The sequence below is a fragment of the Stegastes partitus genome, unplaced genomic scaffold, assembly GCF_000690725.1.
Source record: "Stegastes partitus isolate 25-593 unplaced genomic scaffold, Stegastes_partitus-1.0.2 Scaffold922, whole genome shotgun sequence".
Taxonomy (NCBI): domain Eukaryota; kingdom Metazoa; phylum Chordata; class Actinopteri; family Pomacentridae; genus Stegastes; species Stegastes partitus.
In genome coordinates this window covers 11,588-83,676 of record NW_007578653.1, presented here as the reverse complement: position 1 = coordinate 83,676, position 72,089 = coordinate 11,588, and the positions used below count along the sequence as shown (strand labels likewise).

The window sequence follows — 72,089 nt, the reverse complement described above, 5'->3', positions numbered from 1 at the left end:
CAAGGTGGACTGGCCGAGCTCCGTGTGTTGTATTGGAAAACTGTTTTCAAAGGCCCACGTGTCTCCTCTTTTTAAGGGTCTGCGTACAACGTAATGCCGCTTTCACGGGCCAAACATAAGGATGCATCTCTGGAACAGACAGAAATAAACACCGGCTGCACACGAGGATGCAATTTGTTCTTATCAAATCGCTGTGAATGTCATTCTCAGGTTACTAAGAACTGTCAAGGCAAGAAAGATATAACTCGTGTTTTGTTTTGTTTTTTCTCAAGCTTAAGAACATCTTTAGCTTCCTTATGACAGTTGTATTCACACGCTTGTCTCGGATGACTGAGCGACTGCCGAGCACCGTCATCTTAGAACGGAGCTGTTCTCTGAGCAACTCCTTCAGGACCCCAGTGAAAAATATATGATATTCCCAGGGTTAACTGCGCAACCCAACAAAATAGTAACAGACAAAACAATAAAGCTGCGCCAACAAATGTTCTGAATTATGCGAGGAACAAATGGTTGCAACAAAGAAAAACACTGATTGCGGGTTATGGCTTGGATACGCGATGCTTCTTAGCACCTCTATGACACCACGCTGTGGAGCTTTAAATGATAAAAAGAAAATGTCAAACTGGCTCAGGGCCCCGTTCAAAACAATCAACGACACGTTTGGGAAAAAAATGAGTCACCTCTCTAAAGGATGCCACAAATCATAATATAGCGATTCAAAATTATCTCCCGGGGCCTCGTCTTCTCCTTCAGCTCAAAAGTTTGGGATCTCCTTCACCACTGACGCCTCTGGCTTCCCACCACCACCAGTTCAGCCAGCCAGAGAGACGAGCTGAGTAAATTGCCAAACTGTTTGTCTGTCATTTGATCAGACTGCAGTGGAAAATGGTGGTGAGGTTGCTTTCGTGTATTCACGAACACCCACAGCTGTTTTCCCCATTTCTCCTGTGCTTTTCACAGATCATTTAGGCAGATGGACACTCCACCTGGGGTAGAACCGACAACCAAAGCTCCCCTGTGTTTATTATGGATATGAAACATATCCTGTCTTCAAGAACTGTCATGAACGGCTTTGCTGAACAACATCATGCCATCAAATACATCGTGATTGCTGCGTAAGCCACTTTTTTCCCATGGGCTTAACACAAATAAAGGTAACAGGAAGCACATATACCTACAATACCTCCAGTGTGCATGTAGTCGATGTTTACATTGACACGCGGTGCTCGAGCAGGAAATGTCTAATCTATGCACACGAGATCAAACAAACCCGTGGATGTGTCTGTCTGAATCCCCTTCTTTCCTCAGCGTGGCCAGAATACCCCTCTATCCTCCCATAACAGTCCTCGCTTTATCCCACCCACCTCTTCATCAGCAGGCTTCTGTGTCCCCACCGCTGATCTATCCAGGGGGACTCCATGACTATAAGCCCATTATAGGGGCTCCTGAGCCCCCCACACAACCCCAGATGATCCAGCCCTGTGTGGGCCTGTGCAGCCTGGGGCCAGACATGTGGAAGCAATCACAGCAGACCGAGATGAAATGATATATAGAACTAATACATAGATGGATCAGTAATGACCACGATCTGATGTCTAACCAAAATACATTCACTCAGCGCATGCAGTGACTTCATTGGTGTCGGTGAACGTCTCAGAGCAGAGGTCCCGGTCAGTAAGGACCTGGATCAGATGTCTTATCATAATACGTAGAAGTGAGCTCCACTGTTATACAGTAAATATTGAGGGAAAACTACTGTTCACACAGAAACTCAACACTAAAATGAGGCAATATGGGAAACTTAGATTTGAAATATAAAGCATCTGAAATGGATTAAATCCAAATAACTGAATAAGATGACAAAATATAAAATGTTCCCTTTTGGAAGCCAATAATCCATTCCTACTCCATGAGCTGCCCCCGGTTAAATCACAATAGTGTATAGGAACTGGACCAACAGACCCCATCTGGCATTAGAACGACTTTTGGGTTCAAAAGCTCGAATTACGCATCATTACACAGAGGTACACAGAATTCTGTTATGATAGTTGGCTCCATATCTGACTGCCAGTTCAATCTGTGTCAGTTATCGAGATCCTTTCATTTGAAAACTAGTTTTTGTAAACGCTGCCAAAAAAATAAGTCGATAAAATATCTAATAAAATGTATGCATGTACTTCCAAAAATATGCCTCTTCTCAGAATAATCATAAATCATAAAATAAAAAAAATCCCAAATCCATAAGCCAATAGGGATAAAAGCAGATATAGATACGTATCACAACACACACACACACACACATTTAGCAGGACTTCAGATAATCCTTTTTAATTATAAGTGAACATCATCCTTCTGTCCAAGAACCTATTCTTAATGCAATTATCTTCCCAGAATACTTTGCTATTTATATATGTATAATCAAATCTTCTACTTTAGTGATTTCTTATATTTCCCAACTGGCAAAGCTTAGTGTGCTTGAACTTCATTCAATTTCAGTGTTCATATGTGAGATTCAACAGCAGTTGGGTGAAAAAACAATGAGAGACTGAGTCAGGACGGCTTATTTTGTGGTCTATAGATGATACTGCTGAGAGAGAAATTAAGAAATGAATCGGCTCCTTGTCTCACAGCGTGAATGTTGTACACTGGCCTTAAGTCGTCTACCTTCAGCGAAGACACATGAATTAAAAAGGGAATGTTACTGTACATCTTAATTTGGACAGTAGGATAATTTGTAGTAGACAGACAGGTAAATCAAACAAGACAATTAGCAGCCATGAAGGAATAATTACTCCAGCCTCTGTAATAATTACAATACATGACAGAAGGAGAAATAAACAAGAACAAGGAACCAAGGCTTTAAATAACCTTGACCACCCATAACAGACTCAAAAACTGGATCACAAGACAGACACTGCAAAACAAAACAGTACTGAGAAAAGACAAGGAGGAAGAAATTATGGAGAATTCAGTACAGGAATGTGAGGTTTTAATGACTTAGGGTTGCTCACTGTCAAAGTTTTTTTTTTTTAAATCCATCCGTCCATTACCTATACATCTCTTAATCCTCACTAGGGTCGTGGGGGGCTGGAGTCTATCCCAGCTGACTCAGGGTGAAGGCAGGTTCACCTGGACAGGTCACCAGTCTATCACAGGGCTACACTTAGAGACAGACAACCAAGCACACTCACATTCACACCTACAGACAATTTAGAATCACCAATTAACCTCAACATGTTTTTGGACTGTGTGGGAGGAAGCCGGAGAACCCGGAGAGAACCCACGCTGCACGTAGAGAACATGCAAACTCCACGCAGAAAGATCCCGAGTGTCCTCAATGGGACGCAAACCGGCGACCTTCTAGCTGCGAGACAAAATTTAAATGTCTGATGTAAAATACTCTTACATATCTGTACCTGTACATTTATTTCTTGATTTTCAACGTCATTAAATATTAAAAATCTATCTATTTACAATAGAGGTGCAAAGTAGCAGGAGATATTTTGGCCCACTTGGCTCAAATAGTATTAACATTTACCCCAAAAAATATCTGTTTCTTTTCAAAAAATAAAATAAAAATCAAAGGTACAAGCTTGTGCAATGGCATTTTCACAGACAAGCTAACTACAACTCCCATGGTTCATTTTGGCAGAAAACATCCAATCACTGAGCTTAATTTTCTGCCATGTGACCCACTAAAGGTGGGTGAAAGTTAAAGATGTGGTGCTTCATTTTGTTAACAACTGCGGCACCAAAGCACTCTACATTCCCCGCTTTTCCAACTTGTGACTGTTTTCTTCTCATCATCAGCAGTGCCAAAGGTTCATTCGTGAGAACTGGGACTCTTCAAAAATAATGATCAAAACATAATTTCTCAGATACAAAACTGGCATAATTAAATCCGCTAAACCATCTGCCTACGTGGAGAGTCTCATTTTTCTGTGTCGTGCCAAAATAAAGATATTATTTGTTAAAAATGCTGATGTGGGAACACAGAATTAGGAAAAACTTTTCAAAACCAGCAGCCTACTTTACAACTCTACTGGACCGGGACTGGCCTCCAGACTAGGACACATATTATACTCATATTTTACCAAGCTCAGAAAAAACTTTCCATTTTGAACAGAATTTAAAAAGAGACTTCTGAGAAACATTATTTAGCAACAGCCGACCTGTCAAGATTTTTCCACAAGGGGTATTAGTGCAATACAAAGACTGCAGTGTGGTGTCTGTTTGCAGTCTCTCTGAAACAAAAAAAAAAGGAAGAGCAAAATGTGAGAAATGGATATCAGTGCTGTTTGTCTCTGTTAGGAAGCACAAGCTCTCTCTCGAGCCCTTTTGTGTAGAAAGCAGGACATCCATCACATCCTTTTGTTATTTCATTTACTATCACTTTCCAGCGGCTACAGATAGAACTTCTCCTTGAAGTTATTTGCTTGATTTAAACAAACAACATAATTAAAAGACACAAAGCTGTAAAACTCATCACCTGTTGGTGTTTTCTTTCTTGTGGAAGCCATCTTGTGCTGCACCTTAAGGAGGAGGCCGGCCTCCGAAGCAGCTCTTTTGTTTGGTGCATGAGTAGGTCTCAAATTTGATTGGACAATAGCAATTAGAGGGCTGCAGGGTGGCAGCAGTTGGTAGCACTGTGGCCTCGCAGCAAGAAGGTCGCGTCCCAGTGGGGGCACCGGGATCTTTCTGTGTGGAGTTTGCATGTTCTCCCCGTGCAGCGTTGGTTCTATCCAGGTTCTCTGGCTTCCTCCCATTTGGTCCAAAAACATGCTGAGGTTAATTGGTGATTCTAAATTGTCCGTAGGTGTGAATGTGAGTGTGCTTGGCTGTCTGTCTCTAAGTGTAGCCCTGTGATAGACTGGTGACCTGTCCAGGGTGTCCCCTGTCTTCACCCTAAGTTGGCTGGGATAGACTCCAGCCCCCCCACGACCCTAATGAGGATTAAGCGGTGCATAAATAATGGATGGAATAGCAATTAGACATAATTAAGATAAATATTAAAGGAAGCATATATGTTTTGTTCATTCTGAATGTGCAGTGTTGATGACTGATCAATGAGAATCTTAAGAAAATCATGTGTATTTGCTCTTATCTACAGCTTTGACCTGATTGGTCGGTTTGACTTTGGAAGGTCAAACCGACCCCACGTATGCGAATCGACTAGAGAGAGCGAAAAGGGGGGTTTATATAGAATTCAAACGGTGGCACTTCATAGTAACATTTAAATCGAAGGAAACTAAATGACAGGCGAGATGTCAAAGGAGGCCACGAAAAGTACTCACACTGACCGGAAAGTTAACATCAGCAGGACAGAAATCAATACGCATCGTCAAACAAAGGCTGAAAGGTGGTAAAAGCAATGGGAGGGAGAGAAGAAAGTATGTTGGTATTATAGAGTTCAGAGGCGAGTGGGAGAATAAAGGTCTGCAAGAAAGAACAGGAGAAATAAAATCATAGTATCAGCGTACGTTTTCTTTTTTAGTTTAAGCACAGCTGCCCTCACAATGTATGTACTGCAGTGTACATATAATAGTATTGGGACATGCTGCTTTGTCATAATAATGCATCTTAAACTTTAACTGTTGCAATCTGTAGTACAAAATGAGGTGTCATCTGTCTGTGGATTTATACCAAGAGCGCAGCAGGTTGTGGGTCAGAACGGCCAGAAAAGCACTCTGGCTTACGTGCTATCCCGCTACATCCGACCAGATGTAGCGGGACATCCTGGTCTTTTTGGCATACAGCATTTGACATACTTATGTACTGGGACATCCTAAATCTTGCTGTGGTGTTCTACATAGTATGGAAGTATGGATACTGGAACGGAGCCTGAGATTTAGACACACAGGATTAAACAGAACACTGTTCAAAATGGGAAAATATAATCCTGGCAGATGTGACCTCTGTGGGGAGGAAGAGACAGTAAAGCACGTTATAATACACTGTCAGAAATACGAGGCGGAAAGAAGATCCAAAACCTCAGAAAGAAAGGAGTACAATTTGGTTGTATGAAACAGCTAAAGAAGCGAGTGTTACCAAATCATATTTTATCATCTTAGAAAAAACTATTTGATTGAGAGGATGTCAAGTTTTCTTTTTATTTTTGCTTTTGTTTTTTTCCAAAAGTTGTAAATATAAGTTCTGACCCTCGCTCTTTGCCAGTTGGTGGAGGTAATGCACCAATTTGTTGTATCCAAACCACCGATAAATCTCCAACAACAGGAAGAGGAGAGAAAAGGGGGGTCGCCAATCTACTGTTTCACAGTCTGGTAGGTGGTGGTTATGTACCTCTAAACTGGTTCGCCAACTGCCAATCAAAGCAAAAGAAGAAGGAAAATTGGACTTGTTATTTTTGTTTCTCCTTTAGGAAACTTCAGAGATCAATAATAGATGTTCTTTTTTTTATTTCTTCACTTCTGCCAGTGTGATGTTTTGTCCTCCACCGTGTTATTTACACCCCTCTATGCAACAATCTTTTATTCCCATTACATACAAATGTAAGCATGTCAGTTAATCTATCTTCTGACAGTAAGCTACGATCACAACCTACTATCATGACCCTCCCTGAGCCTGTTTCTGTCAAAGGCTTCCTACTCCTAACAGGATGTTTTTTCTTCCTGCTGTCGGCGAGTGCTGTTTAGAAGGAATCAGCGGCTTTTACACTATAATAGGTTACATCTTACAGTGTGAATTGCCCTGAGATGGCTTGTGTTGTAAACTGGCACAACATTTTTTTTAAAATTAAAAGACATGAATTGTTAGAAAGTATGTTAGAGAGAATTTTCAACCAACTTGGCTTGCTTAGTAAATTAATTCATCATATAATGCTTGTTAATCTTGGTTAATGTGATATCTTAGCTATATTTTGTCAATTCAGTAGCTTTCCACAACCATTCTCTCCCGGACACAGAGCTGTGTAGAATAGTCTGGCTGCGCCTCATTATTATTTATTATTTGTATTATTTGTATTTCTTTAAATCAATCGCAGTCGTCTTGGGCGGTCTTAATCGTCTTGGTCGTCTCAATTACATTCAACTGGGAAGACTTGCAGTTTGAGATTCTACGACGTCATTCTGACTGGTTCAGACTTAAGAATCTATAAAAGGACAAAGCAGATATGTTGAACTGAGGCAAATTAAAGAGATCTTGAACTGGAGTTACAACTAATCAGGATTAAATTGATGATATCTGCAGCTGAACTGTAGACACATGACTTGTAAAAGTGACGAGGTTGAGACTTGAAAAGCTCCTTTTCAAAACTTCATTTAGCGGCACTGCTAACGTACCGCTGCAGACGAAAACCTCAATCTGCATCTACAACCGTCAGCACAACTGGTGAAAGGGAATCGGTTTAAATCCCAAACTCGCCGTCGGCATCGCAGTTAAAATGGTGGTTTAGCAGGTTAAAACCAGTTGAAACCACAGTGTGTGATACCTGCAGCTGTTATTGTTGCCCAAACTGAATTATAGCAATCTTTCATGTCAGCATGATGATGCTGCTCATGCGAGGCTTCTCGTTGGATGTCGGTCCGGCAGAAGTAATAGCGGCTGCTGCGGTGGATCGGATGACTTCGGAAAGAGCTCATCATGGTTGTTCTCTTAAAATAGTGGCAGGGGGAATTGTTTTGGTGAAACAGTCGTACAAATGGGAGCAAGCACAGCCAATTAAATGGTCACGTGAAATGCACAGGCAGTGGCAGGCTTCTGCTGGCAATCTGCAGCCTGTGAGGCAGCCTATCAATTCAGCTACCAAAATTGATGGTCTGTGCCTTGAAATGTGAGCTCTACTTTTGTGTGAAATAAAGGAACCATTGTTTTAAAATTACTAGGCTACACTAGGAAATATATTGTTAATTTTTCTTTTTCAGATTCCTATGTTGCAACAGCCACTTATGAGAAACACTCAAAGGACCACCTGCCCATGTTTAGGCCTGAGGCATTTTCACTCTCTCTCTCTCTCAAAAATGCAATACTTTCATAATAAAATAAAAGATTATGTAAAACGGCAGAGAAAAGCGATACAGACAGGCAACATCTCCGCCACACGATACGCACACAGCACAGCGCGCATTCTCAGGAATCCAGTGTCATGTTTCTGTCAATATATCTTCAGGTAGCACTCGGTGCATTGTAAACTAGGAATGTTTCTGAGCCAGGAGACAAAGAGAGGGGAGCCAGCTCGGTAATCTTCACTTCTCCTTCATCTCCGGCGCACATATGTTGTCGGCTCTTTGACAGCAATTGATCCTCGCACTACATCAATAACATCTCCGTGACCTAAATTTTGATAAACGAGTTCAGCAATTACAACCTGAAAAGAATAATTTAGTAGCTTCTAATTCCACCTAGGGATATATCTATCACGGCTTTAATGGCAGGCTGTTAATCACCGAGGTTACACAGTTTGTCGGGGAGCAGAGAAGAAGAGGAACGGGTGAGTGATTAGAGATAGACTAGGCTCCGTGTGGTACCGCGGTTTATGGGTTAATAAATACACTTGAGCCGATACTCTGATGTGCGAAGTTCAAATGAGTGGACGGTAAATGAATTTAATATGACTAAGTCTTCTCCTAAGTGGGTCGGAAGAAATATTGTTGAATATTTTTGCCGTGATTCAGAAAACATCTGCGCTGCGTTGCTGTGAGGTGTGATTTAATTCTGTGCACTTGAAACCAAAGTTTTGCAGTCTGATGGCATCCCACAAAAAAACAAGAATAGTGGTGAAAAATGTACGGAGGGGATGTTTTAGAGATTTGTCAAGCGGAGCGAAGGGAAAAAAAGCTTCAACCAATTATTGTTCAAAAACAAAGATCTGAACAAGAAAATACGTTTGCTCTTAAGCTCGGTCAGAAAATCACGCAGAACAGTAAATCTCGTACGTGCCCTTTCAGAATGTGTATACTTGTATTACACATAAATCTCTTCACACTGTGGAAGCTCGCCTCCCCTTTGGGGATAAAAAGCGAGTCCCCAGAATCATTAAATTTCTCAGTATGAAGACTTGGTTTAAGGTTAGGTTTAGGTTAGGCAACTAGTGGTTATGGTTGTGGTCGCGGAAAGCTGCCAGGAAATGAATAGAAGTCCATGTCATGTCCTGTGAAGTGATGGAAACACAACTCTGTGTGTGTGTGTGAACCGTAACCAAACTCCTTTACCCACCGATCATGTGATCACGAAGAGCTGAACCAGATGGTGGAGGATTTGTCTCAAAAATGAATGCTTTCTCTGGGCCCTCCCAAACAAACACACGCACACACACAATATAACAACAACAACAAACAAACACCTATGGTATTAATTAACCCATGTACCGGAGGTATTTAACACCCAATCTTTGATAAACAACACTATATCGTCTACATACTTCACAAATTAGCAACACAATGAGGTACAGTCCCGCCGCAGATGCAGACATATACACGATCATTCTATGGGTGTTGCGCAAATTATTTTGGCCGGACGTAATGCGGCTATAACATCCTGACTTCTGCCCTTACAACAAGCTGTCTGACTGCCACATTGTGCCGTGAGTTCACTAAGTGCAGACTCGGGAGGTTTGTTAATCCTTCAAGTTTACATGTGATTTCTCCCTGGGCCTTCAGAGGGACACTGCCAGCCACACTCACTTCATCACGTTACTCAGCAGTGACAACACAGCCTTTGGGTGTTTCCTGATCTTGTCTCTCAGTCTCTAATTGCACTAAACTATTGCTAGGCCAAGACCCAGCTGGGCACAGCAACATTCACCTTCCTTTCCTGGGCTGAGCACGCCTGAGCTCAGTTGTGCGGGCAGGGCGCATTTTTGAAATGAAAAAGGTTCTTGTTCAGCACTGATTGCAAACGTAATTATCAGAGCTGGAAGGCAATGGAGCACCCTGCCTTTCCTCTGCTCTCCGTCTCAACTCTCAACTCTCCGCTTGCATCACAATCATACACAACCCCTGAACCGGTGTCCGTCTTACAGCAACGGATCCCGATTGAACACGAAAACCAGCAGTTTAGCCAAAAGACAGCTTGAACTGCGAGGTTCACATCACATCCTCCTCCCTGTATTTCCTGTGTTTTTCAGATAAAACACTGCGTGTGATTTATTTGACTGTTAAGAGATTTAATGAGGATCTGCTTCTAGTTTTCTCCTTCGTTTTTTTTTAGTTTTGCCACACACTTTCTGGAGGTTTTGACGGGAAACTAGGCGAAGGACACAATGTGACGAGCAGCAAAAGAGGCTTGAAGGTGTTGGGAAGTGGAACTGACTGAGAGTTTAAAGCCCCCCCCCATCCTAAACAATGTCATGTGAATAAAACCTCCATCTTGCCACAGGGTAACAAATGAAATTAGCTGGAATGTGACATTTGGTTCCTTTAAGCTGTTAAGCATGAAGTGCTGTAGGTCTTGTGGGTGTGGAAAAGTAACCACAGCTGGGCCGACCAAAACCATCGACAGAAAGTCCAAGAAAAAAATGTTACTGCTGATGTCGAATGGGAAAAATGGTGCTGTGCTTTTGCAGATTGGCTGAAACATTAAAAAGTAGGATTTGAAATCTTAAATATGTACAATATTTCCTCTAGAGATGCTTTCCATACCTAAATCAGTCCATCTTCTGAATCTATCCAGCACTACTAAGGGAGCACAGCAGCTGTCCTATAATCATCATCCAAACAGTTTCCAACTCTTAAGTGAACTCTTAGCAGTGTGACACAATCAATACAGCATGTTTAGCTAATATTATTATCAACACAGTTTAAACCCAGATCGGATTAACTGAACTTCAAAGCTTTTTGTTTCTCAGTGCAGATTTTTTTTTAACCTGATGTTTGTGATGGTTGTTTGAAATCAACTGCATTCCACTGAAGTGAACTGAGGACACATGATGACCATCGTTAACGAAATGAGTTTCACCTGTTCCTCTCCTTCTGGGACACGTCAAAATATCAGCCATTAAAAAAAAAACGTCTATTGAGCAGATTGTGTTCTGAGGCTGGACTTTTAGATTGATTTAGCACCAGGTTTTCTTATTTCCAGAACAGACCCTGGAAATGTTGATGTCATTTCGACTCTCTTTGATAAAAGCTTGGCAAATGTAAGAAACATAGGAAGAAATATACTCACACATTTAAGCTAAAAAAGTGGGTGATATAGCTTAAAGGTGATGAAATGTTTGGTTTCATTCAATAGCAAAAATTAGCGATATTATTAAATGACGTGTTCTTATCAAAAACCACAGAAAAATTTGAATTTAACCACTTTACCACACAAATTAATACATATAAATAAAACTAAATCAGGATAAAGGAAAAATGTCACCATGATACGAGGTGTGTCAGAAAAGTTCCAGGACTGGTGCCACAAAAGATATATTTCAAACCCAAACTACAAACTACCAGCACGTCTACAAAGAGGCCCCGCAGCTTTTGCTTCGTTCAGAGAAGAGGCGAGAGTTATGGCAGGACAAGTCGTGGCTGCTTCACCATGACAACGTGCTCACAACACCTGAGCATCCGACAGTTCCTGGCTGAGAAGAACATCACTGTGCTGGAGCAACCTCCCTACTCACCCCATCAGGCTCCGTGGGGTTTTTTCCTCTTCCCCAAGCTCAAGGGGGTCATCAAGGGGACCCGTTTTAAAGACGTGGACGACATCAAGATGGCTGTGACGACGGAGCTGCGGAGGATCCTTCCAGGAGTGCACGGCGGCGTTGCAGAGAAGGCTGGGAAAGTGTGTTAGACTCCAGGGGGATTACTTGGAAGGGGAAAACTTGTAGTTTGGATTTGAAATATATCTTTCGTGACACCAGTCCTGAAACATTTCTGACGCACCTCATACATAATAAGGACAACAAGTAAATGCAGAGGTGCACATAGAAGACCAAGACAAAGCGACTGCACAAGATTTGTAAGTGGCTGGCCTAAGCTGGGCGTAACTGGATGAAGACCCTGTACTCGCCTTTGCACACAGCTCAAGTCTGTCAGTTCTTAGAGCAGACCACCAGAATTGCGTCACAGAGAGTGGAGGTGGTAGGTTCACAGGGTCATGGGTGTTTTCAGATGCCTATCTCACAAGGTCACTACAGCTCCCTGCCACCTGTAGCCTCCAACAGAGGAGGTCTGTAGTAATGGACGGGTGCAGCGAGAGGTCAAAGCAGAAACAGACTAGCACACCTCTGGGGGCCTGAACAGAACCCAACTGGGAGAACAATAGCGGACAAGGGGGACTTTGCATGTACAGTATGGGCCTTCATGGCAGTTTGCAACTAATGCATTTAAGTGAAACTGCCAAACAGTCTTTCAATTTTCTCTAAGCTAATGAAGAAGTGTCTGTCAGCGGTATATCGCTGTTCACACAGGCCAAAAGAAAAGCAGGTGTATTTATTAGCAAAATAATCTAATCTAGCTAGCATTCAAAAAATTGTCTTATACTGTCTTTTGGGCTCACCACTTTCCAAAATACTTACTAAACTAATTGTCTTTCTCACCAGATGTCGAATGCAGGTATAAGCCAACCACTGGCCCTGCATGTCACGCAGTTTTCTCCTCCACAGGAAGCAACAATAACAACATCTGGGCAGCAGCCTGCCACAGTGAAAATGTCAACTATTGATGAAGGTTTGGACTGTGCAGTAAGGCAGCCCTGCTTCTTTTTCAGTGAATTACCCCTTTTTTTAATGACACTGATTAACTCCCTACATGCAAATTATCTACTAAAACAATTCCCTAGTCACTATTTTCAGGGGACACCATTGCTTAGCACTGTGATCGTGACTTAACGAGCCAAAGCATTTATTTTCTCCTCTAGCAACGTGATGATGAGGTGCAGCCAGACCCTTCTCCACACACTGTGCACTGTGTTTGCACCAGAGGGTCATGAGGCTATGCTGGACTGCTACACTAAACTCTGCATGACCTATTTCTGCAGAAACTGCCATTCTTCAGCAAGATAATTCCTCTGTGGCACCAAGTCACATAACAAGAGCCTGCAAATGATTCTCTTTCTGTACATCACAGTTCTTGTAGACAGAAACTTGCTAGCATAGCAACAGGAAGGCTGTAAACAAGCTATACTGCATCAATCTCTCTAGGAAACAGGATTACTCTGTAACACAAGAGCCATTACTCCCAGCACTTACAGAGAACATCTGCTGCCTTGACAGGTACGATTTTACTCCTTACGACATTATTTCCACAAAAACACATTGTATTAAAGCAGTCCAGTGTACGAAAAACATGACCACTTTTATCTGCTGCCCCCTGCTCTCTCTCATCTCGCTTCTCATTTTCCATTTTATACTATGTCTTTGATAAATCAAGGAAAATGAAATTCCCCTCAATGGATATATAAATGACTTTCCAGCTTGTATGTCTGCGCTAAACATCTGTCAACTGTTAAGTAAACATCTGCCATTACTAGTAAACACACAGGTTTTGTGATGGTTGGTGGGTCTTAGATTCAGCCTTTCAGCCCAACTGGAAAGCATGTTGCAGTCGAAGCTGTCCTCCTCCTCCTCCTCTCCCCTATCTCCATGTGTAATTCTTTCACACTATTAAAATCTGTCCTAATCTTTTTTCCCGTCCAAGATCCTCATGATCCCTCCACAGCCCAGTCCAGTGTGAGAACAGGATCCTTACCTCCTCCTAACACTTGAGTCATACGTGCTGAGTCAGACCAGTGCTGTTGATCACTCCCTATCTTGGGTTTCTATGAATCTGAAACCTTATTATATCTCTGTCATGTTCAAAGACTGAATAAAGCTTTACCGTCTCTCGTCCTCTTGGTGATTTTGGTGGCTGGCCGTCTCGTGCAGACTTGGGATTAGGCAAGAGAGTGAAAGACTTGGCCTGAGAGTCAGTGCTTACAGTACGGGGCAAATCCCCAGAATCGCAGAAAGAAAGAGACTTTCTGCTCTCTGTTAATGCACCTTTACGAAGTCTCGTAAACACTGTAGAAACACATACCTCTCTCCCCCGTGCATGCATAACAACACTGTAAATTAATGTGAGCCGTTCACACACACACACATACAAAGCGACACTCTGGGAATCTTGATAGGTTAATGTGTGAATAAAAACAGAGATGGAGGGATGCCGTGTCAGACACTACTCTTCAACAGCTCCACAAACCTCCAAGTCCCTGTTTTCCTGGGCTGACCTCCTGGTACGTTTGAACCGGGGGGAAAAACATGCTCTGAGATATCAACCATTTATGGCTCCAGACAAAGTCTTGTACTGCATGCCACATCTGGCATAATCATATTTTCAACCATAACAAAGATAAGAGGAGGTAAATCAAACGCAGCCTCTCTCTCAGAGTACTTACACTTGTGCTCATTGAAAAGCATATTTCTGGAGTTTCCTTTCATCACACAAGAGCTTTGTGGTGTTAACAAACAAGCAGTCGTTCTCCCATGGAATCAGAGCTGGCCTCGGTCCACACCAGACGACCCCTCTCAGTCCCTAATGTCTCTGAAAACAAAAGGACCATTCTGGCATGTTAAAACTCACAAAGTGTGAACAAAAACACACTGTGAGATGCAAAAATTTCCATTTCTGCCCGAGGCTGTAAGTAACAGCTCCAGCCTTCTGTTACCTGGATGCATGTGCAAACAGCAACGTGGGGTTTTTTTCAGTGTCACTGTCAGGTGCTCGGCTCCACTAGCTGAAAATACAGCATACTATCTATTATCTGTCTACAAAAATATTGTACAGTATGAAAGCCTTCCCATGGATTTTGAGAAGAGGCCGGGTTCGTCTCATCAAGTTTCCTGCTGCTTACAGTAAACAGTCGGCCTCCAGTAGCTCATGTAATGAACTTCTCTCATAATGGCATTCGATGCTATTAAAATGTGTTGCAGCCACTTGCTCAAACAGACCACAGAGCTCATTGACTAAATGCCTCTGGTTCAGACGCTTAATATCTGCGAGCTAGATTAGATGTTTATGGTCGCGTCACTCATAAAACATGGAAGGCCTCCTTGTCATCTCAGACATGAGTTCTTGTAACCCACCCCCACCAGCACCACAAGACACATCTCAAACACTTCTAATATCTCACATCAGATAAATCATGTCTAATTCGTAAGTTATGAAAGATGAATGGTTTGCCAAGTCGCCTGGGAAGTTGTGCACAGGTAAGGAAGGGTTCACCTCCACTGAGGCTGCAGGAGGTAAACAACAAAAAAACTGATTTGGTTTCACTGACATGTCATATACAGTGTGATGCAGTGAGCTGAGACACTTTTTTTTTTTTCTTCAAATGCTTGTTTTGCTTCTGTTTGTGTGGTTTGGGGTCCTTGGCAGGGTGCACCTGCTTCATCCTGCGCGTTCACACGTTTGGTGACTGTCACCTGAGGCGCAGTGCGCGTCACAGCACCAGAGAAACAAAAAACAGCCACATCATTTAGACTGGCTGCTTTTGAGTTAATGCCAGCGGCTAAACAGAGGGAAAAAACACCATGAAGAGAAAACCAGACAAGCTAAACAGAAATCATCTGTCCAAGGCAGTTTCCTTCCTCACGTCATGACGTCCCGAGTTCACCTTCAGGACAGCGACGTGACGCGCGTTTTAATTAGCGACACACACTTTCGAGGAAAATCCAACTTACCTCTGCCGCTAAAACTGGTTCAATCGAAAGGTCCGAGCTGTCAATTTATACAAGTTAAAGTTTTCAGGAAAGTCGTCGACCAGGAAGCATTTTGCAGCCGCTGTCTTGGATGAGTTCGTCCCCCTCCTCTCTCTCACATCTGGTCCCCAAACTGCAGGAGAACCTCCCATCCAGGCAGCCTCAGCTGGACTCTGCGCGCCCACCTCTCATTGGTTTTACTGCCTTTTCACGAGTCAAGGAGCTTCCTCCGCTGTCTGATTGAATTATCATGCGTATCTTTGAAGGTCCAGATAAAATAAACTGGCTGTAAGATTCTCCTTCAGACTGGCCGTTTCCAAGTGAGTGTGAGCAACCAGTGGCCGAGTCAGACAGGTTTCATAAGGGGGGCCAGGCTGAGACCATTCTGGGGGGTGGCACAGCGACTTGGTCATTTGTTTTTTTCAGCAAATTCTTGTTGGTTAAAGAGTCTGGTTTGTTTATGCAGGAAAGACTCTGAGTATATTAGGCTTTATATATTAACCTAAATAGATTAAACACCTGGAATGACTTCTAAAGTTGTGTTTTTATTTTGTTATTTCAGTTATTGAATAAATTCACAATATAAATACAATTGAAATTACAAAATATAAGTGCACATGAGGCAAACTTGTCAGTGTGAGGCTTATTAGACATCACGTGATGTCCATCGAGCCTTTTGTTTCTGCAGATCGTTGGTCAATATTGCATTTTTTTTTATTTTATTTTTTTTTTAATCATCCACTCTTAAACTAACAATAATAATTTTAAAAAAGCATACAGATTATTTATACATAAAAATAAGATGCATTTTTATCCTGTCTATGTACTTACGACTTTATACTTATAACACGAAATATTTGAATTGATGCAAAATCAGTGTCAACAGTTTCAGTTTTGTCAGACCTGATCGGTTATGTGGCACCTTACCGATCTGAAGGCCTGATCAATAAATCCTCCTGATGTCCCAGCTGCAGCGCTCGACAGGGTGAGTTCGCGAGGGCTCGAAATGGTACAAAAAGGAGGAATGGGACGCACTACTATGACGTTGCTTTAAACACTTCATCTTTAAAAAATGCGAATTGGGACTTCCATTCACAGTATGAGTTACTGCTCAGTTAATCCATCCTTGTTTGTCACTTTATAGTGTTTACACATTTTAGCAAACTAATATAAAACAGGAAAGCCGTGAACATCTGTAAAATCAATGCTGACATTTTAAAAGTACAAACTTCGACAAATGCGTAATAAATAACGACAACAGTGAGCAACTCGATGCTGTCACTTACGGATAAACTTCCTGATGGATTTCTTCCCAGCACCATGCACGCTGAGTTTGTGTACGTTTGGTGGGGAGCGAGACAATCACGTTAATACGGAACCGATTTCACAATGAACTATGAGCAAGTCCATCCGGAAAGTCTGCAGATATACACACTTACACTTGACCATTTGACATCCTTCTGTTAAGCTTTGCCATGTGAAGAGCAGAAGGCTGCACGGTGGAGCGGTGGTTAGCACCGTTGCCTCGCTGCAAGAAGGTTCACGTGGAAACTGCATGTTATCCCCGTGCAGCGTGGGTTCTCTCCAGGTTCTCCAGCTTCCTCCCTCACAGTCCAAAAACATGTTGAGGTGGTTGTCTGTCTCTAAGTGTAGCCCTGTGATAGACTGGTGACCTGTCCAGGTGTCCCCCGCCTTCACCCTGAGTCCGCTGAGATAGACTCCAGCCCCCCCATGACCCTAGTGAGGATTCAGCGGTGTATAGATAATGGATGGATGGATGTGAAGAACAGGCAACAGTTACTGTTTGCTCAGTCTCTATCATCCTAGCTTGTAACTCCTTCAAGGAAGTCATAGGTGTCTTGGTGGCCTCCATCAGTCGCCTCTTTCTTGCACAGCCACTCAGTTTTTATGGATGGCCCAGTCCAGGCAGTTTTCTGCATGTGTCTTATTCCTTCCATTTCTTAGTGATAGATTTGACTGTACTCCAAGGGACAGTCAGTGACTTGGAAATGTTCTTGCTTGGAGTGTTCTTGTGTCTGATTCCCGTATCTGGAAGGTCGTGACACTGGTATCTTTAACCATCGATCACTTGAGACACATTCACTGCACTCAGATGATCTTTTATTTTGCTAATTGTGTGACTTCGAGCACCAATAGGCTGCACCTGTGTCCAATTAGGTGAGTCATTTATGTATCACTTGTTTTCTTGTTTCATATTTTGAAATAATTGGCATCACTTTGTAAAAAATGTGTTTTCATTTTGATGCAAATTATTCTGGCAAATTTTTGCCAAATTAAATTGACCAAGGTTCGATGTTGAAATGCAATAAAAAGGGAAAACCTGCAAGGGGGTAAATACTTTTTCTAGGTAAAAAAAGTTATTGGGTGTAACTTCAGCTCTAGGAGTGCATACGTAGCCTTTTAACTGGCCTCACTATTGGTTGTGTGGGGTGGCCAGACTTTAGCCTCAGATCACCCTTTGGTTGTAAAAGTGTCCTGGTCAGTGCAAGGTTACTAGAAATAATGAGAGGGGTGAGGAGCGAACGCAGCAGTGAATTTATACAAATATATATCAGCTACTGCATGATACAGATAATATTTAGACAGTTTCAGAGAAAATGTAATGATATAACCTTTAAACCAAACATTAATAAAACTATCTAATGAGTTCAGCAAGAAATTGTGATAACCAGCGGTGGAAAGTAGCTACGTACAACAAACAAAGCTTTTAGGGTTGTTTTTTTGTTGAGTGGCATGTTGTAATTTTATACCTCTACTCCATTTCAGTATCTGTATCTGATAAACCACAATCAAAAACAGTTGTGAGGTGGACTCCATTAGATTTACAACATTTACGTTTTATGATAACAATTACGTAAGAATAATAAATCCTGCTTTAGGATTGAAATTTTCATCGTAAAACACTCACAGATGCATGTAGTTTTTAGGTTAACTCAGGTCCTCCTACGTCATGCATTGACAAAACAGAACACATCTCCTTTCCACATGGATCACCAATTGTTGAGTTTGTAGTATATTGTGTGCCCTGTGGTCATTTACTGCACTCTAAAAACTACATTTATGCATTGACACAAGAAAACTTTGAGTACTGTGGGCCAGGAGCTTAGCAAAGTGATATATCACATCATACGTAAAACAAAAATATTGTCTGATCAATGCAGATCTTATGAGAAACCTGTCATCTTTTACCCAGCAATCAAATGGGGTGTTAAACTTTTGGATGTAGCGACAATACTTTGACATCCCGAAAACAGCTAAGACTGTCACCTCCCAATATTATAAAACAGTCACACATACAGCAAGAAACTGAATCCCATAAATCCGGATGCTAATGTGCAACAGGAAACACAATCAAAGTGACTGGGATGTTTCTAAAATCAAACTTTGCCTTCCTCATGACCTTTTGGAGGCAAGTGAGAGAGATGAGTATGTGTCGTTCACTCCACCGCTGCGTAATCTGACTATTGACCTGAAAAAGATAAATACTGGCCATGGAAAGACTGGTTTCCTCAAGATAAACAATTGCTGATTTATGATCCTTGAGACACATTGTGTTTGGATGTTATTGCTCCAACAAATATGTTCGCTCATCTTTGCACATCCCGAGGTTACTCCTCCAGCCTTGTTAAAAGTTTGAGCAGGAGACGACATGCGCATGAAGTCAGCGCCAGGCGAGCAGCAGAGGTTGGTACTTGCACGTTGCAGCGGATGCCAGCAGAGCCGCTGAGAAGGAAGGAAAAGATACAGCGCCTGGTCTCCGTCTATCACTCCTCTCCTTCTCTCCAAACATGCATTCTGCTTCCAAACAATCTCATTTCACCATCTATCATTCATTTCTGTTTTCATCAGGTTATCTTAGAGGCAGCCTGTGAGAGGGCCTGTTGCCGCGGTAACCACTCCAGCTCCTGGACGCATCCCAGGGTTGTAAAAGTGAAGAGCAGCGTCTGATCCGTTCCAAGTCCAAGATTTAATAGGGGGCTGGGGGGTTCCAACATCTGAACTGAGCTACGACAAGAGATGGACCCACCAGACTATCCCATGAAATTTTAGAACAACTTAGTGTGTAATTTTAAAGGGGAGTGAATGAACTTTACCACGGCTTCCAAAGGAGAAAGAGGAAAAACATGAGTGGGAGAAGAGGAATATGTAGGAGAGGCAGGAGAGGGGAACGGACAAGATGAAGAGGCCGAGACAGCAACAGCAGACTGAAAGGAAACAAGACGAAGCAGCCAAAAACCATGGATGTTGTTTTATCAAGTTCATTTTGTCGCCTCGTTCTTATCCGCACTCCAAAGTACACTATTACATCATACCGCGCATGGGAAAGCAACCCAAACCAACACAGTCTCAGGGTGTCTTGCTCTGTTCTTTCTGGCTGCAAAGATATCATTAGCGGAGCATCGCTGTAAGTACAGACAATCCCGTCTTTACTTAAAGAAAAACAGCTCCACATAGTTCACACAAAGCGACAGATCATCGACCATAATGAGGTCAAGATATTAATTCCAATCTTAAGACTCACTGAAAGCAGAGTTTTGCTGCCTGTTTAGTCGGGATTGTTGACAAAACAGTAGCCTAATCCGGTGGTTATCGAAGCTGACATGATACATATTTACTTCAAAAATAGTCAATAAATTAGCTCGACATGAAACGAGACCTCAAACCCAAAGTATCATTTCAGATTTTCTTCAGTTGTCTATTTGCGAGGGATGAAAGCGAAGTCATGTCTCGGAAAAACTTTGAAGCTATTTTAAATACCATGACTGATGGAAATAAGGAGAAAATATAGAAGAAGAAAAATACAAAAAATTAAAGGCCGCTTTTTATGGCCACCACAAATATTCTTTTATTCACATGAATGTATCAGTAACAGAGACAAAACGGGGGGAAATAAACAACTTCAATGTTTCCCTGGCAGTCTACAGGCCGCTTGTACTGTCTACCACTGGCACCATCTCTTCTATTTCATGGTCTTCTACCTCCAAAATTAAAGTCCCCCAAAAATTTCAGCATGTTACAATTAGATAAATCAAACAAACAAACAAAGCTGTGCGGCTGAAGCAATATGAAAACAAGCTGAACAAAGTAAAGGAAGGTGGAGGCTCATAGCCCGGAGACATGGTATGGATCGAATCATGGCAAGTGACAGGAAATCAAATTAATCACGACCAAGAGTAGCTGTCCTCAGCTAAATGCACTTTCCACTGCAGTCCACTGTGACACAAAATGACGAGAGAAGGAGCCCAGTGCTGGTTGTTTGAGGTGGGATTCTGGGGTTTTGCAAACCCTCTCGGGGGTTTTGGGGTTAGCCAAGTAGCTTATGTCCAAATAACTCCACTATTTTCCAAAGCCGACGTAAACAAGCGTTTGTGCTGATGAAGTGGCAGGATGATGGTCCGCATAAGCAGCACCCTCCCTCGATAGACAATAATCCCACTGTGTATTTTGCGGTGGGCCAGGTCTTTCTGGTGATGAAAACACCAGAAGGACCACAGTTGATTCTGGAGTATCGTGGTCTTTTCAAGTTCTCTGTGAACATTTCCACATTGCAGCATCTGTTTGGAAATGAATTGAGCAGTTTGCAAAGAAAAAACAGGGGAAAAAAAGTCTTCTTTCCTCTGTTTCGTCTGTGACCTTCGGTATTTGTTTAAAAAAAAAAAAAAAACACTTCTAGCTTGTTTGCTTGTCACACTGTCAGCGTTTCTTGACCTCTGGTTCTATTGAGACTCATCAGGTCGGGCTGTCGAGCAGAGTTCTGGTCCGTGCTGAACCCGAGGGGCTTTCAGGTGGCCACAGAGGTGACAATCTGGACAACCTCGCCATTGTCTCCGTGGATGGCACCCTGGATGGCCTCTTTCACCTCCATGTCAGCTTGCAGGGCTGGGGCCAGTTCAGCAGCCTGAGACACATGAAAGAGTGCAGAAGGAAGAGGTGATGAACGGGACGACAGAGAAATCCTACCTGTGAAACGTTTGCTAATTTTGTGGCATCCTGCTCGAGCTCACCGGTAGGGATCGAGTTTTAAACTGTTACTCGTACCAAATTAGTCAGAACAATCGTACAGATAAGCTCCAGGAGCATCGAATTTGTGTCAAACCCTCCACTGAACATGATCAAGATGGCGCCAACGGGTGCAGCGAATCATCTGTAACGTCAATTCGGGTTGTAATTTGCTGTCACTCTATTTCTGCATATATGTTGTCAAGATGTCTCCACTTTACGTTTGTGACTGACAAGCACTTATTAACAGTCAAGCTTCTGCTGGGACTTTGACAGAGCAATGAAAATACTGAAAACAGGACTGAGATTAGAGTGGGAACCTGTCCAGATGGAACCCTGCCTTCACCCTAAATCAGCTGGGATATGATCCAGCCTCCCACGACCACACAGAGGATGAAGCAGTGTAAAGATAATGGATGGATGGACTAAGATTAGTATGTTTGGTCAACGAGATCTTTCGGATGACCATAACAGCACTCTTTGACTGTAAACACTTAAAACATTGGAGTGATCTTCAACAGCTTCTTTAAACTTGATAGATCAGCTCAAGGGTCAAAACTTTTTCTTTTTTTTCCCCCAATTAGGACTCTCTCCAAAAAGGGAATAACTTTAAGAGTCATTCATGCCTTTGTTAGACCACTGTAATTGTTTGTACACTGGTGTGGAGCAGCACCTCTTTAGCAGCTGCAGCTGGTATGAAGTGCAGCTGCTCATCTTCAAACAGGAAAACGAAAGCGTGACAACACAACACCAGGACTGGCCTTCCCCCACCGGTTTCCTGTCTGTTTCAGGAATTACTTTAAGATTTAAGGTTTTAAACGGCTTGGCACACCACCTTGTTTGGCAGAACTCCTGCATTATCTTACCCTGATTAGAGCGCTCAGGTCAACCAACCAGATGCTCCTGGATGGTCTGAAATCCAGGCACACTACAGACTGAAATCACTGAAGAAGAGACACCTCTTCTCGGTGGGATTTGATCAATTAGAGCTCGACACTCTGACTTCATCTGTTGTTGTGCGCTAACTTTTTAATCTCATTGTTTTATTGTCTCCTTTTATTGACATTTGTCTTTTCATCATGCTGTTTTATTGTGTTCTATGACCTGCTATTTCAATCACTTCGATTCAGCTGTTGTTTTTAATTGTGCTTTAGAAATAAATGTGACTTTGTGACTGTAGCATTGCTGGATGACTTAAAAAGCCACGAGAACAAGCTTAAAGAACCCTACAGCTACAGTGCTGCGTGAACAGCTGTGTGTGATGACAAAAAAAAAACTGGAAAACTAATGGAACAAGATGCCATATATTTGCAGTGTTTTGATCAGAATTTTCTGGATAAAGTGGCTTGTTTTTCCAGCGGCTCTGCAACCAGACCACTCCCCCCAGATTGAACTGTTGATATAACCGGTCGGCTCAACTCGAGGTAACACTTGCTATCAGATTCAACAGTTACTAACTCTCCACCAGCTAAAGTTGCAACGCTATTAACTTCAGCACGCATGACTTTGGTGGTCCCATCATTCCTCTGTTGTCAACATTCAGGAACTCCCTGCTGGTGTGTCATGTGTTGCTTGTTTTGAAGCATCTAAACTAACTGTGTTCCAACATCGCCTCGCTGGTTTTCACACACGAGCCTCTGTCTGGGCCAGAGGTTGTTTTTTTTCCTCTACCAACTGTGTGCAAGCGAGACAGTCAGATATTTCATTAGCTTGCACACACACTGAATAAATCAACAATCATAAACCAACCTTCAAGTTCCCTCTCCCACCCAGCGAACAATAATTAACAGGAAACGGCAATTACTATAAAAGAAATGGATAAAGGGCATCGTGAGCACTGGGAAGTTCAGTTGTAAAGTTTAATCTTATTAAAATATGGGGGACAACAGTACTGAGAGGGATACCAAGAGATATGGGTATTGATAAAAATCCTAAAGGTGCCCATCCCTATTAATCAGTCATTATGAAAATGCTGCAACAAAGGTGAATAAAGGTGTTTCCTGTGAACTAATCAATAGAGCTAAGCCATAGTTCAGCCCCCTGCCCCAAAGTCAGTGTGGGAGACAACCGTAGTGAATGGACCAAAGACGGAGGGAGCAGAGGAATGACGAGCCAGATTAGAGAAGAGATATATCAGAGAAGAAAGAGTAAGACAGTTGGTGAAAGGAATTAGAAAAGAAGCAGAGTGACAGGTGGAGAGAGACTTGACAAGAGATGAGCCATTTGTATTTTAATGCTCTCTGACTGTCTCTATGGTCCATGTCAGACAGAGCGAGGTATTGTGTGGGTAAAAACCCCTTAAAAGATGAGAGGTTCATGACTCAGTCCTGGATGATGACCATGAAGAGTGACTCACTCCTTCCTCGAACGCACGCCAAAGGTTCCCTCAAACCCACCTGCAGCATTTAATCCTCCCTTCAGCCCAGCATGCTGTCACTAGACAACAGCGTTGACTGGAGCACAGCTGCACCATGGCAGTACACACAATGCAAAAACACATGAGCCTGACACGCTGTAAGCCCTGGCGGCAGACAGGCCAAGTAAAACTTGTACGAATCAATGTTTTTCCACTAAGAATTAAAACACTGAACAAGTTCAAATGTCACAGCAGGGACTAAAGCTCTTCACTTGTATGCACACAGTTAGATAATCGATCAAATTGTTTTAAATTGTATGCATCAGTAACTTCTGTTTCTTACCATGTTTTAAACAGTTTTTTGTAAGAAGTGTGCTTAAACCGGCTGTTGGTGGTCTGCAGCTCTGATTTTACAGTCAAACTGGAGATAAACTATGTTGTGTCAGAAATTAGCCAGAGATTAACACCAACTTGCAGAAACGCTGCTTGGAATGCAAAAATGTCATTTTGTGTTTCCCCCTGCTTCAGCTGTGTAATGGAAACTATTAAATAAAAAGACAGGAATATGCAGAGATAAATAAATACAAAAGCCTATGTAATTTTTCACTAAGTTGTATAAATGCTACCATATGTCTGGAAACAGATGAGAGCCAGTCTCTAGATTCAACACTTTTCAGCACGGGGGGAAAAGAACAGAGCTAACCCTTTCCTGAACTTTGAACTGAAAGTCAGCAGTGTTTACACTCTGGGACATCAAAACCCCACTGTGACAATAACCCACTCTGTACCAGGCAAGCAAACCCAATGTCTTTGTAATTGGTCAGTGCTGTGCTCTGTCTTTAGCTCCCTGTGTTTGGCTTCTTTGTAAGTTCCTTAAGGTAAGCTTGTAAAAAAAATAACAACCTGAGCATACTAAATGTGTTCTAGAACATTTTTTACATTATTTTGGGACTGATTTCTCCAAGTGTAGCACTGTGTGGTCCGTAGATACTGCATTGTCAACAGTCAGTTCTATTCTGTCCTCCAGCATGTCCAAATGCCCTTGTTGAACCCCAGTGCCATTGAACAGCACACTGATGACTGATCAGACCGGTGTCTACTTTGTTGATTTCTGTCAAGATCTGTGCACAATCAAACATTAGGAAAAAATGAGGTCTTTTTAGACCTAAAATCCACTCAAACAAATCAGTTGAGTAAACAAATAGTTTGATTGCTCACTGCGCCAAGCAACATGGAGCACAGATCTTGGAATACAGTACACAGGGTGGCAATCATTGTGTATGCTCATGAATACACAAATAAATAGTTTTCCAGGGTCATCAGCTTGTGTATGATCCACACCCAAAAAATGTGGTCAATATAAGATGCTTTAACTATCTCCACACTCACAGGGGAAAGGAACCAATTACCTAGACAACTATGGACAACAAAAGGACAACAAGACAGGATCTCACTGCGAGGGCAAAGTCTTAACTAGAAAATTCCAAAACCTGCTGTGTGGCTGGTCAGCACATTTGCTCTCTGCATGTCTTAAAGGGAGGTGAATATGATCAGCCACACTAAAAAGGCTGCACGAAGATCCATATCAGGATCGTAATGGCATTTACGCAGCCGTAAATCAACTTAAGTTATCCCTGTTTACATTATAACAACAGAACAAAGACTTGACTCACGTCAGAATTAGAGGGTACCTATTTTAGCACAGCACTTCAGGGGAAGAGGCAGTAAGGAGAAAATGTGACATTCAACATATTTGGATAAAACAAAACCAGGCAGAACAATGGAAAAGTGCTGTTCTTTTGTATTCCTCGCAGAGTTAAAATGACCACTTCAAAAGCCACTGTGCCGTGTGCCTGCACACCATCCTGATTCCACATGTGGCTGTTGCTCAAACAAGCTCAATCATCAAGGGATTTTAGGCATATCTACTAATTACTACTCTTCTGCTTGTAGCGCTCCATCCACTCCACTTCATTATGTTTAATTACTGTTTGTCCAAACACCTACCATAATGATTGAAAGCTACGAGTGCTTTATTTAAGCAATAGTATGACAAAAGGGGAAAGCAGACTCACTGTACCTGTAAGTAGTTTGGCTAAATAGCTTAAATTACATTCTATTTCAGCATTACAGTAATTACGACTGAAGTATTACAGGATATACACCGACCTGCCACAACATTAAAACCACCTGTCGAATATCATGTAGGTCCCCCCACATGTTGCAAAAACAGCCCTAACCCATCGAGGCCTGAGCTCCACCGTACAGCTGAAGGTGTCCTGTGGTATCAGGCACCAAGACGTTAGCAGCAGGTTCTCTAACCCCTGTAAGCTGTGAGGTGCAGCCTTGGGACTTGTTTTTATCCAGCAGATCCAATAGATGCTTGATCAGGTTTAGATGTCTGGTATTTGGAGGCCAAATCAACTCTTTCTCATTCCTGAGCTTTTTTTTTTTTTTTTTTTACTGTAGCAGAGCGCTAATCATACTGAAAGAGATGACCGCTGTCAGGGATTGTAGGTGGTCTGCAACAATGTTTAGGTAGGTGGTACATGTCAAATTAGCACCCACGTGAATGCCAGGACCCAAGGTTTCCAAGCAGAACATTACCCAGAGCATCATGCAGCCTCTGCCAGCTTGCTTTGTTCCCACAGTGCATCCTGATGCATTCTCTTTCTTCGGTAATGACATATAAGCACGTGTCCCCCACATGATGTAAAAGAAAGCTTGATTCATCAGAGCAGGACACTTTATTCAATTGTTGCATAGTCCAGTTGTGACGCTCACCTGCCCATTGAGGCATGTTAAGTGTCTATAGCAGCTCCAATATGTAACAAGCCTTGATGTCCTAACACGCTTCTGTCATAGCCAGCATCAAGGTTTTCTGCAGTTCACACCACAATAGTTCTTCCAGGGATTGGACCACAGAGGCCAGCTTTTGCTCCCATGCACATCAATAAGCCTTAGACACTCATGATGACCCTGTCACTGGTTTACCTTCTATCCACTTTTTGAACAATGGAACAATGGGATGCTCTGACCAAGTCGTATAGTCATTACAATTTGGCCCTTGTTGAAGTGACTCAGATCCTCACTCTTGTCCATTTTTCCGGCTTCCAACACATCGACTTCAAGAGCCTTTTGTTCACTTGATACTGAATAAATCCCACACCTTGATCAGTGGCATTGCAACGAGAAAGTCACTGTTATTCAATGTCAGTGGTTCTAACGTTGTGGCTGATCTGTGTTTACTGCCTCAGTATGAAACTAATCAAAACTTTATGGTATAAAATAAACGGCAACCAGAAACTTTGGCTACTGATCAGCACCTAATTTCTAAGAATTAAAAAAAAAAAGAAAGAAAGAAAAGGAAACAATAAAAAATACACATAAAAAAGGAATGCATTTGTAAAGCTGCAGTTAGTGAAATACAGAAATGATGAGTTCTGTTTTAATTTTTAGGTGTTGTAGCTGAATTCCTCAGTATGAAGACCATTAGCTATTGGCCATTCCTTTTAAGTGCATGTGTTTTTTTTAACTCTGGAGAAAATACTTTTTCCCTCAGGTAACATTTTTCAGATTACAAAAACAGTATCTTGAGGTGCTTGACACAAGCAAAACAAATTACTGCACCGACTGAATGGCTGTATAGTGTTGAAAAATAGGCAGACAGGTAATGTGAGGTGACTAGTTGTTCAAGCATGTTCACCTGGATGGGGATGTTATTCTTCTTAAGTCATCAGTACAAAAAAAAAAAAAAGACCAACTGTGATAGAAATGCTACAGTCAATTAAAAAGACTAAAGGTGGAAGGCTGTGCGTGTCCTTTCAGGTCTGAGGCACATTGTAGGAGTTTCAACAATCAAATCCTATATGGATTTTGCTTGTACTTGTTTGTTTGGAATCAAAAAGTGCCTTGTAATTGTTTGCAAATGAAATTTTGTGGCTGTGACAGGCATCACCAGAAAAACCTGATGAGAACAGCGTAATTAGTCCCATTTGACATGTCAGATTAAAAAACGATAACGGAGAACAAAGCTAATTTATAAGTAATGGGTTATAATATAACTACAACTAATTATCCAGGCTATTCCCATATTTGAAAATAAAAGAAGTTACTTTAAAGAAGTAACCTTTAAAGCCAAAATTAACTTCAGGAAAAGATATAAAAAGAGTATACTGCACAAATTAATGGCTGATTGCTAATGGACTGGCACAAAACAAGCTCATGAAGTGGGACTAATATACATTACTACTGAGGGTCTGTTTCATCTTAAGCACTTGGAAAGCTACCCAGTTACAATCTGTTTGCATGTGTACAAGAGCCTGGAAGAGTTTGTGTTGTTAGGTCGTTTTACCTGCACCGCAGTTGTGTGATCCGCGACGGGAGCTAGTTGGACGTACTGCACTTGGATGTCAGGGGGGAGAGTGGAGCCCTCCACCGCCGTCGCTCCCCCATCAGCTGACGCAACAGCTATCAACTGGGCCCCACGCAGCACCTAGGACAGACATGGAGGGACAGAACAGCAGAATGTGGTCAAGCATAACTGACGTTTTCCATCCACTGTCAGCATTATCATCAGCCAGTAACACATCTGAACGAGAGACCCTCAATAAGCTTCATGTGACCCACTTGGAAAATCAACAATCTGACAAACTCCACGGGGATTTACGGCACACACAAAGGGAAACATGGACCAAATAAAAACCACCAGCAAAATACCTCATTTATGTCTTATCTGATGTGTTTATGTTCTCTTATTTATTACAGCCATCATTGAGTACAAGCATGATGACAAACAAACACACCGAGTAGCTCTGCGGCAAGGAAAGAGTCTTGCGGTGGTATCTGAGTGGTATAAATAAACATTTCATCCCCACTGTTCTCACTCCTCCACATCCCACCCTTTGTTTATACGTGGAGTAGGAGAGAAACTTTATGGCCCATTCAATTCAATTAAGTTCGGCTTTCCTGGGCTCCATAACATGATATGCTCGTTAGTATTCGTTTTTTTATTTGGGTTCATTTCAATTTAGTCATATTTAGACAAAGAAATAAAGGGAATTGGCAGAGAATAGTTAGCGAGACATCGCAGGGGGATCCTTCTCTCCCACAGTGTTGAAAGTCAGCCAGGCAGCATTAGAGCACTGTGGTTTTGCCGCACTAATTACAGAGCAGGACAGAGCAGCTGGAGTGTTGTTGAATATTCCTATAGTTTGTTGAGACTATTCCTATAGATAGACTGCAACCACAAACACAAAGAATCGCGTGTGCGTGTACACACTCGCACATGGCCTCACACGCGCACACACGCCCACACTCTCGGATTAGCAGAGCCCTGCTGTTAATTTGGATAGTATAACTCCTATGTGACAACAGACATACCAATTAACGTACAATCATCCTGTCAACACAAGCACACAGTAAGACAGATGGAGGGAAATATTCACTCAGCCTTGTTGCTTGTCCTTGTTAGCTTCAGACAGAGGTCACAGACCACTACCACGACAGCTCTCCAGTGTGGCCAAAAGCTTTCCAACAATTCATACTCAGAAGGGGGGGAACTATTTGTTTGAAGTAAGGCATCCCTACATGAGCTGACAGCATGCTTCTATTTCCTACTCTTTCCCAGTTTCGTGGCCTTGGACTGAACACAGGTCTTTTCTAGTGTCTCCTGTCTGGCAGGTTTCACATGTATGTTGTCATGTGAGTTCTCTGTCTGCAGCACAGTCTTCTTCCAGCTGCTCCTGGTGCTGTGGCTGGAAAGGACATGCTTAACAGACAGCAAAAACTGAAGGGCGAATATGCAAGCCTGCAGAAAAACCCAAACCTCACAAACCTCAACTGCAGATGATGTTTGTTGCCCCCTAACCCTTCCAATCCGGGAGTCCCACGCTGCCTCTCTACCCCCGTTACGATCCACAGCTTTGAAGTTTTTAGTCGGTGACTAGCCCCAAAGGTCAAGTTAACCCCCCTCCAGTTAACTCGCCAGGAAGACACTTTGCCGATTTCACCACAAAATCTGCTGCTTCATCACAATAATGTGCCAGGCCCAATTAGCCTTATGGAAGCAATTAGGCTGAGAAGTCGGCCTGACTCACCCGATCAGACAAGCAAGACACTTCAAAACAGACCGTAATAAAGTACAAGACTGTCAGAACTGGGTCAAATGAATCACAGCGTTTGATGACCCATAAAACATTCCTGATCACTTAGAGCATTCGCCTGCAGGCTTGTTGTAAACAGCAATCAGACAGTCGAGGCAATTGATCAACATGTTGACAAAAATGCTTATTTGCTTTCTTGCAAAGAGTTAGAAGCGAATATCAGGCCAGCGACCAGCGAGCTGAGTATTTAGACAGAAATAGCTGAGCAGAGTCAGCAGCACTTATGGTCTTTATTGCTAAGCTTAAAGCTCAGCCTGCTGTCTCTTTGCTCCGGCTGTGCAGACTGTAGTAACACTGGTCTTTCTCAGCAAAAAGGTGAATCAGTACATTTCCTAGAATATCAAACTTGCTTTTTTAAGGAAGGATACATTCGTGAAACAGACATCATCCCTTTGAGAATAAATCCATGTAAACAACGCTCAGTCTGACAGCTCATTGAGAACGTGAGAAGAACCAAATGTACAACCAGCTGCTCATGTGTGTCTTTATTGCAGACATCCAAAGAGATCCCTATCTTTACTCTGTCACACTGTTTTATTAGGAATCAATCATGGCTCCTGCGTCGTGCTTTTTTTCCCATCTGCAATCATATTGTGCGTTCCTACGTGTATGTGCGTAAACATCAAGCATGATGTGTCGGTACTGCCGACTGGTGCGTTTAAGTGTACAATTACCGGGGTTTTAAGGGATGCTATGGTCGACATTTGAGATTGTAAACACTTGTCTCACTCAATTAGAGTCTCAACCTCCATTTGAGAGCAGTTTGCATTCTCAGCTGTGAGGAGCAGCACACAGAGGCTCACAAAAGCATTTACAGAGTTGGAACAGCGTGTGAGATCTCTGCTGCGATTACACAGGAACTTCTCGGGTCCACATCCTGTCCCACGACTTCTCTTTGTCAGAACAACTCGCCTCCACTATTTGGGTGTAATACTTGTCAGGCTTGGCTTTACAGTATGAGTCAGTTGAAAACAACCCGAAACTAAATGTGGATGCAAACCCACTTCACAAGACATGATAATGGAGTGCGGTGGTATAATATTGCGGTCTAATATTTTTCCATACTAGCAAAAAAATAAATAAATATTGATTTGCTGTCTATAATTACCTCAAGGTTGGAAGTTCATATAAAGAATCATTGAACACTATTAAGCAATTGTGTGAGTACTAATGATAATTACCTCTCATTTAGCTAACAGGACACAATCATCATTAGGCTGATTGGCAATGATGCAAAAACAAAACTAATTACAATATTGTATCAACAAAAAGTTTGAAAAGGTAAAAAAAAAAAAAGATGATTGTGCTCGTAGATTGGGTTGAATCAAACAAATGGATTGCTAGCAGAAACAAATGCATTATGCAGCAAAGTGGGAAATGTTTTGAGGGGGCTTTCTTGAAGCACACAAAGTTCCTGACACTGGGAAACTTTACAGTCTCGCCTTGATTGCATAACAGCATGAGTTTTCAACTAAGATCTGGAATGAGTCACTCAAAATGTTGCCAAATATATTAGATTTGATGTCGTGGGCTCAATTTGTCAGAAACAGGGTCCACTGGCGGATCTTAAGTGCATTAGTTACTGTTGACCTCGAGGTTTTAGGGATTGGGACCCTTAAATAATCAGAGCTGTCTGGCTGGCCACCCCCATGCTCAACGAGCCCAAAGAGCAGAGCACACACACAAGATTAAAGGGTTACGATACCCCACCACAGCGCTGGAGAGAAGAGCTCCGAACAATCAAGAGCATCTTAAATTCTGTGCAACCTCTGTTAGCTGCCATGGCCTTGAGAGAAAAGGAAAAGAAAAAATAAATCTTTTACTGATGCTGTAATGCTTTCAGTAACAGATCCAAGACACTAAAGAAATACAGCAATGGGAGAGGAAAGACACAAAAATTAACAACAACAGCAGCTTAATGCAAAAAACATTCATGATCCCAAGACCGAAGAAAAAAACAAGCGACCGGATGAAGACAGCTTTTGAGCCGGTCTTCATCTTTGCTCGTCTGAGAATTTCAAAATGTACTTTTGCTCTTTCACTTCATATGGTGCTAGTAAACTTGAATAACGAGGTATTTAAGAAAGTACAGCATGTTCAGAAATAAAACAATGCCTCTGAATTCCCATCTCTGTCCTCAGACACAGGCTCATTGTAACACAATAGTCAGAAAAATAAGGTTCCATAACACACAAACTTGTGTAAGCTGGCATCAATTCCCAGGCTTTCAGGAGGTCCCAGTTAAACTCAGCTGTGCATCAGATGATGTGATGAGTCACCCACTCAGTATACATATGTGTGTTTGTGTCTGAGTAGGTTTTTAAAGATTTTGCTTTATTTGCTAAAAGTACGCACGATTCCAGCAGAGCACCAGAACCTCGATTTATAAGAAACAAAAATCGATATACACCCTTTCTGTTTTGTAACAAAAAGAGACCCACACAAATCTGGTTTTTATCATTCCCAAAGGAATACCGCCTCCTCTTTCAGATCTGAAAAAAAAAAAGAAAAAAACTAAACCAAAACAGGGAAATGAGAAAAGAAACATTTGGACTTTGGAGTGCCTGGAACTTCCTCTCAGCTTAACAGCCGTCAACAACATCTGCAACTGCCAACCCTGGACAGATGTCCAAGCAGAAACACTAGCTCCGGGTGGGTAGGTGGGGTCAAAGTGGAGGAGTGGGGTTGACTAAGGCCTGTCTGCAACTTGGCTGTGAAGATGCCCATAGGCAAAGCAGTGCTCCAAGTGATTGTTTTTGGACGGGGAAAATGAACACACTGGCCTAAATATGTCTCACTGCAGTCATTAACTCTTTTAGTTACATATGCCTTTTATTTTACCTTTGAGTCTGAGGGTTATTCTGATGTTCAGCTGTGCCTCAGCTCATAATATGACTGAATAGAAAACAGCGAGCTTATGAAACAAATCAAACCAACTCGTGGTTTTAAGCCGCTGCCAACCAGTCAGGTTGCAGTTTACATTCATGTCTGTCCAGACTCAAAGGGATTTAATAAAAGGTATTAAGTGTATTTTTCGGCTGAAATGAAAATGATTACTATGCTGGCGTGTACAATTGCAGTGAATCATACATGTTAAAATATGTGCAAGAGCATGAAAATAAGTGCACAGAGGCATAAAAATGTCAGAAGTTAAAATAGGAGCCAGAGAACCATGGTTTGTTGCTCCACTATGTGTGAATTCTTTCACTTATTGGGAGATAAATGTTTAAACTTCTGACAAGCATCATCGCTATACATCACAGATACATCCATTTCCTATTTACACGCCATTCTTTGAAATACATAGTTGTTCTTAATTACCTTGTGACCTGACCCCTAGCTCCCCATCGCCACCCACACCACGACACTGTTTACACACCAGAGCTCAACACCTGCATCGAATCAAACTCTCTCTTGCATCCTTTGCTTTTGCGACTCCCACCAGCAGCCTGGGAGACAGATTCAGGCAGAGCTCGGAGAGGTTTTACGACAAAACCAGCTTGACTCGAGTTCTGATCCAGAGCAGCAAATCAAACGGGGACTGATGACAAAAATAACAGCCGTAATTAAGCATCAGGCCCCTTAAAAATAAAAAGCCGGAAAAATTCCACCGAAGGTTCTCTAGTGCAAATCCAAACTTTGACTGCCTAATTGACGAAGGCATTTTTACAGTGTCAGTGCACTTCATGATTTAAGATGATGACTCTATTGTGTTTCCAATTATCATGTTTAATTCAATGGAGCCAGCGGAGATGATATACACAGGTTGTAAAACTCAACTAACAAAATATTACACTGCACAAAATACCCATCATAACAAGTAATTCAATCTAGTATTGAGTCAGAGTTTGCAACCGTACATAGATGGAGGCCAAGACATTTCTTAAATCAAATCTCATTTCCCTGACATAATTTAAGTGCTACATCTAATTCTGCTTTTTCTTCTGGCACATCCCTTTAAATATCTATAAACAAATGAAAATGCACTGGAAACTAGATCTCGAGGCGCAACACGTCCAAATGACCTACGACTGACCTGTTAAGTTGCACACTCAAACCGCCAAACGACTGCTCTTGAAGAGAACTCAAACACACTCAGCACCTTTGACACACAGCAGCCGAGAATCCAACAGTTCAGAAACCAGATCTGCTGTGAAAGACATCTGTCATCTTACATCAGTCTGCAGTCCGCTGTAGTTTTGAACTCATTGAGACATCCCATCCATCAAATACGACCTCTTTCGCTACTGCCAATACCCTTTCCAGGGTTATAAAGCAAGCTTGGGTCCATCTCAATTTGTCTGACCTTCCCCTGTAATAATTACCTAACAGCCACATTTATGTCCAGAAAGATGGGTGGTGTGGCTAGAATATTTTGCTGACAGTTTAAAACTTGTTGCATTGGTGATTTTTTCATTGTTGGCATTTTAAACATTTTTCATTGACAAATTTTATGCAGCACATTTGAGTTGCATCGTTAGTTATGAAGGCCAATCCCATTTCTTACTGTAGCCTGTGGAAAAAACCCAAAAGACATAAATCAGACTATGCTGCATACATGCCAAGAGTAATCGAAAGATGACTATTTGAGTTCTGCTAATCTGAGCTATGCTTTTCTCAGATTATAACTCAAACCTGTGTTAAATTCCTTAACTGAAATGTTGACATGACAATGGTTCTACCTTAACTTGCTGACAATCAACCCAGAGTCCATGTACACTCCCTGCATTGAAGCTGATGATGTAGCAACTCTATGACTGGGGAGGCAGGGCCTGCACGAGGCCTGTGCTGATGTGAGTCACACTGAAATGCATCTAAAACATCTGGTCCTTCTTACGCAGACAGCCAGCGACCCTGACTTTGCCCACAAAGACAAAAGAAAACACCACTGGGGGTGTCCTCCTCTGCACTGCTCTGAAATGCTGACTTACAAACATACACACCCCCACACACATTCAGAACTAAGGATTCCCCAATCTGTGGCCCTTTATCTCCAGGCCACTAGGACACAAAGCAGACCACTACTCCTTTGAAACAGGATCCACCACTAGGCCTCTAAATCCTTGAATGCTTACGTACATGCCATTTATACTAAACATTGGTCATAAAACATCTTGTTTGAGTCTTTTCATCTCGTTTTTTTATCCTCCCCTAACACTGTGAATCACAGGAATCTCAACACAAGAAACTAAAATCTTAGGCAGAGAGAAAAAGAGGACAACTGAGCAACTCGGGCTGCGAGCCAGCGGTTTGATTCCGGGACATATCACACCCTGATTCTGTGAGGTTAAGCCTACATATTGTTCAAACATCTGTTTTATGTGTAGAAATGACAAATCAGAACACACTGTCCGTACAGGCTAGACCTGCACCGAACCTAACTGACAACAGGCATCAAACTAGCTGGTGTCTCTGGTTGCTATCACACTAACACAAATAAGAACATCAACACTTGCAGGACCACATGAGTGCTGAAGAGCTGAGGTCAAACACAGTACCTCATCTGTTTTCTGCTTAAACCTACGCTATTCCTTTACTTTTTTTGCTCTCTTTCATCAACTCATCTACCAGTTCTTGTTGCTCCCCAAACCATCACTCTTGTACAATATGTATTGTACTGTTCCTGGTTCTGTGTTTACAAGTCCTGGCAACAGGGCCAGAGGGAACAGTGCCGAGCTGGACTCTGTTCTGTGACCTAGTTCCCACACTGACCATGAACAATGTCACTTGGGACGGTCCAACAGATGCACCAAAACATGTGCTGACAGAAAAGGATGGCAGAGGTTCAACTAGAGGGAGGAAATGAGGTGAGGGGAATGTGTTGAGACTCTAGACAAAGCCGTCTGAACGCAATGCTAAGAAATAACTAAAGCCACTTATGGGCGGCAATAAGGGCCTCAGGGTTGTACCCAACTCAATATTTTGTCGGTCCAACTGGGTCTGGCTGTTCAATATGAAGACTCAGCTATGCCTTCCTTTTTTCTTCATATTGGTTATTCAGAAAAATCGATCGTCTTCAGTTTCTATAATGTTTTCAACTACATTAATATAGTCAAATGCAGAAGAGTCACTGGACATGTGTTTGAGCATTTGGAAAACTGAGAACAGCTGCATGTAATGCAACATTTGGATTGCAGCCTACTTAAATTGCCAACATATAACGTCAGGCTACCATATGGATTTGTCAGAATGATGAGACAGGAGGCAGACACATATGTCTCTTTACAGACTTCTTTCATTTAACATTAAAAAACTATGTGTAAATGAATATACAAATGAAGCAGTTTAAAATCATTTCTCAGCATTTCCCACTATGAAATAACTGACATAAACTTACACATTTCAAGTGGTTTCCTATACTCATGATAAGTGAATTCATGCAGACGGACTTAGCAAAAGTAAGATTCTGAGACATGGTAATAGCAGCCAAGCCACTGCTCCACCTCAGGTTTCAGCTTCTCTCATCAGTTAACCAGCTCATGCTGTCACATGGACATTTTTGTTTCCATTTTTTTACCCTTTCAGCAAAACAATTACACATGAAGCAAAGCCAAGGGAACGCCAGAGTGGCTTAGGGGCACGTCTCTGACTGTCCTCGAAAAACGGGATAAACTGCCCAAATCCCAGGGTGCACATATTGTAGAGACTTATTCCAAAATGTGAGGCAAAAAGGGCTTCCACAAAGTACTGAATTAATGGTATAAACAGTTTTGTTTTTGTTTTATGATAAATTTACAATAAAGCCCAGAAACGTGTTTTTCACTCTGTTATGGGTTAATGAATGTAGAATGGCAACACTATCCATTTGAAATTCAAGCTACGATAAAAACTGTTCAAAAAGAGATGAGGTTGGCATAGTTTCTGAATCCACTCTTTATAAAGCACAGTGACAGCAAAGATTGTAAAAGAAAAAAAGAGGTCATCTGAGGCCACTGTGAGCACATTATTTTGCCAGAGCCAGGCATAGCTCCAGCAGAGGGCAGACTTTGCACTTATGTGGCACCCAACACCATGCATTTGTATTATAGAGTGTTTTTGTCTGATTCACAGCTCAGCTGGTGTCAGTTTTTAATCAGCGGGACGGAACATGTCTTCCAGATAGCTTTTTTTTTTTGCTTTCCTCTCCCTGTTTTTTTTTTTTCTCTCCTCCTCCTCATCAGTTGCTCCTTTCATCTCTCAATCCTCCATTTGGTCTGCATCAGTGCAGGGTAAGATCACGGCACAGGGAGAGAACAGCTCAAGATAAGAGGCTATGACAGACAGGGAGTGCAGTAAAAGACTAGTTATTTTATAGTTTCATGGGTCTGCTTTCTCTTCCGTCTGCATGAGAGGGTTTTTATTAGACCAACAGGGAACTTCGGATCCCTTTGGACAAGTTTTGCTCAGACTTTCAGCTGGCACGGTTGCACTAAGTTCAGGGCTCAATTGGCACAGACTGACAGGGAAGCGGATACATAAACATCTGCGCCAATCCGACACGACTTCGATGTGTACATGAGCCGTTAGACACACACTTAAAGTGAAAAGTTAGATGTGTGTTGCACACTGTTCTGCTTGTTGCATGCAGACAGTCTCCAGTGGACAGAGGATGATAGATGGAAATGAGGGTAGACAGAGGGGTCAGTCTGCAGCACTCACGACATTTTAAAACAGCCTGTCTCCTCAACTACACAGAGACTTTAACTTTAGCAGTACCGATGGAACTGGGGTTTGACCCCAAGCAAACTCACTTATCTCCTTAAAAAAAAAAACCCTGCTCAGTACTGGCTTGTTTACTTCAAATTGTGATTTAATTTACCACAACTGAAAAACTCTGACCAACAAATGATGGTTAAACTTTTCCTTATCAAGTAATTGCAAGTATATTCATTTCATGATCAATTAGTTGATTTTATGGGCAAGAAATGTATTTGAAAGGCAGCCTTGTTCCTGCAGATGTAGTCTACATGAAAATACATGACAACACATAACTACCTATTTGTTTCCATTGTAATTCAGGCTTAATCTTAAATGTATCGCGAATAAACACAATTCCTTTCATTCTTAGTCATAAATGTGATCCTTGAGAAAATACTACAGTTCTGATGAAAAAAGACAGTTTGAAATTGGAATACTGAACATCAGAGCATTAAGCTTGAATAATGGCCTCGTAAAAAAACGGCAAACTCAAAGAACTGGCGATAACAAAAGAATGGCGAACCAATGAGTACTTTGCAAGAAAATTGAAGCGATAGGGATGAAATCAGCAGAGGGGGGTGACTAAATTGCTTTCATAATGAAGCTTCCAAAGGCAGATTTACACTCATCTTCTCGATGACACCTCAATTTGAAAATTTGGGTGTGATGCTTCAACATTCAGATTGTGTCCTGATACAACCCACATGACATCCACAAACGAAACTGAGATCTGACAAAATAATGAAATCCAGGCCGCCTCAAAATGTGAATGTAGATATTAGATCTCAGTGGAACAAATACTGGAGAGAGACACAAAATAAGCAAGGTGCACTGAGGAAAATGTGTACTAATTAGGAGACCCTGAAGGAGCCCTGTAGATCAAAAACATCTGTGTAAAGCTGTTAAAACTCCAAGCCTGAGAATGTGCAACTTTTTTTTTCCAATTTAGTTAATGGATCTAAACGTAGCCAAGATTTGGCCTTCGAGTGTAAACATCTGATAATTAATGCAACCTGGAACGCCTGGAAGTGGCAGGTGGTCGTTTAAAGACAGGTGTAACCGCAACTACACAACACAGGAAAAATAAAATCAGGAGGAGGAAACGTCTCCAAAGAAAGAAAGAGACAAGAGATTGCGTTTGTGTGATAAATAACATAAGCTAATTACACAAACAGTCTCAGCACAAATCTCCCAGATGACAAAACCAGTGACATCACACATCGCCTATTTTACGTAAGCCTCTCTGTAAACCGATAAATTTGACATTTAAAAAAGCACCCTTCAGAATCACGTCTGATCGTTATTGTCCGTCTGAGATTCTTAACAAATTCTGGTCCAAGATATACTACGGCAATCATGATAAAGACATAATATGTCATTTGTATGCAAGCAAATCTAGTCAAAGTGATTTATCTTCTTGAACATGAGCTAGCACTACTGTCATACTTACTGGAGCCCTGTTTTCTTTGAGTGTACTCCATGGTCTTACTGGGTTTTATCAGATTTGAGAGCTGACCTACAATTTGGTTGCCCTTTTGTGCATGAAAACATGAGAATACACAAGTGAAGAGATGCTGCCATTGCTATGTACCACTGCATGTGTGTGAACAACTCGACCTGCAACATGAGGTTGAAAGAATAAGTCAATCTGTGTTTGTTTTGGCAGTGCACTCGTATCATTTTACAGACCTAATCAAAGTATGAGATTAAAAAAAGGGAAAATATGGGAACTTTTTATTGGACTAAGCTCCCAGAACCTGCCAAGGGAATAGAGGCTTTTGTTCAGTTTTTAGGTCTTCTGTCCCGGGATGCTTTGGTGTCTATTTTCAAAAGAACTAAAGACTACACACATTTGAAAACACGGTTTCAAACTGTTAATTGGTTTATGCATGTTGTGCATGCTATGGCATATACCTTAAAGAAAAGCTACACCTGATAGAGTTGATGGAAATCTGCAAGAACAGTTCATGTACTCTGTGAACTGATGTGAATAACTGCTGGAAATGTGTGTTATGACGCAAAATCTAAACCAAACTCTGGCCTAAACTTGTTCCAAGATCCTAGAGAGAGACACAGAGGAATGCTGCTGTCAGCCTCAGCAAGGAGGTCATCTGAGTCCACAAGCATGCGTGTGTGTGTGTTTGAGTGTGTGAGAGAGAACGAGCATGAGGATGTGTGGTGACTAGCTCAATCAATTGAAAACACACACAGAGCTTAACAGCCAATAAAACAATACAAACAACCAAAAAAAAAAAAAAAAAAAAACCACTTCATATAAAGCAGATGCATCCACATATCACAAATGTGTGCACACACAGTTAGCCAATGGCATCTTGAACCTATGAAGAAACTGACTGATTGAGTTCATAATCACACAATAAAATGAAGAGCTAGGCAGCTGAAACCACACAGCTGCAGGCGACGACTGGCTCGCAACTCTCTCTCCACATATTGTATAGAAGTAATAACTGTCGTAGTTTTCAAGAGCAGCGCCGGAGGTCCAGAAATTCCTTAAAAAGTATTGCTATTGTAATTATCACATTACTACTCACTGCATTGGAATAAAGCATTAATTTACTGACTGTATAAATACATACGGGACTCACCTGGTTAAATAAAGGTTAAATTAAATAATAAAAACATCTTGAGCCTCTTATGCAAGTCTCCCTACTGGCATAATAACTACTATTATTATTACGAGCAGACTTCATACAACCGAGCCAACAAAATGGCAAATACAACTCAGAAAGTCTGAATTTAATGCTGTAGACTATTTTGGAGTATTTTCGCTGCAAACCTTGGAAGTAAGCAGCAATGTGGTCTTACAGTGCCTTAAACACAAGAAGCTGTGTTTGTGGGGGCGTTTTGGACAAGGTACTGCTGAGACACTGAAATATGTTCCAATAAGGCTGGTCTGAGTAATAATTTTACAACTCTGGAAATGTATCATGTTGTCATTTTAAGCTCTGTTTGCAACAACCGCTGTGTAAAAGTAAAATTATGCTGTTTGTGTTGCAGAGTTACTTATCAGAAATGTGGCACTGATACGTTTCTGACTGGTAGTGTCCGACTGGCCAGTGCTACGTCTCATCTGCAGGTGACGTTGTCTTGTGTGAGAGGGATGGATCCAAATTTTGCAGCTGACCGCGTGCTTTTCTGCCAGAGCTGGCTGTGTTGGCAACTGCACCGTGCCAACGTGGCAGCCGTATGGCAGCAGATGTAGCATCATCTCTGAAAAGGGGTCGGTGGCCATTCTCCCCAATGTCCCTTAAGGGATCACGTTTAATTCATTGACTTCAAAAATAAATAACTAAGTATAATTTTCCAGTAATGATCCCAGCAGACAATCTGTGTAGCCTCCGTTCAGGAAGAAATTATCCTCTATGGCTGTTACATAAAAACACCTGTTGTAACAAACTAACACAAAACAGTATAACCACCAGACGGGCAGCATGAGAAAGAACTTCCTTCCTTAAAGCCTAGCTTCTAGACAAACATGATGAAATCATGAATGTGAAATTATGGTTGTCTTCAGGCATCCATATGTGGCTTGCAATGTTCATACATAGGCCGGCTCTGCTTTGATCGAGACTCACTTGGAAATCAGAGGAAAGAAAAGAGAAACGGGAAGGGCCCTCAGTCCAAAGACACAAATGGAGGAGTGGAGAGAGACGAACAAAGACACAGACATCAGGAGGACACAAAAAAAACAGCTAGTGTGTGTGTGTGTGTGTGTGTTTAGAAACTGAATAGTAGAGCGTGGTGAAAAACAAAAATGTTTCCATTTGACAACATAAAGGAAGACTAACTCCACCAGACATTACCTGGTCCATTGATTTCATTCGGATCGTATGTTAATGACGTGCCAAGGTGAAACACATTGTCGTGCATCACTAGATGCTGCATCATCTTGCTTCTATTTTGGAAAGTTACAGTTTGCAGCTGTAATACTTACAAGCGGTGCAAATGGTTGGTTCCAGCCAATGTTTGCAACAGATGTGCACTTAAATCACGAAAGTATGAAATGATGCTGATATCCATTTCATCACTGGCAGCATGCATTAATTAGTTTTTTATAACTTCTGTTCAGTTGACAGTAAACGCGTCCTTACCTGTCCATCCTGACCAACATGCACCTGGTGAATCTGGAGGTTTCCCTGAAATGGAGAAATGGCATGTCAAACAAAAGCCTGATGGATATTATATGCATGTTTAGTTAACTACTTTAACTAGTAAACAAAGCCACTGAAAAAAAGTCATACCCGTTCCAACTTTTGTCTTATTTGCCTTGACCTGCATGGCAGGTTCGGATTATCGCAAGGTGTTTTAAGTTAGTAAACGATGCTACGCTGATGTCATATTATTACCATTATTCAACATAAAACTGTCAACTTCTGAAAGGTGTCAAAACCTTTGGTTTCTTCCAACCCCTGCTACTGAGAGAAACATTGGCAGACCACTGTTTACATTGATAAGAAGCGAATGCAATGTCCGTGCATTTACGTCAACAGCTGTATCATTTCTGGCTACATCGAGGCTCCTGTAAACAAAAACAGGAATCCATTTGCACTGGCATAAGCTTATCACAGTCTCGTTAAGCTGCAATGACCACCATAAAATCTCTGAACACCCACACTGATATTAACAAGACCGTTTGAAAGAGGATATTATACAAGCCGTATTTAGCTGACCTCAAGGCTCAGCTGTTTTCTCTCTTGCTAATTGTACTTCATGTATATATGCAATGCTGTCTGTGCTGCCATATGGCCAGAGAGCAGTGTAATCTCTCAAACAGCTCATTTCCTTTTCAAGCACGCTAAAACCAATGTCTTTGATGAAAGGGGCCCGTTCCTAATGAAAACATATTCTGTGAGTGGCAGTTGGGAGAAGTGGGATTTTGTTGCTAAGCTTTGAACTCCAAAAAACAAACAATATCATGGAATAGGAAGGAGAGAGGAGAAAAAAATCTGGGCTCGGCCACAAAGAGCAGGAAAGGCTTTAGAGCTTTTCTGCCTCCAATTTGCTCTGTCTCTCTCACTCAATTGTGCATTTCTTCCTCAGAGTGTCCTTTAGCACTAGGAAATGAGAAAAACACTTGGTTAAGGTGTCGGTTGCGTTTGCACAAATGTCATGCTGACATGCATGTGCGGCATGTATCATGTACAGTATGTGATTACAAGTATATGTGTGTACACAGACTGGCGCCTTGAAATAAATCTCTTTCCCACATCCTTGAAAAATCATTAACGACGATGCTGATGCGGAAATTCCTCTTTAGCAGTCGTGGTTTGGAGTTCGATTTTGATTTCAACTGGCAAGCTGTGTGCACATGCAAAGATGTCTGGTGGAGGAAATGAGACACCTGGGCATTACGTGGAAAAAAAAGTCATAACCTTATGCGTAAGCCAGCAGACGTATAAACAATAAGATGCATAGAAACGTCTTTTTTTGCTAAAATTGACTAATGTCTGGTAACGTTTGAGCGCACTATGCTGGGAAAGCGGTTTACGAGGGCAAACAAAAATATACAGCTCTCAAAAGGCACATAAATATTAATGATTCTACCAAACTAATCTGACAGATGAAGAGCAACAATTTGCTCTATTAAATTCCTTTTCTTTATTTTAGAAGCAAATGAGCTTACAGTCCACAAAATCTGAGCTGTGCAAACACAATTTTCAATGATCACAAAGAAATGGAAATTACTAAATAATTACGACAGTTTGTTTTCCGCGCACCCGTCATCGAATCTGGTAGCTTGGTAAGGTAATATGCTGTTCTCATTGTGCTGTAGCCTAAATAACATCCGAGAAGCTCGTCTGTTAACTTGTGCAGAGCCGTACCGCATTTGAAAGATGTGATGTGAAGCAAAGGTTTACATCTTCAAGCATCCCTTTGTTTCTCTCTGTTGTGGGTTGAACACAAATCAAATGTAATAAATAATCTGACTGATTTAATTGATCAAAATCTGTTTATTTTACCGTGCAGCTGCTAATTTAGGAGTAAAAGGAATAAAGCATAAATGTACATGCTCACACAAAAACCTATGGATCATTTCAAATAGTTACTCAAAAATTGCCGGTCACTATCAAGCCAGAAGTAAATCAAATTACAAACCACAGGCACAACACACTGACATTCCCACACTAACGTAGACAACATTACATTCTTCACAGCAAACCTCTCCTTTGTCAAGAGTAAGTTAACTGCAACGTTTATATTTGGAGTGGGAGACAAATTCTCCCACGTGAGGCATTTGCTGAGAAAATTACTACACCGAGAAGAATGACTCAAGGAAAGGAGTGGTTGATTGTTGCTTTCTCTCCCACATAAACACACTTGCCTCGCTGTCCTGTGTGATCTGCACCTCCTCTCCTTGTGGCACCTGGGCAATGTGCAGCTGTCCCTGTGGTATCTAAGACACACAAAGACAAGGAATGAGAGACAGCTGAAGATGAAACAAGTACATAAATATGATCGAGAAACCCATAAATTTGAAAAGGTGTGTTTGTGCAATCTACATACAATTATAACACATTTAAACATTGTGGTTAGAAAGACTTTTTTGTGCAAAATTCCCTCTTTGGGTTTTCCCCCAGCATTGTTTCCTTGTTACGCTGCTGTAGAAAGACAGTACCTTTGTTCTGACTTTTGAATACATGAACAGCGAAATCTCTTTAGGAAGGAATGACTTAATGACTAGGAATATGGATACCGCAAACAAAAAAATATTTAAATATTCATATGGACGAGTAAGTACCATCAAGACAGACTTTTTGAAGAATTTTTGACTTCATCCATCGACCCTTAGTTTAGGCTACAATGCAAATAGTGTAAATAAAAATACCTGACAAATCTGCCCTAGTTTGGTTAATGTGACTGAAAAATGACAAATTTTATTCAGCAATCATGGAACGATGGCTGCAACGCTATACTTGATTTCCTCTGCTGTATTCGCACTACTCGTAAATTTCAGGCTCAGCTGCAGCCTCTAATACTCAGGTGTGTGTCTGTCGGGAGGGTAATAACTGCACAGTGAACTCCTTGCAAGCGTTCTCTCCCAGCTTCTCCCCAAGTTCTCTTCCCGCCTGTCCGCCCTATATCTTTTATGCCTATTCGCTCCTTTCTCAGGAAAGTCACCTATCATCAGTGCCGCCAAACCCATGCATCATGTAGCAACGCATTAACAGGAGAAAGAGTCAGCGCAGTAAATTATGCGATGGCTTTGTAGCACTGTCATTACATGCGGGGAGTGCACCAATGAGAGTGGAAATTATTTCTCTGTTGTTCCCCAAGTATTATCAAGCACGTGTTATAGCTATAATTACTTCTTTTTTTTTTCTTTAAAGTTGGTAACACTGACTTTGTAATTCAGACACGTGCACATGTAACACTAGGAAAAGTTTCCTCATGAATAGCCCCTCATCACAAAGATCGTCTAATAGCTTCAGCGTGGCTGTCACCGCCTGTTTGAATGCAAAGTTACAATGACTGTAATCACAACAATAAAACTTCAGCTAAAACCTTTAATTCCACAGGTACAGAGCAACTTCAAAATTCGGATATCTTTCTATCAACAGGCCCTTAAATCAGCTCGTCTGGGTGATTTCAGGGCACAGGCAACAACAAGGTCCAGTTATTTCCTCTTTATCAGCCCACTCATAATGCTGCAGTGGGCCTGAATGTGACCTTTTTCACATCTGTACATGACCAGCCCATCGCTGAGCATGAGTCACTCCTTCATTGACATAAGTTGCGGTACATTTCTTCAGAATGCTGTATGTGTCATTGTAGTGGGTGGTGTGATCTGTCCCAGTACACCATAAACCCTGTGAGACTGCAATATGACAGCAGTGAGGAAAAAAAGAAAGCAAACACAAAAGACAAAGAAAAAATATCTGGGAAAAAAAATGAGAAAAGCTAACTGTAAGACACACATCTGATACGTGTTGCAAGAGCGAAGGATGAAGACTTAGTGTGTGTGTCCATCAATAAAAGTGTTCTCTTCTAAATCCTGCGAAAGACTGAGGGATGAAATGTTAGACACTTACCACCTGAACTTGTCCATCTTCGCCAATACGGTGGAACTGTACTTGCTGATTGGCCAGCGTGTAGTGCAAGGTCTGCTGGGTGGCGGTTTCAATGTGGCCCGTTTCTTCTGTGATTCCTTCGTCTGGATGGGAGGACAGACGGTATGGTCATTTGTGAGCTCATGTGTACAGTGGAAGTAGGTCATAAATACAGGGCAACTGATTCCAGCACACATAAGAAATAAGGATGAGGTAACCAAAACACAGACACATACACAAACACAATCATGCAAGGGGCCTTAGCAAACTTGTTTAAAAAAAAAAAAAAAAAAACCTGGCTAATTCCCAGGCCATCTGCTGGATAATGCCGTGTTTATACTTCATCAAACGCCTAAATACACAACAAGGACTCTCCAGATATCCATCCAAACACACAGTCTAGCAGACAAACACAAACTCCAGGGTTCAGTCGCAACACCCGCTATCACAACAGCAGTCTGAAACCCCTGCGTGGACCTTCCATCACCCCACACAGATTCACGCCAAACTAAAGAAGTCAAGTCGCCATATCAGCAGTCGAAACCAGCAGCACCTTCGGTAAAAGTGGAGTCTACACAACAGGCCACAAAGCAAACAAAATCACATCTCCTCTTGTTAGATGTCAAAATGAGTAGCAACAGAAAGGCTATTTAGAGGAAATGAGAAAGAAACGCTGTCTGACTAATGTTTTAGCATGAAGAGAAAAAAACCATAATGTAGGTTTCATTTACAGTACACATAAATTACACACTGTATACACCTTGCAAGATCTGCTAGTGATACCCTGCTTAGCAAAGTAAGGCTGTTTCCCATCTTTAGTTATTATGACTACATACTGTATTATGTAAATAATTCTCAGGACTTTCATTTGCCAGGTGGCTGGTGGAAGCAAGGGTTTTGATTGGAACTTTACGTGCCGGTTCACTAATAAATAATGGGTTGAAAAACACAAAAATTGCCTCTTTCCTGTCCATTAATTTGATTAAGAACAGAATGGCTGTTCAGTGTGTGTCTGTTGCACGTTGGTGGATGCACCATCTGAAATAGCATTTGTGTTGTACACTCTGGGGTGTGTGTGGCCTGAGAAGGCAGAGCCTGACAATCCACCCCTAGTGTGAGCTCACAGGATATTTGGCTTTCCCCTGCAGTCTTATTTTTCCCTGGTCAGAGGTGAGAGGTGATGGCTCACAGGGAGAGAAGGACAGCAGCCATTGTGTGCAGATTACAACCATCTGCAGCAAAACACCCTGTATCCTGAAATAGCTTTCATATAGCTAATGAACAAAGACCTAAGTTGACTGAGTGTGACTGTATTTGTTCAGTATTTGCATACAGTCCTGCTCTTGTAGAAAAAATAATAGGCATTTAAATTTTTTTTTTAAAGTTTGCCAATTGGGGCAAGCAGCCAATCAATACAAAAAAGTTATTCGTAAATTGTGAACTTTGATAGCTCAGTGATCATGCCAAAATTGACCAACTGAGAAATTGCACCAAATCTGTGCAATACCAGTGAAAAGCCTCCAGGTGGACGACCCATTAAACTTGAATAGAAATGACTCAATCATTGGTAGCTATTGAATTTTGGTCATAAGCATAAGAAAATAAAGCTTCACCTCTTATGACAACAAAGTTGAGAGGTCGACGTGACTTAACTGAAGTTTCCTCCAAAGTTTAAACAAGGAAAAGAACCACATATTGATATTGAGTTTCATATTGATTCAGCACTGGCGCAAAGATTAACAATTCAAATTATATTTTTGCTGACGGCACAAGATTAATAAGTTTCATAACTATGAGTCAAATAAGGTCACATTCTGCTACAATAAAAACTTTAAACCAGTGGTGGTGTAGCCAGCATGTACGCAAAAGAATTAGCAGCAGATGTCTTTTTCTGGTGGGGTCTGCGGTTGATTTTCACAGCTATGCACCTTGTTTGATTAGAAAACAACTGCAGAAATGTTGCAACATCTATCGGCTGATTGAGACATCAGTGTGGAGACAAGAAGGCATTCGTTTTACAGAGATGAATGTGCTCACTCCCAGAAAAGGTGTCGGACAATTCCAAAGTTTGATTTCTAAAACGCAAAGATTCACACAGTTAAAAGGTTGATGTGATTTTTAAACACGAAATATGGTTTAAGATGTTGGAGTACACTACAGACACAGACACAGCGTACATGTGCATAATTCTTTGTCATATAAGTTTGCATGTTGTGTTGACTCCTGGCTCACGTTGGCTTGCTCTATGTTAGGTAGTCAGATATGGTTGTGATAATGGAGTAAATACTATGTTTTCATCCTTAGAGATTACTTTTGAAAAAGCTTCGAGCTTATGTTTCATAACTACTCATCATTTTTTTCTTGTGGATTTTCTTACTGACTCCTTTTCTCTGCCTTTCTGACAGCCTATCTCTATTTCTTTCTCTCGCTGTCACATAACTCGTGGGTGGCAATATTATAAATCTTACAGCATATACAGTAGTTGAAAGAAAAGCTGGAAGCATGCATACTCATATAGTGAAATGCAACGCTGACTAATTTCAGCAATCAATCACTTCAAGCATACATATGTTGGGTGTAAATATGCTGCTTCTATTATTAGGGTCCGAGGACCCCTACTTGTTTATTTATGCATTTCTTGACAAATACACAAGCATACATATAAAGAAGATATCATGTGTCACGGTCTTGAGGTGCATAAGTTATAGTGGTGTATATCCCCGTGATAATAATCTTACCTGCAACTGTATTGCGAGGTGTGCGTTTGGAGAAGCTCTTGACAGCCAGACTCTGTCCACGCTGCTTGCGTCTCCAGGCAGTACGACACTTTGAGTCAATGCTCTGCTTGATGCGATACCAGTCTGATTCAGAGATGCCAAATTTGTGGAACAAATGACCTGTAGAGACACAGAGAGGTCAAAGGTTATTACATGTGGTATTCATCATCAAATATTGTTGGCTTGGCCATATCATATCTCTAAATTGACCTTTCCCAAAAGTGTTTTAATCAGTTTTCTGACATGTCCTCTTGGTTCAGGAATGCTCCCTCCTTTCATTTTCCTTGTTTCTGTTTCAGTATTGCAAGAAATTAAACCCAAACCTCACCTAAACTTGTGGGTATCACGAGCAGCAATACAAAACGTAGCAAATAGAATATTTATTAGTCATAACATTAACAGGATGAATATGCAAGGTGGACAATTTCTAGTTGAAATAATAATAATTAATTAAAACATAAAAATTACTATGCAGTAAGTTTGTTGTACAGCTCAACAGTCAACTCTTTACAATGTCAGGATAAACTTACAGCTTACAATGATAATACATTACAAAAAAATGCTTGCAGGATGCAAATCTTGTTTTGAGTTTTAATGCAGAAATTTTCAGTCCAAGACGAGACATAGGCCATACATAATACTATTCTTTTCATGAAAAGTGAAGGAAACAACTGGTCTGATTTTGTTTACTTCTGCTCCACACCTTTGACAAGTTAACACAGGTCTGTGACTGTCCTTCACCAACTCCCACAGTGGAGATATGTGCAGGTGAGACTGGATGCAGCTGCATTTAGTGGCTGCGTTATAAACTGTTTAAAGGGGGAGAGCCACTTGACAGCTCATTTCTACATGGGTTAACAACACAGCTACAACCTGAGGATAGAAAATGAGACAGAGGGGGAGGTGAGGGATATCTGCGGATGGAGGGATGACAGCATACGGCAGCCCTTTCGCACCTGATGGGTCCTGTACAGGCAGGCAAGGCAGGTGCTTCATTCCTTCTTGCTATTTTTTTAGGCAGGCAGAATGAGTCACCCAAAAGTCACCTGGCCCTGCTCCAGCCTCTACATACCTCTGTGTCAGAGCAAATCTGCATGGAGCACACACCCACGCTGCTAAGAGGAAATACAGGTAACCGAGTACACAAACACGTGTTTAGAGTTCAATGGGCCACAGTCAAAGGCAGGGAAAAGCCATGATGTTGTGTGTTTATGTGTGTGTGCTGCAGGAACACTTTAAAAGAAAGAAAAAAAAAAAAGGTATTCATTTTGACACAATCCCTCCATGCACACATTCATTGTATTGCATTTGCTGGTTCAGACAGAAAGGGTAAAAAGGAGACCTAGAGAAACAAGTATAACACCTGAGTCTTTTCTCACCTCTGCATCGTTGGCCAATCCTGGAGTGAAGTGGGAGTGAAAACCGGATCTTTTTCTTTCAGAAACTTACAGCAAATGGTCAACACAGACCGACGCTATAAAGGTGTGGGAGTGGGGAATTTCCAAACGCTATCCAACCATTTGACAAGCAGTTTGGACAGTGCAATGAATCCTGCTTTATGCCCACATATGCCATTAGGGGGTTTTTATTAAACTCTGTAGGATAAGTTATAGCTAAGGATGCACCGTGATACTGGCAACATTACTGCTATCAGAAGAGCTGTAAAGTTAAATATCGGCACTGGCCCAAAATGAATACTGATAGGCAGATGACACCTGTTAGGGTAGAAGGTTTGTTTGAAATAGTCACAATAAAATATATACCTGGCATGTTTTACATAAAGCTCAAGTAGTTTTCTTATTTGTCCAGTCAATGTGTACCTCTGATAAGCATTATGTTATGTGTCTGCACCTGCCAGCATGCCATCACAATATTAGTCGGCATAATAAGATGTTAATTCCACTACAGGAGAAAGTTAATGTTGTCTGCAATTAGGTGGATAAAATGTGTGCATTTATCAGCATCTGGAATCTGCCAAAATGAGTTGGAAAAGATATGCAAAAATCCAACACCATGCATCTCTGGCTATAGCTAACATTTCCTAGTAACACTGCAATATGAGCAATGGAAATATAGTATATGGCCAGGGGACTTTCGTAAATATCCATGTGTCTACCATTGTAACTCTGACTCTGCTTAATCTGCAATCAAAGAATTCACTGAATTGAGAGCGACTCCATTAAGATCTTTCTTGCAGACATGTGCTTGTCATTTAGAGTCTGGTATGTTATAAAATGTGTTGCACATTAATGCGTGTGTGCAATGATGAATGCATGTTGTTGTAACCTGCCTTGGGAATACAGACTGCAGTCTATTTCTGTGTTCTATTCAGCACTGCTTTGTAATGAAATGGGGATGAAATGTGGGAAGGTCTCAGAGAGTTCATTTATTGCTATAAGGGGGCAAGGCTTTAAAACCCGGCAGAGTGAAATTATTAGTATAATTCTTACCAGCGTTTCCGCCAGTGTGTTGCAGGCCCTGCAACCCTCCGGACTTAAGTTGACCCCCTGAGGTTTTTAAAACTACAGTTACAGTGAAGTGGCAGAGTTGGAAGCAGATATAACGGTTGGAAAGCTCACCAGCGACATCCGTTGGTTAAAAAGTGAACACACTATAGAAAAACAGCTGGTCTGAGATCAGTGTTGTTTATCCTCATTGTACAGTGACTTTCAACACTTGGCACATCCAGCTATCAAAAGCTGACGTTACCTAACAACCTTGGCTAGCTAGCCAAGCAGTCAGTCCCTTAGACAGCTCCAGTTTGCGACATTTAGTCATAATGTCAAGGAGGAAATGTAGAAGTCAAAGAGCCTGCTGCTGATGGAGAGAGACTGTGAACATGCGGCCGCAATGGTGCACTGGCCATCGGACTTCACAGGACAAAACCCAGTGGACCATCAACCCCACACCGACTCACAGCACAACTTGGCCGAAACGATGCAGAAACCATGTAATAATCATGAGATAAACAGTGGTTACCAAACTCTGCCTTGGCACTTACTACAGGGTTGTTTTGGTGATTCATTCATCACAAACTGGCAAGTTCAAACTGCTCAAAAACACTGCCAAGGACGCATGTGTCAGTTCCAATGCATATTTATAAGGACACACTTTTTCTGGACCTCTGAGGTTTGTGCAAGTCTGTCAGTGCCAGCAGCAGTGTATAAAAGAAAGCTGTTTTTGCAACTAATTTGTCTGAGAATAGTGTTTACCACTAGGTCAACCTCCACTTTGTCACAAATGAAGTGAAGCAAAAACGTGTCAGTAGCAGGAGGTAATGGTTTTAGGACTCACAGCGAATGCCATAGATCATGAGAGGGTCCAGCTGCTTCTTTCCATGTTTGCCCTGCCCAGACAGATTTGACATGGCTTGGACCTCCCGATGGAACAGATAGTCCAGCAGCGTCAATGCCATTTTCTCTGCTGTGCGGCAATTTGTGCTGATATGAAGCATGTCAGCTGGAGACACCGCACAACGAACTCGCATCTCTGGGTTGTCCTCATCTCCCAACCAGGTGCCGGCTGGATAATCATCTGAAGAACAGAGGAGGAACAGTTCTTCAAACACAGCTACACACAGCACTCTTTCATCAAATCTGTAGCCTGTTAATAATGACAAGATACGGGGCAGTATGCCAATTCTCTCAGCCTTCTTCACTGAAAAAAAGCAAAATATGTCCATTCTATAAAAAGGTGTGGAGTCACAGGCTGACAAATACTACACTGGTGCAGAGACATTGAGACAACTCATGAAATACAACAGCACCCCCATGTGGCAGTAACAAAGAAGTGAGTAACTTGTGGGGAAAACTGTTATTAAATGTATTGAAAAGGAGAGTATGTGGTTTGGCTGTTTGTTCACAGCGTATGTTAGACACATGGACCATCAAGCTAAAGCTGACTCACACAATTTTATCATGGTAACCCGGAGTTGCCAATAAATGAATAGCTGTTTGTCTTTGAAGATAACCAAGAACTTCCCATCCACTTTAAAAAAATAAAATAAAATACCCAACTAACAACCACAGCAAATGCAATAACAATGTGGACTCCATTTAGGTTTGCACAGTTAAAATGAACTATTTTCTTTTGAGTTCAGCCAGAACCACTAAGTAAAGCTACTGAAAACATGAAAGAGCAATTGAAGCAAATATACATACAGGCTGAGGTGAAAAAAAAAAAAGACAGGAACATAAAAAAATGACACATTGACCCAGTTTACTTTGTAGTTAATGCAGAGATCAGCTAAAAGAGTCCCATTAGCCAGATTAACTAAGTGCATTCCTAGCAAAACATAGCTATTCTGGTACTGGTGAGATGGTTGATGTGGCTCTGATAGCCACCAAAGAATTGGAAGTCATTTGAGTAGCGCAAAGACCGTTTTGTTTTAGTTAAATGTTGTGTTTTGGTTTTTTTCTTACGGGAGAAATTCTGCCCCAAAATCTGAAATCATTCTCTTAATAGGAGAAAATCACTTCTGAAACCTGCAGCTTTTCTTACAGCTACCTAATCAGTGATGGTTCTACTAAAGATTGACCACAGAGGCTGTCACTTGGCTTTCAAATGAAATCAAAAACTACTGACAAGTGTAATCGAGTATACACATGTAAAAGCAGTCAGTCAGTATGACATGCGTGTGAGTGTGTCTGTTGGTGCATCAAGAGTGTGAAGTCATACCTTCTGAATTGAGTGTGATGAGCGTAACATTTTGGCCGTTTTGTGCACTGCTTGACTGACCGCCGTTGGAAACAGAGTCACTGGCCTCTGAGCCACTCTCCTGTTCCTCCTGACTCTCTTCAGGGCCCGGCACCTTTACTAGGATTGTGTTCTGTCGTCTCCTGGTCACCGTGCTGCAAAGAAGCACAATATACTCAATCCATCACCTGAACTGAAAACTGGGGTAAGGCACTGAATGATGTGTATTTTAATTACATTGCTTTCCAACATTTGTTTACGAGGCAGATTGTTAGGACAGATCTGCGACATACAGTATGCTGTCAGTGTGAGCCACTCACTTGCTGAGCAGGTTCTCCAGCGGAGTGTCTTCCTGGCTTGAGCCTTTTGGGTGTTCACTGCTCACTATCACATTTGTCTGGGGGACAACACTGAGAGAGAAAGTTAAAACACACTGTCAATAGCAGATTAAAAATATTCCTATTTATGCATGCTTTGTACAATACATGTAAAAATAGGTGATAAGTTTCTGCTAGGCCCTTAAGTATATTTACAAGAGACCTTTTTAAAATGGCTGAAAGGACAATTAATCTGCATATTAACAGACTACACTGGCCTTTTAATCTATTTGACTGACTGGTAGAAAATGTGCCAGTGGGCAAATATTTAGAGCTTACCATCGCACTTTGTTCCAAGTTTGAGTGGCCCCTTGAGGTGATCCAGCAACCATAGGAACCTGGATAGGACTCTTGGCACAGGGTACCATGCTGTCTAGTTTGCGTCCAAGGGCTTTGCATGTCGCGTCCAGAGACTGTAGCTTCGATTCAATTCCTTCCAGTCGCTGGCTGATTGATCCCGTGAATGAAACCAACAGGTTCTGGGATCATGAATAATAAAACAAGGTAATTTAAATCCTTTTTAAATCCTATCTACTAAAGATATAAACAATACATGAGCTTTTAACTTCACTTATGATACAAACCTTAATAAAAGCTATATCTTGATTACTGTTGTTATTCTCCTGGGTGTTGCTTAATTTCTTCCTTTTCTTCTGAGGCCTGTCTTCATCGTCTTCGTGATTGTCCAGCATGTCTGGCATGAATCAAATACAGAGACACCCTCAAAACAACACATGACAGCCTTCTTGTTAGAATTCACAACAGGACTGAAGGTCTACTGAGTTTCTGCTAAGTCACAATTCCACAAACAGTGATCAACATTTCAGGTACGTGAAAATAAGCAAAAATGTTACTGCTTAAATGTCTGTGTTTGACAGAGCTGCACTCGCCTGATAGAAAACATAACCTCATCTGATCAAAAATGGACGAAAATGTCGATATTTGGAAATTTACCGCACAGTGAATAAAACATACAGGAAAAACTAGACATATTTTGTCAGATTTCTTGATATGAATCTTACCTGTACGGTCTTCCTGGTTAAAATCCTCCACTGTTATTTGCACAATATCATCCAGCTCTTGTTCAGTCATCCTTCACAGCTGAAACAAGATAGCAGGATATTTACTGACATGTTCCTATAAGGCAGAACGTGTTTGTTGCTGCGTCTGGAGATAATAATTTAACTTGTTAGAAAAACAGTTGAAGGCATCTCAAGCTCCATTCTGCAATTCCCTTGTTTTTTTTAAGATTTGCAGATGTTTAAAACAGTGCTTCGTCACGGGAATAAGCTACTTCAAATCAAAACTAACAACATTTTGTGTCAGTGTATTTTCTGCACTTCAGCACATTTTTAAGCTGTTCCTTGCAATTGCATCTGACTGAATAGATAACTTCTATTTTAATCAGTCTAGCTGTCTGTGGGATTTCACTCACATTTTTCACACATAACCACAACCCTCGGCACCTTTTTCTGCTTCAAGTCTATTTTCTTCTGTTTTACACAGTGACTGTGCGTTGGACTCTGAGCCCAGCCAACATGTAGGTGACCACAAAGCAGTACTGTGGTTGAAGACAATGATAGAGGACTGAAGCTGCAGCTGCTGGCACACTGCGTTCACTGTACAGCCTGTGTAGTAGAGTGTGAGAAACAGTTTAATTACAGGCGCGGTGAAGCTGTCGACCGACATGCAAAGCCATCCTCGAGCCTACTAAGATTGTAGTGGTGCAAGCAAGCTTTCAAAGTGTAGAATGCAATCAGGTAATAGGACCACTTTAATAACACTCACATTTCTCTGAATGGGTGAGTTTGTGTTGGCGACTAAGACGCTATCATGCATTGCAGTGCAGAAAAGCAACAATCCTCAGCAGCTGAGAAGGTCATTTCTGTTGTGTGCACTCAAAGGTTTACTGATATAAGGAAGTTGAATTGTTTGGTGTGTAGTTCCAGTGTGGGGATCGACCTCCGGTTCCTTGTCCCGTGTGTATCTTTGAAGGAATTAATATTTCATGAAGAGTATATAAATTCCATATTTTTACTGTAGTGAAGACGGTATTTCAGTTCAACTGGTTTACTCCCTTTCTGTGTCCTTTCTAGACCTCACACACAGAGACTCACACCCCATAATATTAAAATCTTTACTACTCTGGACAGTATAACTACACATGCAATACATCTGACTGTAACGCTTACACCTACTTGTTTTGTAGCACTTGCTGTCTACTGACTTACAATACTTACAAATGTTTTTTCTCCTTTTTTGAATTGTTATAGCGCTACTTATGATGCACTAAGTCAAATCCCTTGTATGTGAAACCTACTTGGCAATAAAACTGATTCTGATTTTGTGCCTGACATGGTTCCTCAAAGAAACACACGATTCACATGCTGGCCAACAACCTACAGAGACAACCCTAATAAAAAGGAAAAAATAGAGAGCTCCACACTGGGACAACAACAATAATATTGATAGATTAAAAGCAAAGAAAATACAAACGGTGTTCCTCAGGGTCAGCAGTCTGTAAGGATGAAAAATAATGACAGCCTCAATTCTTATCAATGGAAGTAAACAGTCCAAGGAGTAACCAAAACACTCTGATTTTTAATATGTAAACACTCTATTAATACAAGGAAAAAACACATTTATACATGCATTAACAAATGTTTATTCATGATTCTTATTTTAATCACTGTGCTTTGGACTGCAAACCAACATTAAGACTTAAATGAACAAAATGTGGGCCAGTCATTATTTTTTCATCTTTACCCCACAGAGACTGATGCACTATTCCAACCAGCTACCAATAGACATCTATTTTACACAGGGTCTTTGATAAAGCATTGAATTGTCACCACTATCACATTTTGTTTACATATCTTCTTTTTTTAAAGGGGGGCATTCAGGTGACTTACTATCCATCAAAATAATACCGTGTACCTTTCAAACTTTGGTTTATAAACAAAGCCCAATATGCACAAAAGATGTCAATAAAAAGTGACACCATCAAACCACTAACAGTTCCTTTGCCAATCAGCTTTTTCGTTCCTAGCAAAACTTGGCAGCAGTACACTTCTGTCTTCCCTGAGAAAGTACATTTTAATATGTATTAGTGCACACATCTCTTCCAACATGCTGGACAACTTTTTGTTTTGCTCTGACCATCAGAGTTAACCCTATATAGATTTTGCAAGGTTTGAGTACTGCCAGATATTGACAGGCCTTTGTGCCGTGCATGTTTCAGCTGCTTTTCATCGATTGCATTTTTGTTTGCCTGCATTTATTTACCTTTGTAATACCACTATAGTGCTGCTTGTGCTGTCATGCTTTTGGTTTGTACCCAACTGACTGCATACAGCACACCTGCTACAATAAAACTGATTTTGTGTTCTCTGGTGATATTACATTTGTCTGCTTTGCACTGTGTTAAGTCCCTGTTAGTAAGATGGGGTTGTAATGTGATTGCCAGTGCTTTCCTTCACAGTTTATGGAATAGATGTGTGGGTGCAGTTAAACTCCATTAATCATAGATTATGGGGGATAGAGGAATGCAATCATTACATTTTCATGGTTTATGTAGTCCTAAGAAAGAGACACGACCTAGACACCAGTAGTGTGACAGTAATAGTGGAGTGTATGAGAAAGTCTGTGGATGAGAAAACATCAAGAGACATTGGGTCAGGCTTCTCCTGAGTCAGCTGTTCTTGATTTACTTTCATGGGTAAATCCGTATTGACAAAAGAGAGCAATTTCGTGCTGATAATTCAAAGTGTGTTGGAATCACTCATGACAACTGCAGCTCGCTGTCTTGTCACTGGCGGGTGAATTTAGCTACCGTTAGCTCTGTCAGTAGCTAGCTGGAGTAGCTAGCTGGAAGGAAACAGGGTATTACACAGCTGTTTCAACAAAGTCACTTTCCTTTATCACTACGTCCTTGTAAACATTACAATAAAAGCATCCCATAGTGTTGATAGCCTTTGTAGGCAGGCTGACGACATTAGATTGGAACTCTGTAGCTAATGCTACGGCTAGCTAACTGGGCGGGGATCTGTTCACGATGATAAATATGGAAGAATAAACGTCTGAAACGGTCCAACTTAACGCGTTTGCTGGCTGTGTATTATGTACTATTCGTCAATGTGACCCAACTGGCGTTCTTCGGCACTGCTTTCCATTTTGCATTCGCTAAGTAGCCTTGGCAGCTAGCAGCTAGCATTAGCTGGCGCTACAATTTCGCATTTGCGTGCTAACGTTAAAGCTGAAGCCCCGCAAAGGAGACGCTATTTAAGCTAGCGTGGCGGTTAGCATGCTAGTAGGGCCCAAAGGCCGCCGTAACGTATTGCAAGAATTGTTGAATGTTGGAAGAAATAGCTATTAAATGTGATTTCGGCTCAGCTTCTTTACCCAACGCTCGCACACAACACATGTACTGTGTAAGATTGGGTTATATTACCGTGTGAATGATGAATTCTCGTGTTGTTTGTAGAGATTCCGATAACGGCGTCGTTCCTCGCGAGAGATGAGCCCTCGCCTTCGTGTGTTCCTTACATGGAGGGCTCCTCGCTGGTTCAGGGGAGTCCAGGCTCAGTCATACAGCCGTCTGCAGCTGCTAGTCACCACTGTCGAAGCCACACAAAAATTAAATTATAAAGTTAACCAACTACTGTACACCCCCTTTCATTTTAACAGGAAATAATAAACTGACCACTGTTCTAATTCTTTCATATGACTTAAAATTCATTGACTCATTACAATATATTAACGTTATATAACTGAACGTATTTCTATCACTGGCGTGCAATCTATTTTTAAATGCTTATTTGATTATTTATGATTAGATTCAAGAGTTTAAATTTTATTTGTCACATGTTTATACAGTATGTGCTGTGAAATGCAAAGTGACTGGTGTCCAGGTTGTGCAGCAACACTAAGACATTATAAAGGGATAAGTGTTTAGAAAAACAGAAAATTGAGAAAAAAAATCACAAATAATGAGGTAGATGCCTTAAGCTATAAAGTGCAGTGTAAACTCTGGTTTTATGTGTTCAGGTGCACTCCCTAAACAGGTGTAAACTGCAGCAGTTATCATTGGTTTTCAATAAATTTGACTAAGGCCCAAAAGGTTTTCTGCTTTGCATGTCCTGATATTTTGCGGGTGTGTCAGAGGAAGGTCGTTTTTCATGCTTACAACTGAAAACAAGAAGTGAAAAATTCAAAACAGACGAGCCAGCCAGGAGTCGAACCTAGAATCTTCTGATCCGTAGTCAGACGCGTTATCCATTGCGCCACTGGCCCGCGCTGAAACACCGCTGGTCCGATGGATCAATTTAAAGGATCGTTCCGCAGCGAATTATTATTTAGTCTGGTTACGTCAATTGTCGGTAAATCGATAACATTCTAAAACAGTTCACAAGTTTAACATCCACACTGCTGACAGCAACTGATATTTTCTCCCTCTGAAAACTACAGACTGCATATGAAACATAAAAATATTTACTATAAAGGCCATTCTTGGAAACAAAAACTATTACGCCTAGTGAAAGTTAAGCAAAGAAAGCCATTAGCCAACCAAAGTGAATATGTGCTTACCAGTTCCGTAAGTAGTCCAACAAAGTTGATAAGGCAGCAAAAGAAAAACAAACAAGCACCAAACATGCGTTTTTTAAGGGTCTGAATAAGAAATTCGGAGTGGTTTGCAATTAGCTGACCTGGCAACCCAGCAAAGACAGCCGATGCCTGGTCCTGTCACCTGTCGGTCGAGCAAATCCATCGTGTTACAGCCAATCACATTGCCAATCAATGCCAGGATTTGACCAGTCAGGTGCCGGCCTGATACCAAGAAGTGTGAAAACCAATCATCTTTCATTTTGGCCAACCAAGATTTGACCAATCAAAGTGAGGCAAATTACCACGATTGCTATAATAGATAATACGTTTGGTTGGGAACCTGAAAGGCGCGGGTTCGAGTCCTGGCAGTGGCATCTTTGTTTACTGTTATTAAGTTCTTCTTCCAGATTTCCACAAACTGTGTGGCTGTCAGAGAAGATCATCTGACAGCCACACCGTTTGTGGAAATCTGGAAGAAGAACTTACAGACAAATTAACAATGAAATGAAAATGACCTGCATTTGTATGAGCAGCCTACATTTACGCCCCTGGTTGTGGATTTCTGCCTATTATTCTATTTAATTTTATTTTTTTTTTTTTTTGCTATCACATAAAGTGTTTCACTGCAGACATTTTTCCACTACAGAGTCTCACATCCACTGTGTACAGATGTCTACCACAACGCTTAACATTATAGGTAACTGGTTTTCACAAGTAACTTAGAAAATAGAGCCAAGAGAGAACACCAAGCTGCAACGAAAACAAATTATTGTTTTAATTGTAGAAATATAGAATAACATATACTAAAATGCAATGAAAGTAATTATGATGTGAAAAAAGAAAAAAAAATCCCTGTGACATAATCAGAGAGAGCTTTGGTACATTTTTGGGTGTTTTGTGCATTACTCAGCCTCTTTGGAAAGTCCCACATGAGGACACAAGACAGGAAGAACAGGAGGTCTTGCTGTAAACATAACATGCAGTTCCGGGCATTAGAAGAAAGTCAGAGGGTAATCATACATCGGTAAACTTATTACGCATATTGGACAGTGGGAAAAATTCATTGTGTGTAGGTTGATGAGTTTTTTTGTGTTCTCTGCATGGAATACGATTGAACCGACAAATGGTTTGAAGCTCACTGACTCTGCTCATTTTCTTCTTCTCACTTGGGTTAGAATAATGGTATTGTGGTAGTCAAAAAATACTCTTCAACATCTGCTCTCACAGTCACGTTACAATGGAACATGGGTTAAGTGTTGAAATAAAAGTAGCATTGCCTTTCATCACCAGTGTCTCACATTTTTTTTATTAATCTTTCTCTAAAATAATCTGAAAATTGTGAAATAATCAGGTTAAAAGACTTCTGGGTTGGGTTAAGTTCCTCAATGTTTCAAGAAGTCAACAACTCCTCTGCTCTTAAGACTGAAGGCTTACATTTTGTTCTGCTTTTTCGCAAATTAATGACTCGTGTCCCAAGCAAAAAGAAAAGAAATCTACTGAGTCATCATTTCCTCAGATGCTATATGCTGCCGAGATGCTGCCTCAGAGTGCCTCTTGTAGCCAACAGCAGAACATTTTGTGTGCTTTGCATAAGCAGCGCTAGAAAGCAAATGGACCTGGCATATTGGAGGCAGCTACTCATTCTGAGTGGTTTGTCTTAAAAGCAGTGGGCAGTGAGAAGTTTGAGATTTGCAGGTACTTTAAAAAATTCTCAGCCTCGCCAGAAAACGTCTCAGGAGTACTTTTGTTCTTGCATTATTATTCAGCGTAGTCGCCTTAAACTTTAATGCACTTGTCCACTGATGTCCAAGCTTCACTGTCCCTTTGTGGAGGAAGGTCACATCTTGAGAGTCCAGATGCTCCTTACCAGCATGCATGACCTCATCATCATTATTCTAAAAATGGCGACTCGGTTTGGGAAACAGATAGAAGTCAGGAGGTGCAGGTCGGGTGAGTAAGGTTCATAAAGCCACGTTTGGCTGCTTCTGCCACCTGTGCTGTGTGGACGGACGCATTGTCCTGAGGCAACAGCACTAAAGCTCCAAGGTTGGCTCCCCTGTTTTCTTTGAGTTTTTGTGGACAGTGGTATAAAGCTTTATAGGCTACAGTTATGCCCCAAAATGGGAATTATGCCGCTTGTTTCTGGGTGAGGCTGAGAACTTTTTGAAGTACCTTTTGAGACAACACGTAGTTTATGTTTGAAGTAGCACTTTGGTCACAGTTTCACTGGTTTGTAAAAGCTGAGAGGCGGTCTAGTTGTTGTTGGTTTTGAAGAATGTTAGAAGTATCTAGAGAGTGAGTCAATAAGCATCCCAGAAAATTATGGGACTCCCCCAGCCCACACTCGATGACATCATCGAAACGTGCTGCCTGCCACAGATCTAGCAACATCCTGAAAGATAAAACCCTTCGCTTTCACCGGCTCCTCTCTCTATTTCCATCTGTAAGGCGCCACAGAGCCATTAAAGCCGGCACTTCCAGGCTGTAAAGCTAGGGTGACCATATTTTGATTACCGAAAACCAGGACATGAGATGCTCAAATTAGACTCGAAGTTTACCCAAAGATGCCTTATAATTTCAATACATTTAAGGTGTGCTTCCTCCAGGACAGGACCAGGACATTTTCATCACTTTAAGGAAAAACAGGACTGCGTGGTCACCCTGGAAAAACAGCTTCTTTCAAAGGAATATTTATATAGTGGTCATTCTGGAGCAATAACTGTGGACATTATGTGCAACAGTGCCTACTGTGCTCCTATTGTGCTATTACTATTTATTGAATGTGGCTATAGGCTTGTGGAGTGTGTGTGTGTGTGTGTGTATAGTGTTTTGTTTTTCAGTGTTGCACAGCAAATTTCGTTGAACTGTTTGGCGCAATGACAATAATGCCCCAACTGCACTTTATCCATATATGTGCAATATTTTAACCACCAATATTACAATCTACCTCGCTGCTACACAAATATTTAGTGCTAAACAACTCATTGTGGCTTCCTACTCTTAATGTTTCTATTTTTTTACTACATTTATTGCTGTATTTTTACTTTCACTTATATTTTGCTCTTGTTTTACTGTGCTTATTATTTATGATGTTTTTTCCTAAAAAGAAAAAAACACGGGACCTGATTACAAATTTTCTATCACTAACGTGAATGTGAGCTGCATGACAAAGAAAAGTTCCTTGAATCCTTGAACCCTTGAATAAAGCTTCCTGGTTCTGACTAACAGTTGTTAAAGTTCGTAGCAACCACAGCACACAATGAAAATGTTGTTCACCAAATGAGAGCCACTTCCAGGAAACTGTTTTTGCGAAAGACAGCATTCTTGCACAACAACAACAACAACAGAGAACATGAGCTGCTGTAAACTCCAGAAAGTTCACAGAGCTGAAGAAGAAAAATCAGCGACGCTGTTTACGTGCACCACGTGACGTCAGGAGGAGCGCTTCTGCTCATGCTCGCGCGGACAGGAGGAGGTGAGCCAGACTGCAGCTGATAGATGTTGTAGTGATGTAATGTTGCCTGTTTGGTGACTACGGATGGCTGTTTGTGCCAGGCTCTGCGGAGTGGGTCAGTCTCGGAGGTGCCGAAGGCGACAGCGGAACAACCAGCAGGACCAAGGCAGCGATTCGGACATGGACGAGGAGGAAGAGGAGCAGATCGTGGGCCAGCGGCTCGGCGACGCAGGTGGCAGCAGCAGCAGCGGAGGCCCGGAGCGCGGCGCCGCCACTGCAGGGCCGAGTGACGCTGGTGGGGAATATGGCAGCAGTGGCGGTCATGTCAACAGAGGAGGCTTTCTGGATCGCAGGAGCACCGGACCTCCACACCCCCAGTCGTTAGCGGAATTACCGCCGGAGCTCTTGGTGGAAATATTCTCTCTGCTCCCCGGGACTGTGCTGCCAAACGTTGCCCTCGTCTGCAAGAAATTCAGACAGATTCTCAACACGGAAACCATCTGGAGAAGGCGGTGCATGGAAGGTAAATATAGCGATTTACTGGAGGTGATTTAACCGATAACTTTACACGTCCAAATAAAGCGCTGAGTCTGATATTTGCGTGGATCGGACCGTGTTGTCGTCAGGTTCCGTGTGCGTGTTTGCGCGCGCGCGTGTGTGTTTGTGGCAGCTCCGGTTTCACGGAGATGTTTTCCCCTCTAAAAGCATTTCTATTGATCTGTGCGGGAAACACGATGAGAATTAGCCAGCTGTAGTCAGTGCAGTAAAAAATAGATCGAGGCCTCTCACTGTTCTCAGGCCCTGTGTCAGCCATTCTGTCCAGCTGATCGGAGCTGATGCAGGCCTGGACCGAGCCTTCATGGAGCCCTGAGCAGTGTGATCTCCACCCCCCACAGCCCTGACAGTGGTTTAATACTGAAACTAAGGTTAACTACACAACACGAAATAATGCACTTTGTCTTTCAGGCTCAGCAGTGGTGTGATGGAACTTTAGATCAAATAATTTTAAGGTTTTATATGACCTTTATTTTAAAAGGTAAAACATGTTTGAGAACCAGTTTTCAGCAGGAATAAATACACATGTAAATTACAAACACACACATAAACATAGAACAAAAGTAAACAAGAAGCATGGGGGGAAAATGCATGTGAGTGAAAAAAAGATGTGCATGAGGTCTAAGAAAGTATGTGTGTATAAATAAGTATGTAAGTAAAGTGCAGAGTGATCAGCAGCAGCAACAGTCCAATACAATCTGTTGGGCTTTAAGCTTGAAGGTGGTGAGAGTGTTTTGTAAGGTGCTCCGGTCATTAGCTACTGCAAAGGAGTTACGGCCAAAAATAGTTAAAGTATCGGGGATGATGAGCTTGATGTATTCACTAGTATGATAAGGATTATGAGCGACATGAAGAAGAGAGGACAGGTAGGGAGGTGTCTCAGCCAGAACTGACCTGTAAATGAAATGAAACTTGAGGCTGCTGGGGGGATAAAATAAAAATAAATCTGGCAATGTGTAGAAAATTACATTCTTGTAAGTTGTTCAGTTACTTTATCTGTTTGGTGCTATTTTGGCAGTGATGCTAATTCATGCAACAACATATAATTTGTATTACTTAAACAAAACAACTAAATAATGACCAAAAAAAGAGCAATGATTATATTTCTGGTAATTTAAATGAGAAATTGTTGATGGTAAAACAAATAAAAAGCAGTTGGGAGTTAGAGACATTAAAGGAATACACACCAAAGTAGGAATATAATTGAGATTATTTATCTGACACAAGTTGTGCATGTTATGATGAGATCAACAAAAATATGTGCTAGAAACAAAACAGGATGGAGACTTGTAAAATTAATTTGTAATGCGAAAGAAAAATAAATGTAGCATGCTTTTTTTTTTTTTTTTTAAAAAAAAGGCTAAAATCTAACTCAGAAACATATATAATAAATATAGACTACTGGTCAAATTATTAGGAACCTAAAGAGCAGTCAAAAGTCAGTAAAAACATGCGAGTCTTTAGAAAAATCTCAAGACACACACATTTGAATAACATAAAAGAAGTAAAGAACTTTTAATTTTTTTTAAAAAAGCAGTTTTTTTTAGACACATCAATACAAAGGGATGCAGAAAATGCAGAAATTGGTTCACTTTGACCCCTGCCTACTGCGTGGTGAATCTTTTGATTTTTGAATTCCAAAAAAAGTCCACTTAATGATACCTGTGCAAAGACGATCCATCATTTATACCACTGTCAATTTATGTATTATGTATTATGCTTGAATAATTTATTCATTGGAAGAACTCTGTCGATTAATTTGTGTAAATAAGCCTTCGGTGCAGCTTTGGTGTTGAATTTCAAAACATCACGAGTTAGCAAGAGACCTGTGAACTGCATGTGACATCATATTAGAGGAATGTTGTGAATAGTGAGCGTGGAGGAGTCCTTTTTTTTTTCGTGTAACTTGTAGAGAACACTTGCAATGCGAGTCCTTATATTCAGTGGTGCTGCAAAAAAAGGAAGATATATAACTTAAAGTGATACGCCACTTACAACAGAATAGGAACAAGCATTGGCAGCAACAAGTTGCTATAACTGCTACTTTCACTTTCACTTGCCCACGCAGTTACAGTTAGGAGCATGACTAGGGTGACTGAACATCCTGTTTTTTCCCAGGACATGTCCTGTTATCCCGTCCTGTCCTGGCCGTCCTGCTTGTTTTTTTATAAAGTGATGAAAATGTCCTGGTTCTTTCCCGGAGGAGGCATACTTTAAATGTATTGAAATCATAAGGCATCTTTAAGTAAACTTCGAGTATGATTTGAGTATCTCATTGCCGGGCCGAGTGTCCTGGTTTTCAGAAATCAAAATGGTCACCCGAAACATGACTGTTTGTATAATAAGAACAGAAATGCTGCAGCACAGTAGGAGCATTTAAATGAGCGATCGTACTGTATCTGTTTGGTACATTTTACTGGTGATGACAAGTAATTCATGCAAAAACATGCAATTGTATTAATTAAACCAAAAACAACATAGCAGAGCCCTAAATAGCAGCTCAGTTCGCTCATCCGACTGTGTGCTTACGGCTGTGTCCGCTGATTAGAGTTAAACGTCGCACTGTCCACGTCCTGCTCTGTTAAAATGATGTCACCACTCCCACTGGATATAACAGCACAATTCTGATTGTGGAATACATAAATATGGAGATCCTTGATTACAGCAGTGCAACCAGTTTTCATACGTTATAACATTGATAAAGATATTTTGCATAGTAATAATTAAAACAATTTTATGTCAATCCTCCTCCTCTTTTTCCTCATCTCTTTTCTTTTTCTCGACAGAGTTTGGCATGAAGGAGGATCTGAGGAAGATGGAAGCAGGAGGAGTGTCCAGCCAGGACCTCTACGTTAAACGTCAGTTTGTTAGCTCTAATGTCATCCATTTATTGATCCCATGACGTATTTGGTTCATTCCTACTCATTTGGCTCATCTCTCATGTTTTTTTTGTGTGCATGTGGGTTAGGGGTCCAGATAAATATCAAAATGTTGATTGTGATTTGCAGCAGATGGGAAGCATTCCTGACAGTTGTGTGTGTGTGTGTGTTTTTTTTTTTTTAATATATATATATAAATATATATACAGGGGTCCAGACTAACTTTTTCACTGTAGAACCAGTGCAGCCAACTTTCTTATTTGGTCACACCTCCCACGTTGTCACAGACAAAACACATCACTTGTTGGACGTCTGCTTGTCAATAGACGCTATAATTTACAGATGTTCCCTAAACGTCCCACATTGCAGGCTGTGGTAGCTGCTGCTTGGTGGCTGCAGTGTGCTCAGACAGATGTGTGACCGAAAAATACTTTCAAAAAGACTTAAACTGGGGTGTTCTAGAGTCAAATTTGTCCGATATGAAGCCGAGTAATCTTTTTAGTACAGTGTGGAGCACACTTACATGCACTGTTCCACTCATAGAAATTCAGCGAATGCAGGTGCACTCAGGAGAAGTTCCCATTTTTAAGCGTAAACACTGCAGTCCACTGAAGTTCTAAAAGTGCTGCTTTCCACCACTGTGGTTAACACAGTAGCTGCCTGCGCCGGTTACAGTGGCGCCAAAACAGCTTAAGGATCATCATGCACTAGTTGAAATTTCAACTCGCACACTCTTAAAAAAATAGTCGCAAATGCAACCAAAATGCTCGCAGTCTGGAGCCCTGATATATATGATTGTAGCTTCTCTGTCCCACTTAAACAAACTGTTGATGGTATAACTTTTTAGAATATTTTTTTTCATGTATTCTTCTCCATCTGTTACTCGTTTGTTTATCAGAGATTTCGAGCTTATGTGCTTTTTGAAATAACAGCTGCCACAAAACATCTGAGGCAACGTGGTGGCAAGAGGCACATTTTACTGCATTGATCGGAGCGCTGCGTCGGACTGAGCCCGTCTCGGTCCGCGGCTGCTCTACACATGCCTGTGTTGTGCCTGTGCAGGTGTCAATCCTCGGGTGAAGTCAGGGCGCTTTATGAAGCTCCTCCCGGACTACGAGCACATGGACTATAGAGACGTGTACACTCACTGTATGTACATTGGCCTCAAAGTGGATGGCTGCAGCATGAGGGGTTGAATGTGTGGGACTTATGTTTGATTTAATCTGTAAGCAAACAATTCTAGCAGTGTTATGCACCCTGTGTTCATGGTACACATGCTAATAGTTCTTCTCAGCACCGTTTGCTTGCATATTAAGTTTGAAATGGGAGGCCAGATCATTTGGTTTGCTGTGTGTGCTGGTTGACAGGAACATGGTCATTTTACACTTTCTTGTCTTCATCTCATTGACTCCATTCTTGAGTGTGTGGGTTTTAACATCCCCTCTGGTGTTTTTAACCATGCACACTGTAGTTCATAGTAAACCACGGGTGTGGCGCTGTAGAAACTGATAAGGATGGTGTGCTGTTGTGCTCTTGTGTTGCAGTGCTTCACCCGTACAGGCATATTTTGGGTCTATGGCAGCCTGACATAGGCCCTTATGGCGGATTGCTCAATGTTGTGGTAAGTAGCATTTCTCAATCAAGACATGTGCATAAAGATAAGAGAAGCAGCAATTTAGAAAGCGTTTGATCCTCTTCTGCATTTAAAAAAAAAACTACAAAAAGACACGCAGTCTAATGATCATTTATAATGCAGTAATATTCGGCTGCTAGTTCTTTGGTCGGAAACACAACAGAATTTTAAAGCAGGTAATTTATTTAAAATATTTTCCATTCAGGTGGACGGGCTGTTCATCATCGGCTGGATGTATTTGCCACCTCATGACCCTCGTGTGGAGGATCCAATGAGAAGACGGCCGCTCTTCCGTATCCACATGTGGGAGAGCAAGAAGGCCACCGTGGAGTGTATGTACGGACACAAAGGTCCCCACAAAGGGGACATACAGGTGAGGGCTTACGGAGCTCCTCTGTGCACCAAAGAAATGAGCTCTGCAGAATTTGAAAGATATTTCTTGACACAGATAGCTAATCCTGCTTTAATTTGAGGTTAGTAGCTTATCAAAGTAGGTCACCCTCTAATGTGTGTCATGTTCTGTTATTTTTAGACGGTAAAGAAGGATGAATTTTCAACAAAATGTAACCAGACTGATCATCACCGCATGCCAGGAGGCAGACAGGAGGTGGGAAAACTGTTGCTGAACTGAAACTTGTTGTATGTTTTCAAAGCCCATTGACTCTGATAATGTTTGAATTCAAAGACCGTCATCGGCACTTTCCACTTTGTACACGTGCGCAGGAATTCAGGACGTGGTTGGAGGAAGAATGGGGCCGGACGCTTGAAGAAATCTTCCATGAGCACATGCAGGAGCTCATCCTGATGAAGTTCATTTATACCAGTCAATATGAGTATGACTCTCTTCCTTATGAACACTTTCTCTGTTGCTGTAATTAAGTTTCAGCCACTTTAACCCACTCGATAGCAATTAACTTGCATACTATGCAGTAAGAAATCTTGGCAGAGACTCAAATAAACCTGTGGCTTTCGTATGCTTTCCTATGACAGTAACTGCTTGACGTACCGGAGGATCTACCTGCCTCCTGCGATGCCCTCAGACCTGCTACAGCCAGGCCTCTTCAAAGGCACCTATGGCAGTCACGGCTTGGAGATTGTAATGCTCAGTTTCCACGGGACTTCTGCGAGAGCCACCAAACTCACTGTAAGTTAGTGAATAATCATTATCAAAGGCTGTGCTTGTCTTCAGTGACTAATTAAACCGACTCCTGCGTGACTGCCCTGAAATTGAAAGTAGCGGCAGGCTGTTTACAATTCTATGAGCTTGATTTTCCAGCTTTCCAGGAAATGAACTGTTCAGCCAAAATTCTGGGGAAATCAGATTTTGAACATGCTGTCCTTCCTGGAACATTCTTAGATCTTTGACCTAGTGCATGTCAGATTAACCCACAAGATGTGTCTGCTCACAGTCCAGGCTGTAATTCTACTCCTTCCTGCAGGGAGACCCCAATGTTCCTGCAGGGCAACTTACGCTGGATGTTGACCTGAGTCGGCCCGTGGTCCTCCCAGAGTTGGAGCAACAGCGCAACATTGATGAGCTGTCTCGGCTGGTGCTCGGGGTGCACGAGGAAGTGCAGAGGGAGGTGGAACAACAGGCCAACGGCACTCCCGCTACAGTCAGACGGCCTGCGGAAGGGGCCTGCGGTGGTGCCGGCGGGGCAGAAGAGGTGGTGGCAGGTGATGCTGCCTGTTCAGACAGCTGCCATTCTGGCAACAGCAGCAGCAACAATCCTCCTGAAGCCCTGCCCTTCGTCCTGCCTTTCGGGGTTATGGCTCGCAATGAGGTGTACCCTCGCACCTGCAGGAAATGGTAAGCTTCAAGGAGCCGGAAAATGCATTGAGTGTAAATTCCGTAGTGTGTCAGTGGATTCATTGTAGCCCCTTTGCTACAATATGTGTGGCATGTTGGCTGAACATTGTCGGGTACACTGAATTTGTGTTTAATAGCCGAATAAAAGAAAAAGCTTTGACTTTTACAATGGATGTGTGCATAGAATACATTCTCTGGTGAATCAAATTAAGGCAAATGGTTTAACCAGTTAGCAGTAGGGAGTTTGGTTCTATTTGTCCATTATTCAAAGCAACTTGTAAGAGAAATGTAGCTGCATAAATCTTTAATTACTCCCTAAAGAAAATGCAGATTTTAGCTTTTAGTAGAAATATTACCTACAACATGAAAGATGGTTTTAGATTGAAAACCTAAAATAAATGCACCCTTGTTTCTTATCATATGTATTCTCTATATGTTAAATGAAATTAAACATTAACGGAAAAACATATTCAATAATTCTTAGAAGTTGGTGTTAAAGTCCTAACCATTGCTCTTAGTTTTCTGTCCACAGCGTATGTTAGTGTAGAGTCTACAAACTAGGAAACTGATATTCACCAACATATGGATCAACTGATGGAGCGATGTATCTCTCTTTCAGCTTCTATGGGACGGGTCTGATCGCTGGCCACGGCTTTACAAGTCCAGAGCGCACCCCGGGGCTCTTTGTGCTGTTTGACGAGGACCGTTTTGGTTTCATCTGGCTGGATTTGAAGTCTTTCAGTCTGTACAGTCGCCTCACGGACCACCTACCCCACGCTCATGCCCCGAACATGGAGCGATTTGAGGCCATGCTGCGCAACATGCAGTCCTGGACATCCTGATGCACCAAGCTTTAAGTCTCCTCCCACAGTACGAAGGCATAACAACAACAACAACAACCACCATTACACACAAATCACCTCTGTCCTCCGCTGACTCTACTCTCTCGATAGCTCGTGACCTTAACTCTCCAGGTTCTATCCGTGACTGTCTCTCAAACATTGGGTTTTACTGTCTAACTTTAGCTCGTTACGTCACACTGATGCGCCTGTTCCCACACAAGCACTGTTAAAGGCCTCCCAAGTCAACGTTTATCACCTCACCTTCATACGAATCTGATCCTCCAGTACAGCATGATAACGGGTCACACAGAAGTTTATTTATTTATTTATTCCCTGCAGTAAAGAAGAAAAAAAAAAGAATGATTACCAACTATACCACTTATTATGGATAAAACTGTATGTGCCTCTGATTCTAGAAACATGTCTGTACTTGGTAGCGCTTGAAGAAGATAAAGGTGTCCGACGTATTCTACTATATAATAGTATTATACTGATTTCAGTGCCCAACATATTGAACTGCATGCTGCATTTTATTTAAATCTAATCGCTCATAACCACTATCTGAACATGATCTTTTATCATTTAAAGCAGCATGCCTTGCTTCTTAGATTTTTTTTTTTTTGTTATTGATGTTGTTGTTTTTAGGGGTTTCTGTGTTTTTTCTTTTGCTTCGGAGACATCAGAATTTTTCAAAAATAAGACAGCATCTCAGGTGTTTTTTCTCCTTGCCACAAGTCAGTGAAGACAGGACAACAAAAATGTATCAAGTCACATTCATTGTATTGATTTGTGTAATAGAAATACTGACTTGAGTTTTACAACTGGGCAATTTTCTAGCTGTTGACCCGCTGTCTTATCAAACACTGTAGCTACATCAGCCGGATTTGGGCAGACTGATATATTTTAGCCCAATGAGATCTCTCTTTTTTCAGTGGTAGGCTTCAGCTCATGGTCCTACTCCAACATATTATGTACGTTGGAAAGTTGTATTGCAGTAGAATAACATAACCTATACATAAGCTGGATTTGATCGAAATTATACAGTTCATGTGCTTCTGTAATTATGGTCTGAAACAGAACCTTCTCTCACCCTTGAAATATAGTACGTTTGCTGGTTGTTTAAATGGCTGACACGGTGTTTGCCTGGCTTTATACCTGCAAAGCTACTCCCTCCACGTTCCCCCGTTTATTTTTTAACTTGAGACCAGTCTAGCTGAACAATATACAAACTAACAGCTCAAAGTGCATCTCAAAGTACTAAGTAAGTGTCTGTACGTCTCATTACGGCCTGATGGTGGTGCCCAGTAGCTTTCCTACTCCAAGTGCACTTTTCTGGGCGGTATAGTGAATCATTCAAAACCCACTGGCCAGCACTTTTATATCAGACTGCAGCTTTACTAACATTTGCAAAAAAAAAAAAGAAGAAGAAGAAGAAGAAAAAAAAAAAGTCTGCTTAAAGCATCATGAATTTTTTTTTTTGACACATTTTATTGATTTCATCTCAAATTTAATATATTTGTTTTATACATTCTCCTATCTGTAAACCCAGCT

The 72,089-nt window shown here is 41.5% G+C and overlaps 2 protein-coding genes and 1 non-coding gene across 5 annotated transcripts in view; 1 reads left to right on the top strand and 2 right to left on the bottom strand.

Moving 5' to 3' along the window:
* Positions 1–20,466: 20,466 nt before the first annotated feature.
* Positions 20,467–58,341, bottom strand: banp (BTG3 associated nuclear protein). 2 transcript variants are annotated; one of them, XM_008293914.1, is made up of 13 exons: positions 58,212–58,341; positions 54,784–54,862; positions 54,346–54,455; positions 54,041–54,240; positions 53,705–53,794; positions 53,367–53,539; positions 51,984–52,223; positions 48,651–48,809; positions 45,895–46,016; positions 44,187–44,258; positions 41,956–42,000; positions 28,357–28,497; positions 20,467–21,545 (listed from the first exon to the last, which is right to left on the bottom strand). In XM_008293914.1, the coding sequence occupies exons 2-13, from the start codon at positions 54,851–54,853 to the stop codon at positions 21,429–21,431; spliced, it is 1,539 nt and encodes a 512-aa protein (XP_008292136.1). In that variant the 5' UTR covers positions 54,854–54,862; positions 58,212–58,341; the 3' UTR covers positions 20,467–21,428. The 2 variants fall into 2 exon arrangements, with proteins under 2 accessions (XP_008292136.1, XP_008292138.1); XM_008293916.1 differs by lacking the exon at positions 58,212–58,341 and having other exon boundaries at positions 54,346–54,482; positions 54,784–54,817.
* Positions 58,342–58,980: 639 nt separating this feature from the next.
* trnar-acg (transfer RNA arginine (anticodon ACG)) lies at positions 58,981–59,053 on the bottom strand. The gene has a single exon. It is a non-coding gene; the product is annotated as a tRNA-Arg (tRNA).
* A 3,400-nt stretch (positions 59,054–62,453) lies between these two features.
* fbxo31 (F-box protein 31) overlaps positions 62,454–72,089 on the top strand; it is a 9,801-nt gene continuing 165 nt past the window's right edge. The window contains exons 1-10 of one of the 2 annotated variants that reach the window (XM_008293912.1): positions 62,454–63,342; positions 66,161–66,232; positions 67,316–67,402; positions 67,798–67,874; positions 68,092–68,259; positions 68,419–68,493; positions 68,610–68,719; positions 68,877–69,030; positions 69,326–69,696; positions 70,316–72,089. The exon at positions 70,316–72,089 is cut by the window's right edge and continues 165 nt beyond it. In XM_008293912.1, coding sequence (XP_008292134.1) covers positions 62,904–63,342; positions 66,161–66,232; positions 67,316–67,402; positions 67,798–67,874; positions 68,092–68,259; positions 68,419–68,493; positions 68,610–68,719; positions 68,877–69,030; positions 69,326–69,696; positions 70,316–70,538 — 1,776 coding nt within the window. In that variant the 5' untranslated portion in view covers positions 62,454–62,903 and the 3' untranslated portion in view covers positions 70,539–72,089. The remainder of the gene's footprint in view (positions 63,343–66,160; positions 66,233–67,315; positions 67,403–67,797; positions 67,875–68,091; positions 68,260–68,418; positions 68,494–68,609; positions 68,720–68,876; positions 69,031–69,325; positions 69,697–70,315) is intronic. The other variant, XM_008293913.1, reaches the window with a different exon arrangement.

Excerpts from the sequence above, each read along its gene's own strand:
- banp (XM_008293914.1), bottom strand. The coding sequence starts at position 54,853 with ATGACTGAACAAGAGCTGGATGATATTGTGCAAATAACAGTGGAGGAT. Across the intron at positions 54,456-54,783 it reads TAACCAGGAAGACCGTACAG|ACATGCTGGACAATCACGAA; the intron begins GTAAGATTCATA and ends GATTCATGCCAG. Across the intron at positions 46,017-48,650 it reads ACCTCGCAATACAGTTGCAG|ACGAAGGAATCACAGAAGAA; the intron begins GTAAGATTATTA and ends CCTCCCATCCAG.